Source organism: Phoenix dactylifera, unplaced genomic scaffold (genome assembly GCF_009389715.1).
Source record: "Phoenix dactylifera cultivar Barhee BC4 unplaced genomic scaffold, palm_55x_up_171113_PBpolish2nd_filt_p 000388F, whole genome shotgun sequence".
Lineage (NCBI taxonomy): Eukaryota > Viridiplantae > Streptophyta > Magnoliopsida > Arecales > Arecaceae > Phoenix > Phoenix dactylifera.
Genome location: NW_024067834.1, coordinates 8,421 through 80,509, shown reverse-complemented (window position 1 = coordinate 80,509; position 72,089 = coordinate 8,421). Strand labels below are relative to the sequence as shown.

Here is a 72,089-nt window from a genome sequence, read left to right as displayed (position 1 = left end):
TTCGGAAGCCACGCTTCAGGGCTGAAAGAGCCACCTCCTGGCTCAGGTTCCGGACTTCCAGCATAGCCTTGTTGAAGCGGGTAAGATAATCCCGCAAGCTTTCTCCCTCGTTTTGCCGGACATCAAAGAGGGAGTCGGAGACCAGTCGCCGCCGGCTACTGACGGCGAAATGGGTGATGAAGAGGCGAGTAAACTGGTCGAAGGACTGGATTGAGTTAGCCTCCAAGCCGGCGAACCACGCCCTTGCCGGGCCACGGAGGGTCGCCGGGAAGGCCTTGCAGAGGAGAGGATCTGATGCTCCGTGGAGGAGCATAAGGGTCCTGAAACTCTCGACGTGATCCCGCGGGTCCGCCGCCCCGTCATAGGGCTCGATCGCCGGCATTTTAAACCCCGGCAGATTCGAGGTCCGCAGGATCCTCGAGGCAAGCGCCGGCTGGGAGGAGATCTCCAAGTCGGCGAAGGGATCTTTGGAGTGGCCCTTCAGGACCTGGAGTTGTCGGTGGAGATCGTCCACCCGCCGGTCCAGGGAGCGCGACCGATGGGTGGGAGACAAGGAGCACCGAGAGGGGGACCGACTGGAGCGCGGGTTCCTTGAGGACTGGGGGGTCTGGGAACGCGCCCGGGCCCGCCTCTCGTACCCCGCACAGCTCCGATGGGAAGGTCCCGGCAGAATAGACCGTGCTCGAGAATCTTCCTCGCGCCGGCGCTCCTCCCCATGGGAGAGGAAGGAGCGCGGGTTGAGGAGGACAGGTGAGCGCTCAGGAAGCAGCGGCTCCTGGGCCCGCTGCGGCGCCCGAGACATCACACCCTGCAAGTTCTGCACTGCCTCTGCGAGGGTGCGAACCTGCTGGGCTAACTGGTCGAACTGAGCGGCTTCAACCATCTGAATGGGGGGTGGAACGGTGGAGTGTTGCTGAGAATGTGTTGGAGACGCAGCGGCCTCCCGGCCGGAGGCGCGAGAGGCCCCGCGACCGGAGGCATTGGAAGCTCCACGACCACCTCGCCGTGCCATTACGATCGCTCTGAGATTCGGGCCCTTCCTCTAGCGCCAACTGTTGCTGGTGGTCCAAACCGAGAACGATTGGCACAGCGGTGTGAACGGGGTTCCGTTTGGGTTGCCTTGGTTGGTGTTGATTGCGCTCCACTTTCCACCGGGAAACCTGCAAGCAAGCCTCGCACCACCACTGGGGTAGTGGGGGCCCTCCGACGATCAAGTCAGAGGAGATTGGAGGAGAAGGAGAGATAATAGTAGCAAGTAGGAGAATGCTCTGGAAGTTCTTGCTTACCCCCCCCTTCTCCCCCCAGCCGCATATATACCAGGCTGGGGGGTCTTTCAGGGGGGTTCGTCCTCGTGGGGCACGATGGAGCTGCCACTGACACGGCCGTTACAGGCGTCGTGGGGCAGCGCTGGGTACGGCCATGACAGGGCGTAGTGGAGCTCCGCCTTGTACGGCTGTTACAGGGAATCGTGGAGCAGCGCCAGATACAACCGTTGCAGGGAGTAGTGGAGCAGGAGGCTGCGGCGTGCCTCTGGGGAATAGCCTGTCGTTGTCGAGAGATGTCCAACTCGGGGTCGGGCTGCGGAGACGAAGATGTCCGACTCGGGGTCGGATTGCTGGATCAAGGGGCAGCCGACTCGGGGTCGGGCTGCGGAGCCGAAGATGTCCGACTCGGGGTCGGATTGCTGGATCAAGGGGCTGCCGACTCGGGGTCGGGCTGCGGAGACGAAGATGTCCGACTCGGGGTCGGATTGCTGGATCAAGGGGCAGCCGACTCGGGGTCGGATTGCTGGATCAAGGGGCAGCCGACTCGGGGTCGGGCTGCGGAGCCGAAGACGTCCGACTCGGGGTCGGATTGCTGGATCAAGGGGCTGCCGACTCGGGGTCGGGCTGCGGAGCCGAAGATGTCCGACTCGGGGTCGGATTGCTGGATCAAGGGGCTGCCGTAGTCTTCCTTGGCGCGCGTGCCGGTCACGTGGGGCATGGTGGCTAAGTTCCCCCGTAACACATATAATGATTAGAAAATGGTACACAAAATTCTTTATGCAGAAGCTCGTCATTAATACATCAATAGAGATGCAAGGGTATAGTTTTTTTTTTCTTTTTATTCTTATCATTCTTTTAATGACCACCGAGCATATTAATATCAACATCATTGTTATTTGTTACGTAATATAACAATACGACAAATTATAATAATTAGAAATGTTTAACAACCAAATTTTTATTGCATATTAAATAATAAATTTTGATGATGATGGAGCAGAAACTTTCGCCATTAATATATATATTATTAATACGAGAATTCGCATAATAAGCAAAGAACTCCTCACAAGTTGTGCCTCTGTTGGTAAACTCTTGCCATTAATTTTGGCCCCAGGTGATGCAAAGAATATATTTTTCTCTTTTTTAAGATATGTATAAATTGCAATATAATAGTATAATAAATTGTAATAATATAGAATACTTCAAATAGCCAAATTTTTGCTACATATTAAGCAATAAGCTTTAATAGTACTCTTTCTATCATTAATACTAGCATCTACTGACAAATAGATAAACTCTCGTCATTAATACATCAATAATACCTACCATGAGACATGTGGAAAGATCTATAATTCTTATTTTTGAACCATTCTTTTAATGACGAGAACACATTAATATCGATATCACTGCACATTACATATTAAGTAAAAAATTTTAATGCTGGTTGAATATTATAATACTATATCATTAATGCGGGCATCATATCTACGTCCATGTTATATATATATATATATATTGATCATTATAACAATTATTAATTTATTTTAACAACATTTAAATACTTGATTTGGAAAATAATGACTATCATTTTTATTATAATGGCAAATGGAGGAGATTTGTTGGGAGGATGTCTTGTCCTTACTGCAATCTTGACCCTCTTCTTTTGCTCCCTTTTTCCGCGAGTGAGAATCACGAATGATTAAAGCATTGAAGACACGGTGAGGTGAGGACCTAATCCTACCCTATCATATCAATGAAAAAAAGACTTCAGCAACTTGTCTAATTGGCACCGCCTGAAAGTGGGTCAGGTTGGGCCGGGCCATACTCCTGCCCAATCGAAGCTCAAAAATTTTTCAGGCTTCATGCCGGCCTTAGTCCCAAAAAATTTTACATAATCCGGGCCTAAGCCCGACCTGAGCTAGGCCCGAACCAGATTGGGACTGCCGAAATTACGCATTTGGGCTAAAAATAGATCTGGCTCGAATCCGATTGAAGTTTAATATTTCCTAATAATGCTTCACAAGTAAATGAGCTAGTTAAAAATTAAGCTCTCTCCTATAATATAAGTAAATGAAACTTGATACAATATTTTCAGTTAAATTCATTTTAATTTGTTTTTTACTTTCTCATTATTCTCTCTAAATAATAACATATAAAAACAAATTGATTCGGGCTTTGTTTTAGGTCTTATTCGGGCTCGGGCTTAGGCCGAGTTCGGACGGAGCCAACAACATACCCAAGCCCATCCCGAAAGACAAATAAGCTTTATATTTAAACCCAAACAAGATTTAAATTCTTTTAGGCCTAGCCCGAAGCCTGGCCCAAAGTCGGCCTAACTCGATGGGCCTCGGGACAGCCGGAGCTCATTTTCAGCCTAACCCTCAAGACATTTTATATCTGCATTTGATAATTAGATTTCAAAACTAACAGAAATACGCTTTTCTTGCTCTTCTTCACACTGTCATGCATCTATAATATTGAATAGAAAGAGATTATTGGGAAAATAATGTTGCGATGCATGCAAGGATGGATAGGTATCATGAGATTTTTACTGTAGTCCTTTTTATTGATTTTGAGGGTAAATGGCATATCGTCACCTTTGGCTTAAAATTGAAAACTACTTGTGAATAATTACTGCAAACGCATAGCAAACCAAATAATTGCACAATCCAATGAGATAGTGTATATCCTCCAAAAGTTAGAATCGAATCATGAAATAATTCTTAAAATAAATGCAAATTGGGGTCTCAGAAACTATCTATAATACTGTATGAACTATGCAATGTACACGATTAACAATTGTGGATCCTCTACGACCCCAAGTCATATGAATTTACTATTACAATATGGCATCTCAATAAAAGTTTTGTTTTTGTTAAGTCATTAATATACTTGAATTGGACCTAGAGTTGCAATGTTGCACTCCTAATAAGAAAATACCAACCGACCTATTGTTCGAAGAATTTTTGAAGGAGATACACTCCATTTCTGGACAATTAGAGGTTTATAGTACAAGATAATGCTATTAGAAAACTTGACCAAAGCTAATTTGCGGTCCTCCAATTTGAAGTCCATCAACTGAGGGCCACCGACTCCATGCATGGCTTGTTTTATAGACATGCATTATATTGATATGAATGTCATGTTGGAGCTTCTTCAGCTGATGTTTTCTCATATAATCATTCTCATGAAAACCACTCGGTAATCAGGTGGTGGAAGATTCCTTATGGAGTAATATATAAGTATTATAAAGCTAGCACTATGAATATTGTTTATAAAGGCGTAACCTTAACGCTAAACCAAGATTTTTTGTGGGTAAATCAGAGTTAGGAATATGAGAATCTACTCGTTATAACTGAAGTTCACCAAGGCACCGGATTATACTATCATTGCTACCTATGGAATGCAAGAAAGGTATAACAATAAATATTGTTGTTACCTTGTACTTCGTGTGATATTTTTTCTCCTATGATTGATAGACATGGAAATAACATTATCATGATTTTCTTAAGCATAATTAGCATTATCATGATTACCATCATTTTTCTACCTTCTTCATTTGAGAATAGAGTAAATTATGAAGCATATTTCCAAAAATGTGTGTTAATTGGTTACGATCGCAGATAAACTTACATGTATTGTAGAGGAATTTTATTAGTTGTTGTTTTCTTTACCACCAGAAAAAATTTTATTATATAAACTTAATGCTGATACTATATATGTATAGACGATAAGTTGTAGGAATTAGTTAAGCAAATATATGGCCGCGAGTAATTTTAAAGGTTTTGAGTTATAAATTTCCGTTCTTTCCTTTATTCAGGCATCTACAATTTAGGGTTTAGGTTTTCGCCGCCGCCGACCCTGTACCCCCTCCTCCTAGAAGATTCTGCAAGATCTGAGATGGAGGGAGCCCCATCCGAGTGTTAGGTTTATTGTAGGGGTGAGAGCAACAGAGTTAAAAAATGGCTGATCCAAATCGATTTTGCCCTTTCGCATCAAAAGACGTTGTAGAGAAGCAGAAGCAGTGGAGAGGATCGGCAACAATATTTCAATCACTATCACCGTCCAAGGTAGCAACAAAAGATTAGAACGCGATATTCCGAGATCAACACCATACCATACAAGGAGTCGGGCACACTCATCAATCCCTCAGACCTGAGCCTAGCAATGGAAGAAATGACACCTATAAAGATTAAGCAAGAGAGATAAAAGGTGGTATGTTTACATCTTCCATTGACCTCTGTAGAAAGATAGATAACTCTCTTTGAATCTTATCAAAGTAAGGTTTTGATTCAAGAAGAAAAAGAAATTTTATTATGAATTTACGATCCTTAACTCATAATCTCCTAACAAGTCTAGTATTAGTGAGTAAAATCGCCGATTGGTAGCATATCTGCCCTAACATCTCTATATTAGTTAAAAATATCACCATTTTCGTAGTTATATTCTTAAGTTCTAAAGCCCTGGATATTAATCGTCCACTCCAATCAAAGCTCGAATCAAAGAGAGAATATGACAATTGATACAATAACAATACCTAGGCAAAAAATCAAGATGACGAAGGTAAATGTTTGATAGCCAACCAAGAAGTAGAGGTACGTGATTCCTCATGTCAATTTATATGATTAATATTATTTTATTTCTTGATGTTACATAACATGCCTTCACTATGTTACTTTTATTTTTATTTTTTGGGTAAAGATTATTGATTTACTTGATACTATGTGCAAAATGATATCATTAACTTATGCAACTCACCTAGGTAGAAAATCAAGATGGTGAAGATAAATATTTGATAGCCAACGAATAAGTAGAGGTATATGATTTTTAATCTCAATTTATATGATTTATATTTTTTTATTTCTTTAATGTTACATAACATGTCTTCACTGTATGAATATTTTTTTTATTCTTTAGTAAAAATTATTGACTTTCTTGATGCTATATACAACATGATATCATTAACATATGCAACTCCATAGGTTTCATGTTATGGAAGATTTAATAGTTGTAGCTTGATTATGGAAACACTTTTTGACTCAATGTTTCTAATTCATAAGCCATTATTCTTTAATATATTTCACTTTTTTAAATAACATTTCTCGGCAATGGATCCCATTCAATTCCTATGCATCATTTGGAAATGAGTGAGAAAAAGTAAAGGAAAATACGTAAAAGCTTGCTTGGATATTTAAAAAATAAAAAACCACTACAAATAACTAAAAATGAGTTTCAAAAAGATTTCGGTGTGGTTTTTCTATTTTCAAAGTGGCTTCCAAGTTTTTTCGTTCATTTATATTTTCATATTTCTCTCAAATTTTAGATGAAATTGTTCCCACATGTTGTTGTTAGATTATTTCAAATTCTTATTTTTCGCTTCCCATTATATAGCATTTTTGTTTGGTGGCCATTGTGGTTTCTAGCTTTACCAGCCACTCTATTTATATTTATGTCATATTCATTGTCTTTTTATTTTTTCAAACGTTCTCTAAACCTATACATATGAATGTGTTGCAGAAGCCATTAACACACAATATCAACAACAACAACAACAAAAAAAACTTTGACTTGCAGGTTTTACATGTATTCGGTGTGTAGGTAACTTCTTTACTATATATTATCAGAAATGAAAAATCTAAAAAACTTATTTGTGTTGTATATTTTGAATGGGTATCAATTTTTTAACACAAACTATCAAATATATTGTTAAACCAAATGAAGAACTTTGCACAGGAGCGCTCGTTCATACTTTTGACCTGCCTAATATGTATCTTTTCTTTTCTTTTTTGCTAGGGCAGATGTATCATACAATGCGAATACACTCAAAGGAGTCAAAAAACAACAAGTCCTGAAGCATATCTTAGTCCCGGGCTTTTGGATTTCTATCCTTTTTTATTGTTTGGAACCTTTAATTATCTGAAATGAATTTAATTAGGAAGATACAAAATATTTTTTATGGTCCTTGTTATGCTAAGATATACTGGATTTGGACACGGTTTATATCAAGAGGTGATCGACTACAATGATAGAATGTACTAACAATTTGGTTTGAATCTGGCACACTGACTGTTTATCTTGTTATGCAGGCATGAAGCCTAATCCTTTCCATGGTCGCATTGTGAAACAAAAAGGAGGCAGATAGGTAAAGAGGCGCCTAAATCTACGGTTAGAACCTTAGAGGGAGAATACAGTAATGGCCCAAACCAGGCCGAATCCAAGACAAGATGAATAAGGTCTGATTGGGTTTTATCTGGTTCGGGTCACATTTCCCTGGTTTGTAAATCTTTGCGAGCACATTGTTGCTTTGAATGCTAGGAGAGTTGGGAAATTAAACAACAGGAGGGGAAAATTGAGGTTATTTGATGAACTGTTTCATTCAACTCCTTAGAAATCTTCCCTTTTTTAATAAATAGTTTTCAAGCATTTAAAATGACAACATATCCAAAAAGATTCGCAGAAATTAGGTTACCTAAAACCCTACCTTTTATGCCCGATGCTCTGAACTTGTCGAAGTTCACGTCTCAATCCACAACGTCAATAAATTCATGCACGTTATAAACATAAATAACTGCAAATTTTGTTTAATTGGCACACCGAAACGGTCTAAATTTGAAATTGTCAGCGAATCATTTGTATAAGAGGAAACTGGACGATGCAAGAGATAACATGCAGCTAAACTCACTTCACTTTAATCCCTAACTACTAAATCTAGGGCAAATTAGATTAACTCGAATTTGTTCTCTCTATTGAATTTCATATTCATATCAGTAACTCTAGTGATAATTTATTTCCTTCTCAAACCTCCTGGTCCTCTCTATATATACCTAACCCAACTCAAGAAAAAATACATAAAGAAAGAGAACTAGTGCAATTGCCCATTTTCTCTTAATTCGAAGAGCTCCCTTGTCTCCATAAATGTTGCTTTCCTCCGCTGAGTTCCTATCGCTGGACAACCCCCCTTCCCTAGGGTGTAGTCCTTTGCCAACTTCCTATAGTGTGCCCAATGAGCTTGAATGGATTTACAGACTCCAACCCACTCCCCAAACAGTACTGAGCCCAGCCGAACTTGAGGAAGCCAATAAGTTTGTGGATGCTGTGCTGGCTGATGGTGATGGTGAACCTGAAGCAAAATTTGATCCGACTTTCAAGCAAGCAGCAGCAGCAGAGAGTGGCGAAGGATTGGCTATTGCACCCATGCAAGTACCTGAGGATGGCATGGTGGCTGAAAGACCTAAAAATCTTCCTCGTGATTGGTATGTCATTGAGAAGACAAGAAAATTGGGAAAGACCGCCGGACAAAAGGATAAGGTATATCTAATTTTTTTTAAGAAAATATTAATCTTAGGTAGGATGATGGCCGCTGGTTTGCACTTGTTTTCTGTCCCCGTAATACGAATATGCTCATGATAAGTGTGAGGACCCATATGAGATGTGTTTGGTTCCATATTGGTTATACAATAGGTAGATTTAAGAAATCCAAATATTATCTTATGGTCAGCCTTTTCTGCTAAGGTCTTAAGTTATTACAAATGATATGATAGCGGACCTCATGACCCACTTGGCCTAGAGGGACATCATGAGTCTAGATTGGTTTGTGATACTTATGATTGGATTTGAATAGATTTAGACTTTTAACCTGACGAGGACGCTAAAGCTTAAACAGAATAAGTATATAAGAATCCGTGCAAGCGTGTTTTTAGTCTTATATTAGCTATACAATAGATAGATTATAGGTACTTATACTAAACCAAAAACTCAAATAATACCATTCAGCTAGTATTTTTAGATGAGGTCTTGGGTTGTTGTAGTAGCGTATCTTTCTTTTTTATAACTTTTATTTTCTTTAATTAGGTTTACATGTTCGTTTTAGCATGAGTGCCTAAGTGGAGAGGCGATTCGGTCTAAAGTAATCACCTACAACCTTGCATGAAGCTTGGATCCTTGGCGGTATGATTTTTGAATCGCAGATGACTATATAGCTCTCAATTAGACTTGATCATGGGTCAGGACTTGGGCCTTGGGCCTACACTATGTTTCTTTTTAGTTGGCCCTCGGATTGAGCCAACTTCAAATATGATATCTTTTGTGCTCGGCCCATGATCAAGTCGACTATCAATAGCCATCGCATCATCCTATTGCAGAGGCAGATGGCTGTGATCCCCTTGAAAGCTATGCATATCCATGATGGGATCATAGTCTTTTATGGTGCAAAACACATACCGTAGAGGATCCACGGTTCTTCGGCAAAGTTTCAGAAGTCAATATCTACAGACTTGCCACCACCACTCTGATCCGAAGGTGCCAAAATCCACTTTCACAACCTCGGTGGTGACATTTGAGTTTGCCACGGCTATCCGAACCAAGGGCATTATATCATACAACTTGGCCTATAATTCGGTTAATTAACCCAAGTCATCCTGATTTCAAGGTCCTGTGTTTCTTTCCTACAAAAACCCTGCGTCGCTAGACTTACAATTCAGCCCTAACAATTTCCTTTAAGATACACACTGCTTTTGAAACCATATCCTATCGAGTTTCGTAGATTTACTGCTTCTTAGATAAACAGCAAGCAAGCATGCTGTTTTGTGCGTCATATAAAAGAGATAATGGTTGGGCGGGCGTTGCAGTATTATATCCAGAAAAATACTGGCCGGATACTCCGGTCACTGAAAAGAGTTCGTCGCTTTGTGGAAACTGGAAGTGCTACAATACGCAAGCCCAGAAAAAAGGTGGTGAAAGGGACTTCGGGCGTCTCTGATGATAAGGTGAGATCTAAACTCTAATGATTCGCTCCCATTATCTTTAGCATATTTGGCTATTTCTCAATCAACTTTTCTCGATATACTTTATAAAGTTTTTGAGGCGTTCTATTTCATGCATGCAGTCGAAGGGGAAGCGCCCTGTAGAGGAAGGAGAGGGCGGGGAGGTGGAGCGCCAGCTGCCGACGTCGGTGCTTCCGTAGAGATCACCAGTTCCCAAGACCATGCAAGCGTTGGAAGATAAGGAGAACGATTGGTTTGCTGAATTTCTAGTGATTCAGTTGAAGTCTCTTCATTTGTGCTTCACAGGAGAAGATTAAGGCACAGCAAGACAAATGGAGCAGCTGATAGTGGTTTTTTTTTTTTTTTTAATAATCGTGTCCTTGTTATTTTTCCTTTTTTTTGTGTCTTAGAAAGAAAGGTCAAGGAAGGGATACCCATCTACCCTTTTGGACAATAAATAATGTATCCTTTTTTCTTTGCTGTTTTATGATGAATAAATAAAAAGAAATGGTCGTCTCTGTGGATGGTTAATTTCTATTTGCACCTTGTGCACTGGTTTAAATTCTGGGGAAAAACAAAAGAGCTCCAAGGTTCATGTCCGAGGGAGCACAATAAAAGCGCTAACCCAATATTTATCGCGCTGATGAAACAATCTTCCATAAATGCCGAATCCGTACCACTCCTCCTTTTCTCCTCCTCTTCTTCTTCTCTATATCCCTAAGACCCTTAAACGACCCCGTAACCACCCTTCTCGCTTCCTTGTCCTCTCGGATTCATTCACAGCCACCACCGTCCAGTCATAGCAGAGGTGGAGTGGGACAAAAGAAGAGAAGGGAGCGGAAGATAGCTCGGCCGTTGGAGATCGCTTCGAGTTAATCCAGGGAGCGCGGCAATCGACATGGTTTCAATACGGAGAAGAAGAAGATCCGGAAAGCAAGGCAAAGATGGACTAGATTTCATCAAAGTCGTCCAAATTATAAGCTTCGTATGAGTGAATCTCTACTAAAATTTGATCGGATATAAATTAGATGATGGGGATCTCGAATTGATAATCCAAATCATTAGACGTGATCTTGTATATCTAAACTGATTACACAAAAAAAATTATATAATTTGGAGACCCATAATATATACATCAAGTGAGAAATATGTATTGTTTTATATTATTCAAAATGTTTATTTTCGACCATTTGATGCAAAGACTATGTCTCTCTAAATTTTTAAATTTTTGGTGTGTAAATAGTTTAGAACTATACATCGCATTTAATAGCTTGAATCATCAATATAGGACTCCCATTGTCCAATTTAGTTCTACCAAATCTGAGTGAAGATTTACTTGAGTATAACTAAATCTAGATTTCTTTGTATAGAGAGAAATAAATATACATACTAAAATTGAGGTCATGTAGACAACAAATTAATGGTGGTAAATGTGGAAACTGAATCGATAATATATTCTCCATTCAAGAACCAATGAACCATTAATCTAATTCTAAATCTATGTATTAGTAAGTTCTTCCATTCAAATCAAATCATTAATGACATATCCTTCTCGCCATTATTCAAAAATAGTTAAGACCATATTCTCTCGTTCAAAGCAATTATTAATGTCAAAAGACATATCGCGGAAAGATATAACACTATAATTCTTAATTCATATATTCATAATAGAATCTCCCATTAACCATCAGCTAGGGGTGTACTTTTTATAATCTGGACCCATCAGCTAGCATGCCTCAGCAGCTATAAAATAAATGGATTTGAATGAAGAGTTTTCTATGATTGAGTTATGTATGGATTCGGCAAGACTCACCTGATTATAAATGGCATGTTTACTTTGCTCTTAAATTTACTTTCTTCTCCTCACCTTCTTCTTGCTTTTTATTTGGATGCCAACCCAAAATCTCTTAATTTTGATTACATATTTACTTTAATTTATTAGTTATATAATTGACAATGAAACACAGACTGAATTGGCAAGATGGATATATATACACATAAAATAAATTTACTAGGTATAGATTTATATTCATCAAGCCGCTTATGAATGATTTGGGCAGATTTTAGTGCTTTATAACCTAATTTTAATGGGCTTGCTTTCAAGAGAATATTAGATTCGGTCGGTGTTTGTCATCAAGAAATTATATCCTAGGCCCAATCTATTGACTTGGCTGCAGATCGAAACTATAGTGGCCCCTATGTGGACAGGACCGACTAGCCTCGGTATAAGATAAAAAAAAGCACTTTGCCCACCTCTCCTAAGTGAAACCTTAACCATGATCTTTGCCTTTCTTTCGTTTGCTGCCTAACTGAGAAAGGAAAGAAACATCTCGCGGAAGAGCATACTCGATCGCTCATCTCTTCCGCCGAGCGAGTGCTGCCCGCATCCCAATCTCAACCCTCTCTCAAGCGTTCTCTACCTCCTGAGTGTCGGTCCTCTCCTCTTGGCTATGCCACCCTCACCTTCGTCCCCTATGCTTGATCTCGAACACTGCTCCGCTTTGCTCCGTATCTCGAATGGTCTGTGACGCAATGACCTTGGGCTGATGGAGCTTCTAGAGGAGGTTACAAGAATTCCTCACATATAAAAGGAAACCAGACGATGCAAGAAATAATGCATGGCTAAATTGACTTCATGTTGAACCCCTAACTATTAAATCCGAAGCAAATTAGATCAACTCAAAGCAACCACCCTATTGAATTCCAGATTCATACCCTTAACTCTTGTGATGATTTCTCTCCTTGATCCTCTGAGTCCTCTTTATATATACCCGACCCAGCTAAAGAAAAAATACATAAAGAAAAAAAACTTGTGCCATTGTCTATTTTCTCCCTCCAAATCTTGAGTTTCAGTTTAGAAAAGCTCCATTTATTGAAAATGTCATTCTCCTCTCGGAGCTTCTCATTGCTTGACAACCCCACTATTCTTGCATGCAATCCTATGCCAACTTTATTGAGCTTAATGAGTTTGAATGGATGTATGCATTCCATCCAATCCCCAACGAAGTTGGCATTGGATTGCATACAAGAACAGAGGGGATGTCAAGCAGCAAAAAGTTGAAGGAGGCGAACGGCAATGTCAAGAAGGAGAGCTTCTTTGAACTAAAATTTTAGAATTGGCAAGGAAAACATGGACAATGGTAGTATTTTTTTTTTCTTTATGTATTTTTCCTTTAGTTGGGGTAGGTATATATAGAGAGGACTCGGAGGTTCGAGAAGGAGAGAAGTCATCATTGGAGTTAAAGGGCATAAATATAGAATTCAATAGAGAGAATAAATTTGAGTCAATCTAATTTGCCTTGGATTTAATAGCCAGCGATTGAACGTGAAGTGAGTTTAGCCATGCATTACCTCTTACTTTGTTTAGTTTCCTCTTATAAAGATGATTCACTAACACTTTGGAATTTAGACCGTTACAGTATGCCCTGTGAACGCTTGTCGAAATAGTGAGAGCCACGAGGAGAAGAGAGGGGAGGTGGACGATGACTCGAGATCTTGTAGAAAGTGCACGAATCTGGAATTCAATAGAAGGAAGAAATTCGAGTTAATCTAATTTGCCCTAAATGGATAAAATGTAGAGAGAGTTTAGCCGCGCATTATCTCTTGCATTGTTTAGTTTCCTCTTATAAAAATAATTTGCTGACACTCTGGAATTTAGGGCCATTTTCTTTCTATTGAATCCTATGTCATCCTTATCAAAATGGTGAGAGCCACAAGGAGGAGAGAAGGGAGGTCTTGTAAAAAAGTGTATGAATGGTGGACGGAGACTCGAGGTCTTGTAAAAAGTGCATGAATATAGAATTCAATAGAAAGAATAGATTATAATCTAATTTGCCATATACGGATAAAGTGTGAAGAGGGGTTAGCCATGCATTACCTCTTGCATTGTTTAGTTTCCTCTTATAAAAATGATTCAATGACACCTTGGAATTTAGACCATTATAGCGCGTCCCATGAACTTTTGTCAAAATGGTGAGAGAGCCATCAGGAGGAGGGCTGAGAGGTCGACGAGGGCTCGAGGTCTTATAAAAAGTGCATGAATCTCGATTCAACAAAAAAAAATAAATTTGAGTTAATATAATTTGCTCTATATTTAATATATAGATGAAGCATGAAGAGAATTTCGCCGTGAACTACCTCCCGTATTATCTAGTTCCCTCTTATAAAAATGATTCAGTAACATCCTAGAATTTAGACCGTTACATTGCGCCCCCAAACTCTTATCGAAAAGGTGAGAGCTATGAGGCGGAAAGCAGGGAAGTGGATGAGGCTAGAGGTCTTATCCACTTCTCCCCACCACCAACTCTCTCCCTCGCAATCTCGCGAGACAAGTATTTGCACATAGAATCATGGCTATCATGCAAATCATAAATGACCATGGTTGGCCCAAATTAGAGGACTGGGGAGAAAATTTGATCAAAGGTTTGCAGAAAAGCCGTTATACCCATGCCATAAAATGTGATGCATATGGCAACCGTTATACTATGTAAATGTTTCATACCAGGCCGGGCAGGCTGACTGGCCCGGCAGACATCTTAAACGGATTTGGGCTAGAGATGTTGGCCCAGACTTGTAGCGTTCGAGTTCAGTGGACCTACGTCCGCCGACCCCAATGTAGCGTAGCCTGAAAGCTTGTACGTAGTCATTCATCTGACGGCCCTTATGAAACCCAACACACTGGATCGGGCAACGTTGAGATTCGAGACACGGGAGAGATGTGATCCGAATCCTACGACTCCAGCGACAACCATCAACCATCGAGGGTTGATCCCCTCCCTCTCTCAAACCCCTCCTTCCGCTCCGCTCCGCTCCGGCCTCCAGGGTTTTTCTCTCCTTTCTGACCTCCGCGCCCCCAAGAAAAGGACGGCAGCATTTCCCTCCGAAGCTCCCACTCCAAACCCCCAGTCTTTACCATCGGTGGCCAATGGACGAAGAAGGCGGAGGCCATCAGGCGGAGGAGGCCCTGCGCCCTCCGAATCCGAGGACGACGTGGGAGGGCTGCAGCGTCCTCCTCGACATCAACGACGGCGACCGCCTCGTCTTCGCTCGGCTCTCCCCCGCCGCGTTCGTGCTTTTTCTTGGATTCTGGTTCTTGTATTTCTTCGATGGTTCAAGACTCACAGATGATAGTTTTTTCTTTCTTTCTTTCTTTCTTTCTTTTTTCGTGCCTTTTCTTGCAGGACTTTGAAGATTGGGAACAAGAAGTGCTTCTTGAGCCCCTTGATCGGTTGCCCCTTTGGCTCGTTGTTCCGAGTCGACACCGGCCCCAACGGTCCCCATCTGACACGCATCGCTTCTTCCTCTGCTCCGTCCCATGGTCGCTCTTTTCTTGACTATATTTTCGCCTTCTGGCCTTCGTCGTTTCTATTATTTCATTGTATTGCATGAGTTTATCCTCGAACACACACTTTCAAATATGAATGAAAAGGGCCTGAGCTCAGGCTTGATTTCCACCAGAGTTTAATAGCTCCACCAAGTTCAAGTTGTGGCCTTAAGCAATATAACTTTCTTTTTTTTTTTGCAATCAGTGGTGTGAGCGGGCAATTTATTCCAGTCAGTTTCTTGGACCCTTTTTTGGTGTGCTTGTTCATAAAGGTCTGTTCCTGCTTAAACATATCTATGGTGTTCTTTGTGTAGAACCTACCCAAAAAAATCACAGACTGCATGCCATCTTGTCATGATAATTCTGAAGCCGAATTCCACATCCCTTTTACCCAGTAATCCGTCAGTTCTAATCCATTCTTTCTAGGGACTGTCCATAATCTGCCTGCTTTCCATGGCAATTTAAATTCTTCTCGTCCTTCCTCCAAGAAACATCTAGATTCTTCTAGCTTCCTTTAATTCTTCTAGTGCAATGAATTTTAAAAGTGAATGTGGGTCGTGTAAGCTCAAATGCAGATGATGGATCAAACTAGCTCAAACTTAAATTCGACATAATTTGGACTTAACTTTGGCACTTGTGGGATAACCCTGATATTCCAACTAAGTTGATAGGATGTGCCAAAACTAGATTCGACCAAAATTGTCCAATGTTGTCTGCTTGCTTTGTATTGGATTCATATTTAATGTGACTCGAAGCTTCCCGACTTCTAATAACATTACCGAGTAACCAAAAACAAAATGTAGACCAATATTGGACATATTAGACCTAGACATGTTCTACATTAGCATTGCCTGCTTTATCGCTTGTGAAAATTTCTTCGCGTTGTCTCATTGGATGGATAATGAAAAGTTAATCAAATATAATGATCCCAAAGACTTCATTTACCTATGAACTTCTCTTACTTTGTAGTTGTAGATGGCCTATCATTATCCTGGTGGAATAAGATGCTTCTTCTCGCATTGTATTTTATGCTTTAGACTGGATACTGGAAAAAAGTGCATTAGATAAGACCCATAATGCTGTTTTGGCCATTTTATTTATTAGTATAGAATATATAGGTACACGATTAGTTACCTCTTAAACTTTAGTAAGAGTACAAACATGAAAGTTCTAATTACAACCAAAAGTTATGTTGGATCATGCTGTTATTTTCGTGTTTTGCTTATCTCCTTCTCTGACTTTTTTACTTGACAACTATTCTCACCAGCCCTTTGTTACCTGCAGATAATTGCATGCAAGAAAGTGATGATGGGCAGTCAATAGATGAACTTAAAGATAATAGATCATTGATTGACAATAACACAGCTCAAAATCTGTCTAGTGATGATATAGATGCAATGAGGAGGTTTGGAGATAATTTCTGTTGTCTTCTAATATTTTCTGTTATGTTTTGGTCATTTTTGTGTTAGCTCTGCATAAATTTATGTTGGTTGGAAATATTATTTCTGTCACTTGTTCATGTAATAATTGATGCACCAGGATCAAGGCCTTCCTCTTTAAGCATGTGTAAGTAGGTGTTATTTAGTGGACTAAAAATTTGTAGTATTAGAATATAAACAAGGAGATTCAAACATAACCACCTTCTAATGCTAGTGGACAACCAGGAGCCTATCTAGGACTTTGTTCAAGGGGAGTCTGCCTTTTCTATTTTACCAATTCAAAAAAAAAATGTTCAAAGCACCATTACTGCCGTCAAAACCAAGTTATTGAATAATGCGTACTGAACTTTAATGCAATTCACCAGTCATTCTCATTCTTTCATAGGCCTATTGATTGCAAATTTTTAGGTAATTAGATTATTTATTAGCTGTTTGCTGATTTTTGAATTCCAAAAGAACATTGTGAACTTATATGAGAAATTCACAAGTTACTAAACTAGGGATGTTATCTTTCTCCTTCTCCTGCCTTCACACCCCTCTTCACCCTCAACTGCTTCGTGGAGCTGACCCTCGACTATTTTTCAATAGGATCCTCCCATGCACATGCAATACATGAAAAATATAACAAAAAATAAAAATTAAAGGCATAATTTAATAATAGACAATTATTGATTTTTACTGTATGTTAAAAAACAAAGCTAGTCCTTTTGAAGCCAAAGTTATGTATTTGCTAGATATTATCACCTTAGATAAATTTACTTTTTTGAGAGTTTATTTGATATATAATTTAATTTTATTTTTTGAAAGCATAATTTAAATTACTGGATTTTAGTTGAATTAAGAAAAGGATATGATTGGATCCTAGACAAGGTATGGGAAAGCTATACTTCTGTCTAGAAACACTATAGGAGATTTTTGCATAGAAACTTTTTAAAATTCAAAACAAAACGATGTTCAAGATTTTCAGTTGTTAGTGTTGGAGTTTAAAATTATAGGATTGGGTTGTCGAGATATGGATGGCTAGGGAGCAAAAAATATGTACCATAATAAGGTGTTAGACTTGAGATTTGTAGCGATAATAATAAAATTCTTTGTTTTTTGTGTAACTAATTAGTATTCCTTCAAAGGTCAAATTTGATAGATTCAAAGGACCCCAGACGCTCTTTTTAATATACACACACACACACATGTACATGCATATGTATATCTATATGTGTATGTATGTGTATATGTATATATGGATGCATGTGTATATAAACATATATATGTATGTATATGTATATGTATATATATATATATGTATATATGTATGTATGTATATACATACATACACATGCACTAGCAAGTAGGCATGTGCAATACACGTTTAAGGGAAGAGAGGAGAGAGTGAGTAGTTGTCCAATTTGTTTAAGAGTCAAATATGAGACCAATATGTTTAAGAGTCAAATTAAAAAAATAGAGTCCAATTTGTTTGGGACTTTTATGAATGAAGTCCGATCTGATTGGGAAAGGAGGAAAATATGCGTGCGGTAGTTAATGACAAGAAAACTTATGAGATAGTTAATGTATTTTTAAGATAAACAGGGGTTATTCTCAGTATAATAATTGACAAATGGAATAGGAATATTCGCTGATTTCAAATCTGTCTTATTATATGTAGTATATATGTATGCATGTATGTATATATATTAAGGACTCAAGTCCCGATAGGACGTCCCGTGGGACACCGGAATGGAGTACCATCCCGAGTGTCAGGATACAGCCGTCCTGTCATTGTCCCAGCGTCCTGATTAGTATGTCTTGAGACATCCCCAGTACCAAGTATCTGGACGGGGGCATGTTCCGTTCCGTGGAAAAATCAGGACAACCCTGTCCTACAAAATTTAAAACCTTTATATATGTGTGTGTGTGTATGTACACACCTCTTGATTTGTACATGTGCATATCCAATTTGAAAATATCAAATTTTTGTTATCAAGACTTTAAGGTCCAATGAAAATATATAGAGGCTCTACGTAATAATAATTCCCCCGCACCCTCTCCCCCCCTCCCCCACCCCCCCCTCCTTTTCTGTCTCTATGCATTGGGGGTGACACTGGTGGGGTGTTTTCAATTGCATCTATTGGTCATTTTCATGTAAATTATGTGACATGGTAGTGGATGAATTTGAATTTACAAGATGCTAAACCATGCTGCTACAGAACATGGCTCATTGTAGGTATTAATAGAAAGCAAAATTGAATGAGGCTTACTGAAGGTTGGTGGAAGTAGCTACTTAATTATGGATGTACCTTTTTGGGTAAAAAAACCCATGGTATGTTGATTGTGATATTCTAATATGCTGAAGAGACTTCCTTCCCTTGATGAACTCGATGTTTGAAATGTCAATGCATCTGTGATGCTGTTAATCATTGACTCTACTGAGGTTGCAAATTATTAAAGTAATATATGAATGCGAAAAAAATGATAGTCTTTCCTCATTAGTTCAATCTGGCTTAACAGATATGAAGGTTGCAACTGTAAGTATCAATTCTTGTTTGAAAAGCAATTCTCAGAATTCAGTTGGACTTTATAGTAAATAGAATATAAAACTTTCGTTTTTAACATCATCAAGTGTTCATTTATCTCAGTGTCTAATTATTATAAGGATTGGTGGACCCAGTTTATTGACATTCAATGTTTCTTTTCTCTGATCAGGGAAGGTGCAACTGGTGATGAAATTGTGGAAGCTCTTATAGCTAACAGCTCAACATTTGGAACGAAAACAGCTTTTTCACAGGTGAGTGTAATGTCAAAGTTTAGGAAGCCTTGTTCTTTGAAAAATTCTGATCAAAAAGTCCATCTGCAGGAGAAATACAAGCTCAAGAAACAGAAGAAATATGCTCCTAAGGTACTTCTAAGGCGCCCTTCTACTCGAAGGTAATAAAACTGTCATTTAAAGTTAATTTCGTTTTGTTTTGATGTTATTTTCATGCATTGACTGTAATAAATTCATTGGAAGGTAAGCAAAATGAGATTCACCAGTGTCTAAATAAAACTTAATGTTTTTCCATTAAATGTTTCTATTCAGCATCATAAGTATTTTCTTGATCTATTACCTTTGAGTGGAACTCAATAAGACATAGAGGGATGCAGAGTTTTTTCAGTATGGTGTAATTCAAAGTTCACAAACTCGGTTCTGGAACTTGTTCAGGTACCATCTTAGTATAATGTTAGTACACCCGGTATAAGGGTTTGGTTTGGCGTACTTATATTCGGTATGTCCCTTGCACCATGTCCCGGTTTGGTACCGGTACAGTATGGTGTGCTCAGTATGCACCGGTATGGTATATCATGGTGCAATTTGTATGTTCAACAACTACCCAATCAACTATTGCAACTTAATTTTTAACTATTTTTCTGTGTGACATATAATCAAACTTTCCTATATGGGTTATTGAATTAGTTTGATTCTTGATGCATATTGACGTCTGGTGTTTTTCGCTTGTACATGATCCTTTATAAGGGAGTGTAACAATTAGATGTCTGATGGAAGCTGGCATAGTTTACAAAGAAAATGATTGGGAAGTGAAAGGATTTTTCTATGGATCTTGGAAATAAAACAACAAAGAAAGTAATGTGTGATGCATTTGTTAGTGCCAATTTTCAATTATGATCCTGATTCTCTATTTGAAAACTTTTATAACTGTTATCATGATAATGCACTACCGGCTCCAAAGGAAATCGTATGCTATGGTTTAGAATTAACCATTATACAAAATTCCCTTAAATTTCATCTTTCAGTCTCAAAGTTACAAAGTAAAATGTTGTTTCCTGCTGTAGGAGTGCTTTTCTTTTCCTTATAATGTGAAAAGTGATTTATAATTCTCAGACATTTTAGTTTTCTTTTCTATTGATATTTTAAGGGAACTGATGGTGATCACAGTGAGGAAATGCTGCATTTTTTTTTCTTTTAAATTTAGTTTAGGATTTTGATTTAACATCTATCATCGTTTTATGTATCACCACACTCTTTTGGAGAGCAAACAATTCAAGATTTTAAATTGGACATGCATAACAATGCCCAAAACTATTATGCATATGACAAGGGTTTCTTTAATCAATTCAATTGTTCTTGGCTAAATTAGTAAAGCTTTCATTTTATCAAACCAGTGTAAACACCTAATATCTCAAAAGAGTTGTTCTGTTGCAGATCTATAGATAATTTAGCAAAACCATCCAGGACATTAGTTTACAACATCTTAAACTCTCAGTAAAAAGTAAGTTGGAAGAATATTTGAATGACTCATTATTCATATCGATGAATAATTATCATGTTAAGCTTTGGAAAGCTCCTCTTGACTGTAGTATTCTTATTATATAGTGGGCTCATTTCCTGTGACATTTGTAGTCCACATAATGTGCTCATTTCCTGTGATATTTGTACTCCACATAATGTGCTCATTTCATGTGATATTTGTAGTCCAACAGTGCATTAAATAAATAGAAGTACTGTTGGAAATAAGAACTTGAAAAAGATATATATTTAGAAGTGCCATTTGTGCCTCAGTAAGAGGTATCATTCATGCTAATTGTAGGATATTTTATGATTTTTTTTGCAACATTTTTTGATCTATTATACTATTTATCCAAAAGGCATTTTTATAAGATTTTGATAACACATTGGACTTAAAAAAAAGAAGAAAACTTGATACTTTTTAAGCTTTTCGGACAAAGTCACATCTAAGCTAAGGTACTTCATATACTATCCTGTAGGGAAGGTTACATTATTCCTATTATTTTTTATTGCTTTAATTAATAGTAAAAAGAGTAGACTTTGTTGAGGCTATAATTATTTTCTTCTCATGTTTGTTACATCAAAGAATACATATTTCTCTTCTGAAACAATTATGGTAGTAGATTCTAGATTTTGAAATATTGCAACGTAATCATGCTTCATGATAGATTAATATAAATTAAAATTTTAGGAGACAATGTCATGCTTGTTTATGGAGTGTATTATCTTAATGATACCACCAACATATCTTTTTATGCTGGAACCAGGTTTACTTTGGCATGAGTGTCTACTGATTCTTTTTTTTGATCTGCGATCGAATTTATTTGTGCGTGTAACTAAATCCTTTTCCTTGTTATGCTCCTTTTGTTTGTTTTGCAGTATATGTGAGACATATTTCAAGAAATATCCTGCTCGGATAGGGTAACTATAATCAAAATTCTTGTATTCTTTGTTCCCTCTATTTGGATATCAGTTGTTTGTGGCATTGCTTTGGAGATATAGAAATATAGTATGTTGTAGGTGCTCAACCATGACAGAAGGAATAAAAATGTTGTCGTCTTGTCGTGTATTTTGACGAGTTAATATGTGGACAACATTTTTGTTTTAATTCTAGACTTTGTATTTACAATTGCTTGAGTGGGTTATATCTTGGATCTGTCTTGCGCTGAATAGTTTGTATTTGTATTTTTTTTGTAACCAACAAATAGCCCATTAATTGAAGTGGGTTTTACAAGGCTTGCTTTGCCATTCTCTTCTGTTGAGGATCATATTCTTTGTGAAGAGATATATCTGTTATTCAGTATTTTTTCATTGCCTATGATTTTGTTTGTATATATGACTTGTTTTAGTTGCTTATGTTTGTACATGTGCATTATATGAATGCCATATCAAAGAGGTGATGACTCGTTTTAAGTGTATGTGTTGCAATTACTCTTTGATGGATTCACTGAGTTATTCTAACATTCAGACCTTCGCTCTTCAAGCCCCATGGTCTTCGAGACATCGATTGAAATATTGCACATCATGCATCTTCTTGATAGGACCATCGTGATAAGAATCAAGGTTTAAAGTGCTGGTACCTGTACAGTACCTTACTAGTACAGTACAAAACCAGTATGATATGGTTCTGAACTGACACATGGTATGCCTCCATATGTCAGCTTATCGAAAATTAGGTATTGCACATATGTTGGTATGGTGCCAGTACCTTACTGGTGCAGATTGATATGTGGCAGTACTCAAATCTTACATTTTGCCTACCTGTGCTGATGCTTGGCACACACTAGCATGCAAAGATGGTCAGATATTTCAGAGTCCAGTATTAAGATGCTCAGATGCTTTTTTTTCTTTTTTTTTTTTTGAAAGAAATGGAGCTATTTTCATCATTTCATACTATTGTGTGTATTTTGAACATATGAAATTGATTTCTAAGTAATACATCATTATAATTATTTGAAAATGTGTGCTAGTTATTGTACGGCATACGCTTTGTGTAGTTTTGAATTATTTGTCATATGAACCAAAACCTTATTGCTACATTTACATTTTGATGACATGAATAAGCTCAAGATTCATGGTAAAAATTATTGGATATATAATTGTATCTGCAAAGACTAAAATGGTGTAGTTTTACTTGTGCTGCTAGTATTGTGGGAAGCTTGTATATAGGCTGCACAACTCCTCACACATGCACTAATTCAGCCTTGGCGCTCATTTACTTGAGCGTGAATCGTAATTTGCTTCAATGGTCATAAGATGTGGAAGTGGTGTGTTCTAATGAATTACGACTTTTTTGTAAGTATGTCAGATGATTTTGACATCATTTGGTTGGCCATATCTATAAACTAATGGGAAAAAAACCATTAATGAGAAGTTGCTGATTATCCAATTAATCCAATCTAAATATTTATATGCTTTCAACAGGGCATTCTCAAAGTTACAATTGATTTAATGTGCTTTATTTATTGTCTTTTTTCCTTAATGAAATAAAAACTGTTGTGTATGGTAGCATCTCATCTATGAGTGTCCTTCAATTTAATAAAAGAAATTGCCATGACATAATATTGTTTCTGATAGTTGCGTGTTTACTTGTAGTATTAGCATATCCCCTTAGCAATAGCTGATAAATTATTGCTTGATAAGCACCATTTTTCTCCATTGATGTTCTCCTTTTATGATTCTTAGGTTTTTGCGCATGGACACACTATCTCTCCTACTTTCAATGGCTAATGTTGGTGCATACTCAGATATCCTTGTGGTGGATATGGTTGGAGGTCTACTTACTGGAGCTATTGCAGAACGATTGGGAGGTAGTTCTATTTTTCAGTATTCATGAAGTTCTGGATTTAGATTGGAAACTGTCAAAAGGTTTGTACCACAATTATTTTGTACCAAGTACTTCCAAAAATGACTGCCATATCATGGTTGGTATTGTTGGGGAGAAGAGACACAGTTATGCTTAAAATGTACAAAACATTGGCTAAGGCTACAATAAAAGCTGACTACAATAGATGACTTAATACTAGTTGTTCTTGTTTTATGAATTAGTATTGATAGAATACCGAGTTTAAACTTGTTCACATTATTTTCTGCGGAAATTAGTATTCCAAATTGCAAGTGTTGCATGGACAGGGATATGAGAATCAGATTCAAACATGTATGCAAATGTCTGGCTGGAGAGGAGGAAAAAAAAGATACGTGGGTTACAGAAAATGTAATTTTGACTAAATTATAATTGTGCTTTTAAATATTATTTATGTAAATATTAAAAGAAAATATTAAAAAAAGATATTGTTTGTTAGGATGTTTAAATATATGTTTCTCAAACTTTCCAATTAACTCAAGGATATAAAAAAATATTTTGCTAAATTGTTTCAATGCTGTCATCCTTGACTAATCTCCCAAAAAGAAACATACTCGTTCCTAACATCAAAATTGAGGATCGAACTCATTGTTCGAAGGGTTGAGTTTCTCTTCCAATCTTTTAAAGTGGCTACCATAGAACTTCCCAAGTATCCAAGTGTTTGATAGATATCTGACTCAGATACATAACCAACATGGATTTTTGAAATTGGACATGAGATTGTAGCTTCAACTCCAATCAAAATCAACAATGATGTTTGTTTTAGGCATATTTTTAAGTTAAATAATTAACTAAAAAAGTCAGTGTGACTAATAAAATTGATGATAATTACTTTTGGAGATTAGAATTAATTAAGATATTATTTTTTATGTAAACTGATTCAGGTAACTGGTTTACTATGTCCTTTCCTATGAAGCATTGGGTTATGATGCATATTATGCATCCCACGGACTCATGCAACATGCACAAATACTAGAACTCAAACTGCAATATGCTATTCATGAATTGGTCCCATGTTTCTGGTAAGTCACAATGTACAATTGTATTGAGTGACGGCTATTATCCTAGTGAAGTAGTCTGGGAATAGTTCCATGTTTTAATAGGTTTTCTTTTCGTACGGTTAATCTTTTTGCCCATTTAATATATGCAAAGTACTGTTAGTGAACTATTGTAGCTCTTATGTGTTTTTACAGTTGTCCTATATATGAATTTGTTTTCTTCTTCAGGATGAATCATACTATGTAATTATGCATGTAGCGAGGATTGCTGAGAGTACATTAAAATGTGGTGCCTGTTGTCCATGTGACAGGTATAGGCTACATCTGCAGTACTTATTTTCGATCAATGTCCTACCCTTCAGATATAGTGAGAATGTTCAATTTCAATAGTGAAACATTGAGCAGGTATGCATTCTTTTGACAAGTATAATGATTCATCTGTAATCTATATTCAATCTGCTAGCTAAGATTGAGGGAGGAGTGAACAAGGAAATCTCTCCTTTTATACACAAATCAATATGCCAGCTAAAGGAATTTTATTGTGCTGTGATTAAAATTTAAATAGGTAAATCTGGGTTCGCTTGGCTTGTTCTGGTACAGTTTGCGGTATAGTTTTAGCTCATACCATAATAAATCATTTCTTTGTGTTACTTTCAGGAAACCTTGTTGATAGCACAGTGACGTGTTCAACATTTACACCTAGGTAAAAAATAATAATTAGGTGAAAGGTTAACGAGAAATTCAAGAAGTTTGGTGATCAAAATTGAAATAGTAAGGAACATTAAAAATATTGAGAGCTTGCAATAAATTGCAAATTCGGAAAAGTTTCAGAATATATATGAATAGCAAAAAACCAGAACTTTTGCAAGTTGCCAACAATTCAGAAAAGCATTGTTCTTTCATCACATCAATTTAAATTCAGAAAATAACCTAAAAATGGAAAAATAGAAAATGATTAGGAGAATTTTTCAAAAAGTCGGAGTATTCTGTTAATCGAATCAACAATATGCTCAGTTAGATGAATTTTCTATCTCTTTTGCTTGAGAAAGATTTGCTGGACTTGGGAGATTTAGTTGGCATAATTGCGTATGAATCAGATAATAACTTTTAAAAGAAATCCCAGAGCTTGGTATTCCAATTATAAATGGTATTATGCCATTGTTGGATGAAATGGGAGAGGAACGGAAGATAGAATTTCAAGATCTCATCCATGGTTCTTGTAAATCAGAATTATGCCCTGTAACTCAAAAGGAATATTGTAAGGTTATAGAACTTTTACATCATCATGCTAATGGTTGAAGGAGATTGAGGTGGTATGAAAGATGTTCACCTATTTTAAAAATTAAAAAGGCAGCTTTTAGTCTGGTGGAAGGGATTAATGATGAACATCAAGAGAAACTCTCTTGTTGTCGTGTGTTCAAAATTTTCTTTCATTTGTTAATGTCAATAAGCAGATCGTAGAATTCGTGGAGTACGTGAGACAAAAGGACTGTAAATTGCTTGGATGTGGGAACATAATCTATTTCTTCTTTCCATCATAGGGTAGCTTGCTCTGCTGATTCTTAATTATGTTTTTATTGTACTAGTTTCCTCAGTCTTTTGGCAATTTACCATGCTACCTGTGACAAGTCTATTCCATCAAAAAAAAGAAGATCTGTGACAAGATGAAACAATCAATATTTTTCATAGTACCATGAATATTTATATTGCACCTTTTTGCTTGGCATGCTATGATGTATGGGCCTCTTTTCTTTTTAAAAGGTGGTAATAAATGTTATGTAGCATTCAATATCATGTGTCAGAAGTGTCAGGCATGACAATCTTAAAAGGTTTTTAATTAATTTCCTATAGATACTCATCCCATGACTTGTGTTCCTTATGTGAGTAAATTTGTCTTAGCTCTTTGGTTAGTCATATTCATCAGTGGAATGGTATTGCTGAGTGAAAATGTTCTTTCATTTCAAGTGCAGCCTTTGATACTTCGTATATCTGTTCTGGTAATTTTTACGGAGGCTGTGTAGATGTTGGTTGAGCTTATCATCCATACTATCTGCTAATTAGTTGTAATAATATTTGTCCTCTCAATCTCATCTTCACATGTTCTGCTGCACCTGTTTGTCCTTGTTGTCTACAGCTCACTCAGCCATGTGTGTCTAACTACATACTAAACATTAAAAGGTGCCAATATTACAATTCTTATGCATGGTGATTGTGAGGTGCTAGTAATGCAACCCTTATTCATATCCTGTGCTGTGCTATCCCTCTTCACTCCCACTTTCTACTGCTGATAACTTTGACTTCATCTTTATCCCTCAGGTTGTCTAGTCTCCTTTGGCCTATTAACACTTTTGCTCTTCTCTCGGCCTACCAGTATTTCATTTTGTTCTTATGGCTTATCAAAGTTGCTTTCTTACTGGAATGACCACTCTCTAGTCTCTATTCTATCTTCACCCCTCCAAATGTTTGTATCCCTTTTGCAACTGCCATCCTTGTATATGAAATACTTAACCAGACGATGCTTAGTCGCTTACTCTTATAATTTTAATGCTTTCTTGCAGATGTTCGCTCCTTCCATTAGCCACATATATATTGTTAGGCGAATGGCATTGCTCATTGGCATTAGGCTATAGCCAAGTATTCACTTCGCCTTATTGCACCCACTTAACAAGTTCCCTGATTGGCTAACAATGTTCCTAATTCATGCAAGTGGTTATGCATTAACTTATTTGATGGAGATTTAACGATGAAATAGTTGTCTGACCATCACTTTGGTTTATGTTGATTATTAAATAAGTGGAAATCAGTGTCTTTTGCAAATTCAGTTGTGTGGTGTTCCATCAAATGCAGGATTGTTCAAGCTCCTTTTTCTGATCTCTGTTCTTCAGAAAACCTTGACCATGAAAACTCCAAATCACATGAGAATATCCAATCTTCAGAAATACAATCACAAACCAAGGATTCTTTGCTGACTGAATGTGCTTCCAAAAGTTCAATAGCTTTATCTGAAGATCCTGTTGTCCAGGAAGGAGATTCTTTGTCAGGTGAACAGTTATCCCCCAGAAGAAATCATTTTTTTTGTTTGTTTTTCTGGAAGTGATCTGCCAGATGTTATGAGTACATGTCATTGTAGATTGCCGACATGGGGACAACTCTTCTAGAGGTTGCAAGTCGGTCAACCCGGGGAGGAGAGCGTCACCAGAACTTATAAAGTTATGGAAGGAAAAAGGCTTTAGCAGGTAAGGCATAAACTGAATATGGTTAAGGCAAGATCTTATTTTCATTGTTGGTAATTTGTTGTGTAGCTTGATGATTGCTGCTCCAGAACTGGAGGTGGGGAGCTTAGTTCAAGATCTGCTACCACTTTTGTCATATTCTGCACCATTTGCAATTTATCACCAATTCCTTCAGGTGACTATATATTTTGTATGATTAAAGTTAGCAGTTATTTCATATGCAAGCTACACCAAAGGAGTACTCACTTGTGGCACCATGTCCTGTTGGCTTGTTCATTTTTGTTATTAGCTGTCTCTTAACCGTGCAGTTGGAAGATTATTTCTGTTTATTGATCTTACTTATCCTGTCGGTGGTTAAATATGCAGCCTCTTGCAACATGTATGCATAGACTACAAACTTCGAGAATGGCCATTAATTTGCAAATTTCAGAGCCTTGGCTTCGTGAATATCAGGTCAGACTTTCTAATGTGGTTACATGTAAAGCCATTATCCTACCATTAACATGTAAGTGCATACGCACGTTCGCTAGCATGAGGTACAATTTAGATCACTAAAAGCAGTAACGGACATGTATATCTTTATTTTCTTTTTCTTAGTGTCATCTATCCATGGCTTATAATTCTTGTTCATTCTAAAGAAACACATGTTTAGTTCAAATCAGCAAGCTTAGCCACCATGGGACTTCAGAAACTTTGTGCAACCATTACATTTTTCTTACCTGTAAGAGGACATCATAACAGAAAGCTAATTTTCAGGGTTTTGCCATGATGCCCCCTTATGGGTAAAAAGCATTGTTCATTAGATATCTTGTGCAACATCATCCAGTCACCATTTGCTACGAAACTTTCACCAAAATCTTAGGACGTTTGTGACTGTTACTGGAGAGATGAGTGTCTAAGACTGATTCTGTTGTTTCCATGTTTGGTTATCTTCAGAACAGCCATAGAGATGCCTCCCAGCCACTCAGTCAAGTTGTTTAACAAATTATAAAATATCGAAAGCTCACAGGCCATGATGACTCAATAATGTGCTTCTCCACCGTTATTCAATGAAACTTTATACTTTAACCTTTTTTCTTGTGTTAATTCTAGCTGACCCCTGTTGACCGGTAGAGTTTGTCTGGGAGAAAAAAGCTAGTATGTTTAGAGTAGTGCAAGTTTTTTTTTCAATTCATCTGTAGGACAAATGCATAAAGCCATGCAATCCTGAGTCAAAGTATGGTTTTTAAGTGAGTATTTACAGTAGCACCATCTGAAGTCATCATGTGTTGATTACTGCTAGAGCTGCAAATCAGTTGATACCAACTCACTTTGTTGCAACACTATTTACTCCAGATCTTGCTTCTTCCTTCGACACTGCCTTCTCCTTTTCCTCCCCTTCTTTTTTGTTATGATGATTAGAAAACAATGCTTACAGTGGTGACAATGCACTTGGTCTTCCAACAAAAATTGCCATGTTGCTGGCCTAATCTGACCAACGTCAGATTCAGAACACCAACACCTATCTGGAAGTGCAAGATGACCAACACTGGCTAACTAATCCATGGTGACATCATAGTATTGAGAGAAATGATGTTAACCCTAAACTCCAGCCAGGTCATTGTTTCATCGAGAATTTTGGTTCTCACTGTTAACGACATAGATAGTAAACTTTCTTTAATAGGTATTGATATATCCTTTTAGTCTAACTTGGTTATAATGCATGTTAAGTAGTCTTGGTCTTTATATTTTAGATTCAAGGTAAACATTTTTGGTGGTACGGATGCCTTAAATGAATATTTCTCGTTTTTCCAAATGCTGATGCAGGTTCTTCCTGCGCGTACTCATCCAATGATGCAGATGAGTGCATTTGGTGGTTACATTTTAAGTGGAATTAGAATTTGCAGCAGCGAAGCTGGCAATGGAAATAATTGACAGCTTTGATCCCAAGGCCTTGTGTTGTTTTCTTAGCAATCAGGAAAATGCAGGCAAGGCTAAAGCAATAGACGCACCTTCTTGGAAGACTTCCATAACAACGCAGACCAGATGAGGTACTCCTCTCCTAATTTATTTTCTTGTAGAGAGTTCTATCTCATCCCAATGGGATGTGTCTGCGTTTTGTATTATTTCTAGTATCACATTTCCTTGATAATTATAAGATGAATTTTGTAGCCACTTGGGATGAGTACAACCAGCAAATATATTTTTTGATATTTATATGAAGTTATTTTTATTGAACTGGAATATGACACATGCGATGCTTGTGCTGTGAAAAAATATAAATAAATAAATAATAAATGTTAAAGGATTTGAACCCTTGACCTTAGGGTTTAGAACCATACGATCTCAACTACGCTAGTGGGGCGTAGGGTTCAGAAACGCATGGCTGGGAGAAGTGCGGTATATGAAACGGTATTTTGGGAACTGAAGGTTGGGGTCATATGAACTGAAGCCCAACAGGAACGCTGAGGGAGTTTCAGTTTAATAGTAAAATAGATATCGTATATTATAATTATTGAAGCACACTCAATAGGCACGGGTACTAGTGTCATAATGTATTTCATATATCTGAACTGCTAGAACTGATGTGTTGCTTCTTGGACAAGGCTTTTGGAGTTGCTCTATTGACTGTAATGAAAACAAACAAATCTCTTCTTCAAGTTTCTTGATTTGGAGTGACAAATTTCCTCCTTTTATCATTAATCCCTACCGATACGTGGAATTTGCATATTGAAATAAATGATTATGGTTCGTGTATATGCCTTTAATGTATATACTCTGCTTGGCTATGTACATGCGTACTTGTGTTACAATTTGTAAATGGTTCCAAAAATAAGAATTGCCGAACAATACTGAACAATCGTATTGAACAAAAAGGGATGAAGTTTCAACCAAACGGGAAAATAAGAGGGAATTTTGTAGCTATTTTGGATTAGTCTCGGGGGATTTTGGGCAGTGAAAATGATATACAGGACTGCTTTCATCAATTTCTCAAATATCTTTTTAGCGGTCAAGGTTTTGGTAGAGTTTCTGCAGTTCCAGTTTCCTCCAGCGAAGCCTGTCGGAATTTTGGCACCATGGTTTCCTCCCGAGAGAGTACCCAACCCAGTTCCAGCTTTAAACCACCCTCCTCCAAGGCAGAGACTCCTCTTTTAGATCAAAACTCTGAATTTTTAAGGCAATTTCATGTTTTATTTTCATAGCACAGACAAAATGTTTCTCTAGACGATGACTTTGACTTCACATAAAATCTTGGTAACCATAAATATCAGAGCATGTCTTTTTACCCAACTTAAGTTATTATCATCATCTGCAAACATATATGTATTATGATTTTCTGCCCCAAAAACTTGTGGGGAAAGGTGAGTGTGAATTGGGGCGACAAATACAGCATATTATCAACTAGTCCATTAATATTAAGGAAATTAGATAACTTCTATGAAGTCCTTGATGTAATCGCTGTTCGTTCTTTTACTATTGATCTAGGTTAATCACCCTCACTTTGGGAACCGGACAATGACGAGGGAGGAAAGAGGGCAGTAGATGAAGACTCCAGAGGCCCATGAACCACTGAGTTGGATGAAACAGATATGGGGTTGCCCTCCAGCTGCAACATAAGGCTCCCAAGAATCTCGGTTAATGTTTTCTTGAACTCTGCTTCATCCACAATCTTCCCATCGTCTGCATTTGCCATTTTGAAAGCGTCTTTCACAAAAGCATCAACCTGAAACAGTAACCAGACTGTTACGACCTTGAAACGATAATACAGAATTATAGTAATTCCAACATCCAAGGTGTCATAATATATTTGTAAAATGTTTCGAGGATGGATCGCTTCGGAAGAACATATGCAGATAGAAAGGGAACAATAATTTGCAGAAAAAATTATGAAAGAAAATATATAGGAATATCAAAGAGATGGTTAGCACTTGATTTTTCTGGAAAAAATAGGGTAACCCAAAAAAAAAAGCCTTCCATTGTTGGATAATTGTAAATTATCTAACAGGTCTATAAATAAAATCTGGAGGCATGTTTCTTCTAAAGAGAGGAGTTTGAACGTATTAAAGATCTATGCACATAGGCAACAAAGTAAGACTAAGGTTACATATAAGAAAGGGAGACCGGCCAACTAGCTCAAAAATCTCCTGTGGTGGAATGTGGCTATAATTGATGAAATTTTGTGGGAACCATGAGTGAGAATTGAACATTCAGTTGTTGCAATACAAAAACAACTATTTTCAGCTTTAAAGGATCTTTTAGAGAAAAATATCATAGATTTTTTGCATCAATACTGTACACAAAATATGTATGCACTTATTTTATGCATTTTTAAGATAGTATGAACTTCTTTTTTTTTCTTAACATAACAGAGGGAGCATCATGGATATAATTCTGAGTTGAACATTAGGGAAACACCTCAAGGTTCCAAACCCAAAACCTCCCAAATGGAGGAAGGCTGCAATCGTTGGGCTATAGCCTATAGATTCTTCAGTTTAACTACTTTGGAGTCTTTATCCATTCGCAAAAAAAAAAATCCCACTTCGGAGTCTGTATTTGATAGTCTTCAATATAGTCGACTAGATCCAGTGTTTTTCTCCAGCTGTTTCTCAGAATTTCTCTACAGGTCCTCAAGCTCCCAACAAATCATATACCAGATGTTCTAATTTGAAATTATTTAAGCATGTAGATTACCTGATCAACAGCACCATGAGGAGGTAAATCTTCAGAGGAAGCCATCCCATCCAGCGCAACACGAAGATGGTTCTTTGATGTTTTCTGATGCTGATCCTTCGGTAGGTCTCTCCATACCGAATCAAACAACTGTATTGACCCACAATGTAATGTTTAATGAAGATTAGAATATTAAAGAAAAGATTGAGAGATGATTGCTTCCACTTTTGCCAAGAAATGCTGGGGAAAGTTTCTGAGTTATATAATCTAAAATTATCTAATAGTTCTCAATATGATCAATTAGTCATGTTATATGGTCAATTCAGTTTTCTTTTTTCATCTCTTCAATCATTGGGCCGTGAAAATTTACACTTTCACATGGATGTGTAATGTCATGTTTTAGTCTGCTTCATCAAATTACGTCATGCATGGCGAAGCATTTGACTTGCCGCTGTTATTTGAGCATGCAAGTCAGACCTAATGGCACTACTACTTCTTGTGGTCTGAATAACTTCAACTAAGTGAAACCAAAGTTAAACTATTGCATGACAGATGGAGATTATAGATGATTATGTTCACATCATGAATAAAGCTAGTTGTTTAACATAAGATCTATTTGTTAATGTGCCCAAGCAAGTGTTAATGCACGATTCATCTCTAGATTATCCAACAAGATAAGATTTCTCCTCCCCACCCCCCCACCCCCCAAAAAAGGGAAAAAGAAAATGGTGGAAGACTATACTAATTGCAGCACTTAAGGTTTCATGCAATTTTTGTACCTGATCATCTCTAGGGCCTTATTGGTGCATGCACAAAGTGGAATGGCTTGTTAAGGAAGAAGCCTTTCATTATGGAGATTGTAGCTCTAATTGATCTACAGCTTTCCAAATTATCTAGGAGAAGCACAAAGCATTTTTACTAGTTGCATAATAAGGCCAATGAGAGGGGCTGACAGCACCTAGTGTGTGCCAGGGTTTGCTCTCCACTTCTCTCGTAGGTTGAGGGTGTGTGTGTGTGTGTGAGAGAGAGAGAGAGAGTCCTTGTATGATTTGGAAAACTCTGGCACAACATTGTGCCCGATTTTGGCTTCTTGGATTTAGACCTGTTGCTGGAAATTGGACCCGGGGGCAATCTTCGGTCGAGGAGAGGGAGCGGGAGGTGGATGCTCACGGCGGGACGGCGGTCCGTCGGCGGGCGGCGTCCTCCGTCCGGGGCGGTCGGAGAGAAGGAGCAGCAGATCCTCGCAGCGGGGCGGCGATCCGTTGGCTGGTGGTGTCCTCCGTTCGGGTGCCTGCACACGAGCCGGTGGCCGGGTTTTCCGGCGCCGGCCCTCCGACGCTCAAGTCAGGGAGGGGGCAAATGGTGTGGAGAAGGAGACAAACAGTGAGTGTATGAATGTTTTTTCTCTCCCTCTCTCCGAGAGGCGAAGGCTCCCTCTTATATGCGGGGGTCGGTTTACCTGTGATGTAGAGGGGCGAAGCCGTAGTACGGCTCGGCATGTCGTTCTGGTCGGCGCTTGGTCAGGCGAATCATTGCACTGATGTCGGCGGTGAGGGCGTCGTACAACCCGAACTAGCGCGCAACCAGGCGAATTATTGTATCGGTGTCGGAGGTATGGCCGAGACCAGAGTCTTATCATAGTCGACTAGACTCTGCTGGGCTTACTTGCCGTGGAGAGCTGGGAGTCCGTAGATGACAGGAGCTATGTGCATTTATTGTGGAGTAAGCCGGAGATCCGTATTTATTGTGGAGTAAGCCGGAGATCTGCATTTATTGTTGAGTAAGCCGGAGATCTGCATTTATTGTGGAGTAAGCCGGAGATCTGCATTTATTGTGGAGTAAGCTGGAGATCCGCATTTATTGTTGAGTAAGCCGGAGGGTTACAGTGGCCATGCGCAATAAATGCCCGAAGGGTGTCAGGGCGTGGTCCTCGGCCGGACCTCAGAGGTGCACGGCCGTGGTAGGCGGTCGACAAGAGTAGACCTCGAACGTCGGGGTCTTTCTTAGCTTAGAGGTCCTGAGGTCGGTTGTCTTGGTCGTCTTGAGGTCGGATGTTCCGAGGTCGGATGCCGACTTCGGCTGTCCGGGGTCGGAGGTTGTACAGCTTCTTAGGAGCATTTATGTCACAGAGAGAAAAATCTTATTCCCCCCCCAACACTACCCCCCGACTTCCGAGTGCGAGCGGCTTGTGGGCTCGGACGTGGGAAGTAAAGTCTGTCACCGAAGTTGGGGGGGCGAGTCTCGTCCGCCCCCTTGCGCTTTTCGGAGCTTTTGTGGTGACATCCGCGCCCTTTGGCGTCTCGAGGTCGCTTTATTCAGTGGACTTATGACAAAGCCCGTATCATTACGTTTCTAGAAGCGGGGGTGGCGTCCCTTGAATCGCCGGGATTGTTTTACGGCGGATTAATGAGGGGGATCCTCGGGTTCGTCGAGGCAGATTAATGAGTGTGCCGTTGCGGGGTCCCAAACGGACACGCGGCGTGACGCAAAGTCGGACGCTTCCGATTTCGTGTTACCGGACCATAATTCTGAAGAGGCGGAGGCCACATCGGGGCTCCAGGTGTCCCCAATCTTATTAAATGGGGGGAGCGGGGGCGCCGTCCGCTCGTCCTTCAAGGCGATTCGATTCTGTGGACCCATAATGAGGTCCCGAGATCCGATGGGACGACCCTTTGATTTCGTACTCGATTTATTAAACCGGAGTGAATATGGTGCCTCGGCCTCCGAGGTCGCCACGTGGCGCAGGCCGATCGGGGGATGGGAACCGACCCCATCGATCTGGGCCGTCAGGGGGGTCTATATAAATCCCACGAGTCTGCCCTAAAGGTTTTATTTGGCTGCCTCTCATTTCCGTTGTCTTTTCACCTTGCTTTCTCCCTCAACCGAATTTTGCCGGCGGTGCCCGGAGCGATTTCCGGCAATGTCCAGTAGGTTTTCTTCCTGCTTTCACTAGGGTTTCCTCTTTTCTTTTCCTCGTCAACTTCCGTTTCCTGTTCTTAACTTTTATTCCACTCTTCTGTGAGAATGGGTCCCGGTCCCGAAGAAGTTGGGTCGAGTTTGTCAGGGGAGGAGGTGGAGATAATCCGCTCCCGTTTCTTCTTCCAGCCCGGGTTTCGTCTTGAAACCGCAGGGCCGGAAGACAGGGTGACGCAGCCGCCCCCAGGTCGGATCGCGGTTTACCGCGAGACACTTTGGGCGGGTCTGCGTTTCCCTACCCATGAGTTCGTGAGCAGCTTGCTGGCCGAGTACCAGCTCGTCCCGGCGCAGTTGGCTCCGAACTCATGGAGGACCATAATCGGATTTTTGTCCCTGTGCCTCGGGCACGGGATTCCGATCACGGTAGGCCTTTTCCGCCGGTGTTTTCTGTTAAAGAAGAATCCGGCGGACGCAGGGTGGCTATATTTCGCCTTTCGGGGCGGTATGTCACTCTTCCGGGGCGCCCCTACCTCGATTCACGATTGGAAGCTGAAGTTTTTCTTCCTGGCGTCCGAGGCGCCTTGGGGGTTTGAGCCGAGGTGGGGTCACCCTCGGCTGAAGGCCCTCAACAAACTCTCCGAGCCCACGGGGAGGGAGCTGAGGACCCTAGACTCCGTGCGAGCCCTCGGGAGGGGCAACGACCTGACCGAGCTCTTGCGGGAGGACGCCCTGGCGAGCGTGGGTCTGAGCTCGGCGCGCCCCGAGGGTAAGGGTGGCTACGTTTTTTTTTCATTCTTTGTTTTTCGCTTTTACTGCCACTGGCCTGACACTTAGCAAAATTTTTGATTTCAGATATTCCCCGTATGCCGACCAGTAACACATCGCTTTTTTCCCGCCTGAGGAGGCGGGAGGCCGAGGCCGAGGGGGCTAATCCCCAGCCTCGGAGGAGGGCGAGGACAGACGGTGCTTCCTCATCGGCCGGGACGAGTGGCCCCGGGGCGGGGGCCCCTGCAGCCGACCCGAGGCAGGAGCAGGTGGTTAGCGGTGCGGGCCCGTCGGCCCTTCCTTGCCCTGCCCCCCTTGCCCAGCGGGGGGAGTCGTCCGTGGCTCGGCCGCAGCAGCCAGGATCCGGACCTACCCGAGGCCCCGAGGCGAGCGGCTCCGGGACCTCGGGTTCGATCGTGCCGAGCTCTTCCCGGGCCTTCCGAGAAGAGTCGGTTGAGCCGGACTCTTCTATTCCTGAGGGGAGCTCGGCCTTCCAAGACGCCGAGGTCGCACGCTCCATGTTGCGGCGTGCAGTGCTTCCAGCGGACCGGGCCGTGTTCCGGGGTATTTCGCTGGAAGAGGTCGCCGGCAGTGCTTACTGCAGCACCGCCCGGGTAAGTTCCCTTCTTAATTTTCCTGAGTTATTAGCGTGCATACGTGCCTTTCAACTCACAATACCCTCACTTCTTCTCTTTTTTTTTTTTTTTTTTTCAGCATATTCTCGAGCTCGATACCATGGCGTTCCTCGCCCACGGGTATCGGGAAGAAGTTCGGCAGCTCGGCCAGCAGCTGGAGCCGGCCAGGAAAAGAATCGCCGAGCTAGAAGCGGCGTCGGCCGCGGCCGAGGCTCGGTGGGCGGCCGCCGAGGCCGAGCGCCTTGCCGTAGTGGGGGCGCTTGAGGAGGAGAAGGCGGCTCATGCCATGACCAAGGCAACCATGCGCGGCACGGAGGCGCGCTTGGGGGAGGTCCAGGCCAGGGTCGCGGCCCTCGAGTATGAGGAGAGGGCCTTTCGCCTCCGACTCGAGCAACTTGAGGCCCGGGAGAGGAGGGCTCTCGAACGAGCCGAGCACGCCGTGGAGCTCTTCAAAGAGTCGCAAGAGTTCCGCGACATGTTGGAGGAGGAGACAGTCGACGGTTTCCTTCGAGGCTTCGAGAACTTCCGGGAGCAGGTGCGCCGGTACTGCCCTCAATACGACTTCTCGACGGTCCGTCCGAGGGAGGACCGGGGCTGGGGGTCCGACGTGCAACCCCTTCCCGTCATCTTGACGTCCGAGGCGGGAATATACGAGGAGGACCCCGCCGAGCCTTCAACGGGGGTAGCCGAGGCGGACGTTGTTACGGAGGCGGCTCCGGTGGCCGAGACCGACGTTGTCCCGGAGGCGGTGCCCGAAGCTCCTGCTCCCGACCCCGAGCCTGCTCCGGAGGAAGATCACGAGGTTATCAATGTGCCGGACGACCCCCCGGACGTGGCTCCCGCCGCTTAGGACTTAGCGTATTTTCCTTTTCTTTTTCATTGTATCCGGGGTCGGCCCTTGAGCGGCCGACCTCCGATTTTGTAATTGGCCTTCCGGCCCTTTGTTAATGAAGAAGTGTTTTTGTCATTCTGTGTTCATCTTTCCCTCTGTTGTCGTGAATGAGGTTAGAACCTTAGCTAACCACCTCGTCGATCTCTAACTTCGTATTTTAATCTTTGGGCTGCTTAACGGGGCTGCCCCTTTCCCTGGCTATACCTTAGCTTTCTCAGATTCCAGTCGTCCCGACCAAAGGGAGCTCCGAGCTCACGTTTCTAGAAAATTTCTCTAAGTTCTATAACTCGAATCTTAGAGTCGTGGGAGCTGCCATGTTGGGTTTTTAGGAAAATCTTAAGGCACCGAGGTCAGGCCTTAGCTCTTCAAGCGGAACCGGAATAGGTCCATTCGTGCCGCTATTTGGGGAGTTTTGCCGGGTTTTCGAACTCAACTCCGAACCCCTCAAAGAGGGCGCGGGCTAATAAGCAGGTCATTTGTCGAAGGTTTTCGTAGTTATCGTTCTCGGACTCTGCCGAGGCTTCGGTGAGCAAGGCCGGGATTTCCAGAGGTTGCCTCGGTACCCGTGTTTGGCTGGTACATTCGTGGCCGGGACCACTTTCTCGTAGGAGTTTGTGTCGGAGAGCCGAGTCGGACACTAACTTATGAAACCCTCTGTACAAGTTTCGGAGACTTGACGAACGGTGCTTGCATAATGTAGTTAGGAGGTCGGCCCTAAGCCGACCCGTCAGAGAGACCCGGCTTTGGGGCGAGATAAGGCCCCAACATTAAGATTCCGCTCAGCAATATGTAAATAAAATTTGACAAGGAGGGCGTCCAGTTGGATGTACCTTTTCATTCTCAGAGTTATGCTTCGCATGTTGGAGTAGGTTGCTTTCCTTCCTCATCGACCTCCGGAGTCGTTTTTGACTTTAAAGGGGGCTCGGGCTTCTCACAGACCCGACGGCACCCACCGAGGTTGGGAGGAATTGGGAAGTCTTTATTGAGTCGTAGTTTTCCACGAGGTCGAGGGAGCCTCAGGCCCTATGGTCGGACCTCAGGGCACCTCAATCTTGGTCGAGGAATCTTGCGTCAGGTCGGCGGGTCTGTGGATGCTTTGCCGACCTGTGGTACCTCCCGAGGTCGAGGGAGTCTGGTTCTCTACAGTCGACCTTCGGGGCATCCCGACCTCAGTCGAGGGATCATACGTCAGGTTGGCGGGTCTGGGCACGCTCTACCGACCTGCGATGCTTCCCGAAGTCGAGGGAGTCTGGTTCTCTACAGTCGATCCTCGGGGCATCCCGACCCTAGTCGAGGAGGCACTACGGGGGGCCGCGAAGGTACTACCCCGTCTTCCCGAAGTGTCGAGGGGTCTGGGCACGCACTGTCGACACTCGGGGCATCTCAACCTTAGTCGAGGGATCGCTCGCTTCGGGGATCGGGGATCGTCGACCGCTCCTGGGGGTCCACTTCGTGGCGCCCCAGGTGGAGCCACCCTTTCCACCCCTCGCGGCGCCTTCCCGAGGTCGAGGGAGTCTGGTTCTCTACGGTCGACCCTCGGGGCATCCCGACCTTGGTCGAGGAATCGTTCGTCAGGTCGAGGGGTCTGGGTACGCACTGTCGACCTGCGACGCTTCCCGAGGTCGAGGGAGTCTGGTTCTCTACGGTCGACCCTCGGGGCATCCCGACCTTAGTCGAGGAGGCGCTACGGGGGGCCGCGAAGGTACTACCCCGTTGTTGGTGATGAGCGCCACGGGGGGGCCGCGAAGGTACTACCCCGTCTTCCCGAAGTGTCGAGGGGTCTGGGTACGCACTGTCGACACTCGGGGCATCTCGACCTTAGTCGAGGGATCGCTCGCTTCGGGGATCGGGGATCGTCGACCGCTCCTGGGGGTCCACTTCGTGGCGCCCCAGGTGGAGCCACCCTTTCCACCCCTCGCGGCGCCTTCCCGAGGTCGAGGGAGTCTGGTTCTCTACGGTCGACCCTCGGGGCATCCCGACCTTAGTCGAGGAATCTTGCTCCATTCGACGTTCCATCGTCTTGCGATTCTTCCCGAGGCCGAGGGAGTTTGGGACTCTACGGTCAAGCCTCGAGGTATCCCAATTTTGGCCGGGGAATCTGAGGATCACAGACGGCCCAATATTAGAAGAGGATTACAGTTATCAAAGTGAGGGAAATATTTGCAGAAAAAAGGAGCTGAGTCCATTGTCCTGATTGTTTTGAACCCCTTAGGGTTTCATTGGTAATACATTCGTAGATTCTCGGAGTTCCAGCTTCGTGGGATCAGAGTCCCCTCCAGGGTCTTCAATTTGTACGCCCCTGGTCGTTGTACCCGGGCGATTTGATACGGTCCTTCCCAGTTTGGGGCCAGTTTTCCTTGCTCGGTAGGTCGAGAAGCCTCGGCTCTCCTGAGGACGAGATCCCCTGCTCTGAAGAGCTTGGGCTTGACTCTGGAATTGTAGTATTGGGCCGTTCGCTGTTGGTATCTCGCCATGCGAACCCGGGCGACCTCTCTCGTCTCTTCAACAAGGTCCAAGTTGCTCCTTAGCTGGGAAGAATTGGTGTCGGGGTTATAATGCTCCACTCTGGGAGAAGGTAGGCCGATCTCCAACGGGATGACGGCCTCAGTGCCGTATGCTAGGTTGAAGGGGGTCTCTCCGGTGGGCAGTCGGAACGTGGTCCGGTACGCCCAAAGGACATTGTACAAGTTCTCGACCCATTGACCTTTGGACCGATCAAGCCTAGCCTTGAGCCCCTGCAAAATAGTGCGGTTAGTTACCTCAGTCTCCCCGTTTGTCTGGGGGTGAGCGACCGAGGTGAAACGGTGATCAATGCCGAGTTCAGAGCAAAATTCCCTGAAATGAACATTGTCAAATTGTCGACCATTATCAGATATAAGGATACGGGGTAGTCCGAATCGGCAGATTATAGACTTCCACACGAAATCCCGCATTTTTTGCTCGGTGATCCGGGCGACAGGTTCGGCCTCGACCCATTTGGTGAAATAGTCGATAGAGACGACCAGGAACTTTCTCTGTCCGGTGGCGAGGGAAAAGGGCCCCAGGATGTCGATCCCCCATTGGGCAAACGGCCAGGGGGCGATGATGGAGGTCAGCAGAGCCGAAGGTCGGCGCTGGATACTGGCGTTTCGTTGGCACCGATCGCACTTGCGGACGAAATCTGTTGCGTCCTTCTGGAGTGTGGGCCAGTAATATCCTTGTCGCAAGATTTTATGGGCTAGTGCCCGACCCCCCAGGTGACTCCCGCAGATCCCCTCATGGACTTCTCGGAGAGCATAGTCCGCCTCGGAGGGGCGGAGGCATCTGAGAAGGGGCGAGGTAAATGATCGCCGATAGAGCCTATCCTCGTACAAAACATACCAGGGGGCTTGGCGTTTGATTCGGCGAGCCTCCGTTCCCTCATGAGGTAGGGTCCCATCCTGGAGATAGCGGACGAGCCCGTCGATCCAGCTTGGCTCGGAGTTAATGCACATAGTGAGCTCCGGTTCCTCCGTGCTGGGGATTTGAAGGTACTCGAGCGTTGTTCCCTTGGGAAGCTCGCTCATGCGGGAAGTTGCTAATTTGGATAGCTGGTCCGCCCTGAAGTTTTCCGCCCTGGGAATGTACTGAATATTGAAAGAATTTAGGGCGGTCGTAAGTTCCCGTACCTTTTGGAGATACTTTTGCATGGATGGCTCTTTAGCTTCAAAGTCTCCTTGGATCTGGCTTACCACCAGCTGGGAGTCACTGAAGGCCGTCAGGTCTCCCACTTTTAGCTCCTTCGCCAGCTTGAGCCCGGCGATGAGAGCCTCATATTCGGCCTCGTTGTTCGAGGCCGGGAACTCGAGGCGCAAGGCTTGCTCGGCCACCACTCCGCTAGGGCTGGTGAGGATGAGCCCAGCTCCGCTGCCCCCGAGGTCGAAGACCCGTCCGAGTGCAGGACCCAGGGCTGCCTCGGGGCCTCCTCCTCGGGTCCAGATGGCGGCTCGAGGTCGTCCGGCAGGGTGCATTCCACGATGAAGTCGGCGAGTATCTGGGCTTTGATGGCCGGCCTGGGCCGATATTCGAGGTCGAATTCCCCGAGCTCGACCGCCCATTTGGCGATCCTCCCCGCACGGTCCGACCTCTGCAATATTTGCTTCATGGGCTGGTCGGTCAATATAACTATCGTGTGGGCTTGGAAGTAAGGCCTGAGTCTCCGAGCCGAGATGATGAGGGCAAAGATGGTCTTCTCAAGTTTAGAATATCGGGTCTCGGCATCCCTGAGAACCCGGCTGGTGTAATAGACTGGCTTTTGGAGCTTGTCCTCTTCCCGGACAAGGACTGAGCTCACTGCGGCTGGGGAGACGGCCAGGTATAAGTAAAGGGTTTCGCCCTTCTGGGGCTTGGTGAGCAGCGGGGGAGAGGCCAGAAGGCTCCGAAGCTCTTCAAAGGCCTGCTGGCATTCTTCTGTCCAACGGAAGTCTTTCGGCCGTTTGAGGCTCTTGAAGAAGGGGAGGCAACGCTCGGCCGACCGAGAGACGAACCTTCCCAGGGCGGCTACCCGCCCCGCGAGCCGCTGCACCTCCTTAACTGTCTTTGGGGGCGACATCTCTTGCAGTGCCTGGATCTTCTCTGGGTTGGCCTCAATTCCGCGCTGGGTCACTATGAAACCCAGGAAACTTGCCTGAGGTGACCCCAAACGCGCACTTCGCCGGATTGAGTTTCATCTGATATTTTCTGAGCTTGGCGAACGTCTCGTCGAGGTCGGCTACGTGGTGTTCCGCCGCTCGGCTCTTCACCAACATGTCGTCCACGTAGACTTCCATGTTCCGGCCGATCTGGTCTTTAAAAATCTGGCTGACCAGTCTCTGATAAGTGGCCCCGGCGTTCTTCAGGCCAAAGGGCATCACCTTATAGCAGTAGGTGCCCTTGTCGGTGATGAAGGCCGTCTTCTCCTCGTCTTCTGGTGCCATTCGGATTTGATTGTATCCTGAAAAGGCATCCATAAAAGTTAGCAGTTGGTGTCCCGAGGTGGAGTCGACGAGCTGGTCGATGCTCGGGAGGGGGAAGCTGTCTTTTGGGCAGGCCTTGTTTAGGTCGGTGTAGTCCACACACATACGCCATTTTCCGTTGGCCTTTTTTACGAGGACTATGTTGGCGAGCCAGTCCGGGTAGGAGACCTCCCGGATGAAGCCGGCTCCGAGGAGTTTGTCCACCTCCTCGGCCGCAGCTCGTTGTCGCTCGGGGGCGGAGCCTCTTTTCTTCTGCTTTACAGGCCTGCTGGTTGGCCTCACCTGAAGTCGGTGGACCATGACCTCAGGGTCAATTCCTGGCACGTCCGCGGGCGACCAGGCGAAGACGTCGGCATTGTCCCGCAGGAAGCTGACGAGGCGATCCCTCTCATGGGCGCCGAGGCCGGAGCCGACCTGCACGGTTAGCTCGGGAAAACTTTCTCGTAATGGGATTTGAATAAGGAGCTCACCGGGCTCTACTTGCTTCTTCCAGAGGGTGTCCCTCGCATCGAGGGTTTCTATGGGGAGTGAAGGGCGCGTCGGGCGGTCTGGCGCCTCAGCCGGTTGCTTCACTGTGTGGGCCGCCATGTAGCATTGCTTGGCGACCAGTTGGTCTCCGCGGACCTCGCCTACTCCTTGGCCGGTGGGGAACCGCATGAGCAGATGGTGAGTTGAAACCACGGCTCGAAGGGTGTTTAACCCTGGGCGCCCAAGGATGGCGTTGTAGACCGAGGGCAGACGGACCACCAAGAAGTCCATTCTGACAGTGCTCTCCCGGGGGGCGAGGCCAATTGTGACAAGGAAGCTAGCCTCACCTTCAACCGGGACCGCATCTCCGGTAAACCCGACTAGCGGGGCATCGATTCTTCGGAGATGTCCTTCTGTCAATCCCATTTTCTGGTAGGCATGGTAGTACAAAATGTTGGCTGAACTTCCATTGTCAACTAGGACACGCTTTACATCAAACCTATTTACAATCATTGAGATGACCACAGCGTCATCGTGAGGGGTCTCGACCCCTTCTAAGTCCTCGTCCGAGAACGAGATGACTTCATCAGTACGTGGGCGCTTCGGGGGTGTTCCCTGGGCGGCCGCTCCTGCCGAGGCCCGCCCGATCATATTGATGGTGCCGGCGATAGGCCTGTTGTCGCTTGGATTTTCGGTTGGTGCGACATTCTCCGCCGGCCTTCTCTCCTCAGGTCGGTTCCTTACGAACCGGTTGAGTACTCCCCGTCGGATGAGCGCTTCTATCTCGTCCCGGAGTTGGAAGCAGTCCTCCGTGTCGTGCCCACGGTCTCGGTGGAAGCGGCAATACTTCCTGGTATTTCGGGGAAATCCCGTGTCTCGCATAGGAGGCGGGGGTCGGAAGAAGTCCCGACCCTCAATTTCCATCAGGATCTCGGCCCTGGGAGCATTGACGGGTGTATAGTTCTCGTACCTCGCCTGGTACATCCGGGGCCGCGGTGGGGACCTCGGACGAGGAGGTGTCCTCTGCTGAGGCCGCCCCTGCTGGCGGGGCGGGCTCCTCAGTCTGGGGAGATTTTTCTCTCTGCGGGGAGATCGGCTCCTTTGTCGACCGCGCTCCTCGCGGCGCTTCTTCTGCTTCTTAGAGGTGGGCTCGATTGCTCCCCGCCTGGAGGCGACTGCTTCCTCGGCCTTGGCGTACTTCCGGGCTCGGGCCAACATTTCGGTGAAGTCGGCCGGGAAGCTCTTCTCGATGGAGAAGAGGAACCGGTAGGAGCGAACCCCAGTCTTCAGAGCCGACATGGCTATCGACTGGTCTAGCTCGCGAACCTCCCATGTGGCGGCGGTAAAGCGGTCCAGGTACTCTTTGAGGGACTCCCCCTCCTTCTGCTTGATGTCCAGGAGGGAGTCTGACGTCCGTCGCTGACGACGGCTGGCTGCAAAGTTGGTGGCGAACTGCCTGCCGAGCTGCTCAAAGGAGGATACCGTGTTCGGCTTCAGTCCAGAAAACCAAAGCCGAGCGGTCCCTCGAAGGGTTGCTGGGAAGGCCTTGCAGAGTATGGCCTCCGAGGACCCTTGTAGGGCCATGAGGGCCCGATAACTCTCCAAGTGGTCGAGGGGGTCGGTGATTCCACTGTAGGGCTCCACTTGAGGCATTTTGAACCTCGCGGGAACAGGCTCGTCCTCAATTTGGCGGGAGAAGGGGGACTTGGTAGTGAACTCAAAGTCTCCTTCCTGTCTCGCCTTCTTGCCGTGGAGTGCCGCAATCTGGCGCTCCAGATGCTCAACTTTTCGGTCGAGCTCCCCCACCTGTGGGATTGTCGTTGTGGTTTGCACCGGCCCACGGTGGTCCGGGGCTGACTCCGCCTCAGAAAGTTGGGGTCTCCGGTCGAAACCTTCTCCCGATAGCTCCCTACGGGGGGGAGCTCGTTCTCCGTTGTTGGCTCTGGAGGAGCCGTGCAGATTTTGGCTGAGGAGAACCGGGCCGTTGGGGAGACACTCCGGCTGGTCCTGGGCCTGCGGGGGAAGCGCCGGTGAAGCTTCCACGCGCCGCAGGCCCTGAACGGCGGCGGCCAGGGCCTGGACTTGCTGTACCAGGGCATTGAACTGTTCCAGCTGGACCTGAGGACCTGGGTCAGCCGGAGTTGGGGAATTCTGGACGGAGTGTCCAGGGCTTTGCGGGGGACGCCGGGAGACGTTAGAGGCTCCCTTACTTCTCAACTTCATGACTGCTACTCGGTCCCTTCCTCTAGCGCCAACTGTTGCTGGAAATTGGACCCGGGGGCAATCTTCGGTCGAGGAGAGGGAGCGGGAGGTGGATGCTCACGGCGGGACGGCGGTCCGTCGGCGGGCGGCGTCCTCCGTCCGGGGCGGTCGGAGAGAAGGAGCAGCAGGTCCTCGCAGCGGGGCGGCGATCCGTTGGCTGGTGGTGTCCTCCGTTCGGGTGCCTGCACACGAGCCGGTGGCCGGGTTTTCCGGCGCCGGCCCTCCGACGCTCAAGTCAGGGAGGGGGCAAATGGTGTGGAGAAGGAGACAAACAGTGAGTGTATGAATGTTTTTTCTCTCCCCCTCTCCGAGAGGCGAAGGCTCCCTTTTATATGCGGGGGTCGGTTTACCTGTGATGTAGAGGGGCGAAGCCGTAGTACGGCTCGGCATGTCGTTCTGGTCGGCGCTTGGTCAGGCGAATCATTGCACTGATGTCGGCGGTGAGGGCGTCGTACAACCCGAACTAGCGCGCAACCAGGCGAATTATTGTATCGGTGTCGGAGGTATGGCCGAGACCAGAGTCTTATCATAGTCGACTAGACTCTGCTGGGCTTACTTGCCGTGGAGAGCTGGGAGTCCGTAGATGACAGGAGCTATGTGCATTTATTGTGGAGTAAGCCGGAGATCCGTATTTATTGTGGAGTAAGCCGGAGATCTGCATTTATTGTGGAGTAAGCCGGAGATCTGCATTTATTGTTGAGTAAGCCGGAGATCTGCATTTATTGTGGAGTAAGCCGAAGATCTGCATTTATTGTGGAGTAAGCTGGAGATCCGCATTTATTGTTGAGTAAGCCGGAGGGTTACAGTGGCCATGCGCAATAAATGCCCGAAGGGTGTCAGGGCGTGGTCCTCGGCCGGACCTCAGAGGTGCACGGCCGTGGTAGGCGGTCGACAAGAGTAGACCTCGAACGTCGGGGTCTTTCTTAGCTTAGAGGTCCTGAGGTCGGTTGTCTTAGTCGTCTTGAGGTCGGATGTTCCGAGGTCGGATGTCGACTTCGGCTGTCCGGGGTCGGAGGTTGTACAGCTTCTTAGGAGCATTTATGTCACAGAGAGAAAAATCTTATTCCCCCCCCAACAAGTAGGATGGATCACACATCTAGCACTTACGTAGAATCATTCATAAAAGTTTTTTATAGGATTTTCTTTTTTTTTAAGAAGTGCCCTTAGGCAACAAGCTTTAAAATGGAGGATAGCCCTTCCTTTGATAACCCTAACGTTCTAAACCCTAATGAAGACAGGATTCAATCTCTGATCATTTAACCCAACTGTCAAAGATTTTATCAGCTTCATAAGCTGGCATTATCGAAGAAAAAAAAACTGAAAAATTTAAAGAAAGAAAATGAGGAGATTAGGTCCTATTTGAATTATGTTTGGATCAAAGAGATTTAGCTCTTAATCACTCTTCGTCTATTCGTATAGAATAGTTGGTAAGTGAGGAGTTGATTGGACGAGATGTCCAAAACTTAACAACTCAAGTGTTTATATGTCAAAATAGGTTCCAAAATGTATATCAAGTCTCATAGTACTAGAAATTCGCATCTTTCGTTAAGTGGCACTAAAGCCAATTGCCAAAAATTATGGACAACTCTCCAAGCAGTAAAGATGCCAGAATGGAGGACTTTTATGAAGAATGATAATAATGGAGCTATGGTGGCTGTGATGGCTACAAGTAGATGCGGCAAATTGGACTTACATTGGGTTAGAGTTCATCTATATCATGTCTTTTAATTCTAGTACTTCTAGTCTCCCAACAAGCCCCATCTAATTACTGAATCACTTAATCATCAGCTTCATTCTGCATAAATAAATCCAACTTCTCATGACTCACAAGACACGAAGTATTTGGGGTCTCATGATGCACCAGGGCTACATGCTGCCACCCCTTAAAACTACTTGGTTACATTGCTGCTAGATATCATAGGGCTAGCTAGCTTATTATAATTCATTTATCATTCTTCATTATGGCTCTGAGCATCTACAGAAGCAAATCCATACTTGCCAAGTAAGCTAACTTAGTAGGGAAGCAGAGGAGCTAGGCAGTCTGTAAAGTCCAATCAACCAAGCAAATTACTGATCCCACCACAAACTTTAATGCATGTTGGTACTTAATATTTATTTTTCTTAGCCTTTTGTTATCTCTCTACCTTGTACTGAAGTGATGGGCACCTCCCAAGCTTCATAAGAGGAACTCCTAGATTTGCAGTAGTTGCATTATATTCGGTCTAAAGCAAGATAATGTTCACCAAAAAACCAACAGGAAGACATTAAGAATCTCAAAAGGGAGGAGCAATTAGACAATCTTGTACTGAAAGCACCAAGTCTCTATAGCATGTCATTCATATCACCTTATCTTAAGATCACCCTAAATCCTTAAGACTTTTCCATATGGAACTGTGGAAAGAATGGAGACTTAGAAACACATGTCAGGCCTGCATGTGTTAATGGATGCATTATTAAACTTGGAGACACAAAGTGGGGGCCACGAAGAAAACGGATCGAAGAGAGACTGCGAGTTTGTCAAAAAGATTAGCTGCAGAGAAATAGCCAAGGCATACACCAAGTGGAACAGCTGTTCGTCAATATCCAAGTGCTCCTAAAACATGAAGCACGAGCAAGCAACTCGGGCAAGCAAAGATACTGGGCCCCGAGGCGAGAGATCTGTCCTCCTTGCCTTTTGGAGCCCCGGCATCGAGCGCGTGCGTGGGGCGCTGCGGGACGTCCACTTACAGCTTCACAAGGTGGTGAAAGATACGGCGCAGACCCGGCGGGTGCACTCCATAAAGCTTTGGGCCCCACGAAGGGGACGTACCCTTTATTGCCTCCAGGGGCAGCCATAGAGCTGCACCACCCTCCCTCCAATAGCCAATAAATAAAGTACTGTTCCTCCTTTGTTTGACACCTTGGCTATTCCATGTACTCAGAACTATTGCTTCATCTAACGAGGAGCACTAGTAGGATGAAAATATTTCTCTAAGAACATTGCACTGTCAATTTGTGGCAATAGATTGTTTACAGCAGGCGGGCTTAGGGCAGAATGAGAGAAAATCACTTACACGAGAAGCCTCCTCGGAGCTGATCGTATCATCCTGAAGAAAAAAAATTTTACAGTGATTGAGTGGACTCGTCAGGCTGAGCGGCAGAGCGATGGTCATCCATTATTTAGAGATATCTAGAGATTGATATCCGTCTGTCTTTTTATTCAGATTGTTAATGTGTATCGAGAGACAAACATAGCTGCTGACTGGATTGTCTCCTTTGCTATTTATTATTTGAGAAATGTGGTGTGGATAGAGTTCCCTACATCTTTATGTTATTTTATTTCTCTTGATTCTGTTGGTAGTGCCCAGGCTCTATTTTTAAAAAAAAATTATAGCATTGTTATTGATCTAGTTTTATGAAACGGTATATAGTTAATATGCGAGTTTTATTTGTTATTTCAGTGCCAATATAAATATTTTGGCTAGGGCAGTCCATGCATGCATGGGTGTGGTGGGTCCTACCACAATATTGTGTGGGTAGAGGATTCGAGAATAAGAGTGTGTGGTGAGCTGGGTGATGCAGCTGATCCTGGTATCATCCACTTATAGGCTCAGATCCTCAGGGAACGGTCTCGTCAGCTAAGGCCAAGGGTTCTTTGTAGGACCCGCCCTTGTCGGAGCCATTGAATGGAAGCCAATGCCGGTGTCTTCTGTCTCCATGCCTATACAAAAAAAAAAAAGAGGAACAGCATTGGAAACGCTGTTTCAGTCCACAATACAGTGCATCACGGTGGAGGCTTAGAAAAATACCACGTACCCTCGTACCAATTAGGTAAGGAGCACTCACGTTTTGAGGTTAGGGTTGATCCCTAGCTGGGGGACACATTTGAAGAAGTTTAGAATAAGAAAACAAGCGAGCACAGGCCAAGGGCTCGGAACCCAGCCAGGTGACGTAGAGCGTGTGCGAGCGCTAGGAAAACGCTCACGGGACAAGAAACGCGAGGGATCCCGTCTGTCGAGGAGACAGGTTGCCTCCCCTCCTCCTCCTCCTCCTCCCCCCGCCTCTCCCTCAAGGTTCCAACCCAGTTCCAAGGCCATAGAAAACCACACCCGTATTGGAGCCATTTGAGATAGCCGCAGCATCTAGCACCAATTTAATAGTTATATGATCAGTAGGATGCCAATAGGTCGGGTCGGATGACCCAACCTGATTTCTTATTCGGGTTTTACTGTTGAACCCAAACTCGATCTGATAGAAAATTAGATTCTATCGGCTCGGGTTAGGTTGGATCCACCGCTATAAATTTGATCCAACAGGTTATTCAGGTCGAATCGGGTCGGATCCATGTATAACTCGGATCCAATCCAAAAAATTCGGATTCGGTTCGGGTCAATCCATCCATAGCTTCAGAACTTATTTTTGCACCTTCGTGGGCTGCAGCCCGCATGCCTAAATAATTTTGCAGATTTGGGTCGGATCGGGTTGTAGGATTGAAAATCCAAAATTACCCAAATTTCAAATGGTTTGGGTCGGATCAGATCGGGTCGAGTCTGAATTCAGTAAATCTAGATCCGACTCAAAAAATACAACAGATTCAATTTTAGGATCCAATCCGACCCCACAGGTCCTCCAAAATAGATCGGGTCGGATCAGATCAGGTCATAGGTCAATCTGACTCATTTACAACTTTAGTCACCATGATGGCAACAAAAAACAAAAAAAAAAAACTTGTCCTCGACTCACAATCGGCTCAATTTAAGGCTCACCCTTTAGCAAATTAACTGATCTAGAGCCAGACTTATAGCTCAACTAAACTCAACTAAAATAAAAAATAAATTTTAGGCATAGGTCAATCTGACCCATTTGCAACTTTAGCCATCATCGTGGTAAAAAAAAAAAAAAAAAAAACTTGTCCTTGACTCAGAATCGGCTCAATTTTAGGCTCACCCATTAGCAAATGAACCGATCAAGAGCCAGACTTATAGCTCAACTAAAATAAAAAAATAAGGTAATTAGTTCAAAGCATACGAATTGTTTAGAGTCCGGGTCATTTACGTATCTAGTTATGGAAGGTGGTTGGGTTGGCTGACTTGTTGCTGCCTCCAAGGCTGGCCGGCTCGTGTAGGGAGATAGCTGGAGAACGTCCACAAGTCATGCGTTTGATTACTAAATGCCTCTCTCCCTGTCCGCCGAATAAAGAAAGGACGGGACTGCATCAAAGGAAAAGGACCGTGTCGGTAGCGCTCAATGCAAGGTTAGCCGATGACAGCGCCCAGACAGCTTACGCGCGCTTGGGTCCCCTTAAACCCCTACACCTTGTCCCCCTCCCTGTTCCACCTCCCACCTCTCTTCCTTCTTTCCTTTCTTTAATGCCACAGCTGCTATTTATGAACACAAATCCAATCAAGTTCTTCCCCTTTCTCCAATATACTCTCCCACTGATACTTGTTACATTTCATCTTTGGAAAGTAAAATAAAAGAAGGAAGCAGTACAGAAAGAGATGGAGTTGGAGCTCGGCCTCGCCCTTCCCAACAACCATTTGATGAAGGGGTTGGATCTTAATGATGGCAGCACGACCAATTCATACAGGAAGAGAGGTTTCGAGGAGGCATTTGAAGAAGTGATCCCTAAGGCTACTCTGCCTCTCTTTGTCCATAAAAATGGTGGAGATGGAGATGATGAGAATGACAGCCCCCAGCTTAAGAATTCCCCCGAGCTTAACAGGTAATTAACTGCGTTCGACTTTAGAGCAGACTGTTGCTTGTTAATGGTGCATTGTTTTTGTTCTGATGGTTTGATAATCTCATGCGAAAGCATTAGTGGAAACAGAGCATTGGTGGGGTGGCCGCCGGTCAAACACCCGAGGAGGAGGAGCGCAGGCGGTGGAGCAGAGGAGAGGTGGAGCGAGCACTGTGGGAGCAACAGCGACGACGGTGGCGGTGGTAGAAGAGCCAAGTGTGTGAAGGTGAAGATGGAGGGGGTGGCAATTGGGAGGAAGGTGGACCTCTCTCTGCATGACTCTTACGAGGAACTCTTCCACACGCTCAACCAGATGTTCCCCAACATGCAACATGGTATCACATCATCATAGTTTCTTTGCTTAAATTCTTATTTTAATAATAGCATGCACATTCTCAAATAATACATGGAGTTCAGAGTTGGGAATTGGAGGTTTTGCAGGGTTTGCTCATCATCCTCATCATCATCGTCGTCGCTTCATGGTCACGTATGAGGATGGAGAGGGAGATTGGCTGTTGGTTGGAGACATGCCTTGGGAGTGAGTTCATAATCTCCATGTTTTAAATCACAACTTTTGCCACCCCTGATGTTGAAACCACTTCATAGATTTTGATCATTCCTCACCAAAACTACAGCATACATGGAAAAGCTGTTTGCAAAGTGCCCCCTAATAAGTTCCCAATTTAGAAAAATTATTAATCGGACCAGATCCACCCTGAATCACTAATATAAATACATCCATATGCTGCTATTACATATAAAAAAAAGAAAAAAGGGATTACTATTGCACGTGTTGCTTTCAAATTGGACTAGTGCTGTAATTGACCGAGGGAGCCATGGTCCAACTAATAATTTCTCATTAATACATGCAATTGACCGAGGGAGCCATGGTCCGATATCTGCAATTGGGTGTGAGTGAAACCCAGCTGGATGGATTGCCTTCTTTGGTATTCCCAATTCGTGCACCTTTATGGTGCACCTCAATTGGTCCCAACGTACATGCACTTGAGCACCCAACCCCACATATTCCTGCTCGCAGCTCATTCAGATTCTATTATCTATTTAGGTCATGCTTTTGGGGTTTCTTACTTGTTTTCCGTGTTGTTTCTGGTGATTGTTGCAGGGATTTTATCAGGTCAGTCAAGCGTCTCAAGATTCTTAGCTAAGCAAGTAGTCAACCAGAGATCTTTCTTGGTCTATAATATCTATATGGCTGGCCTACATGAATGTTTCTTCTTTCCTGCATTTATGTAACCTCTAGAACTTAGTATGTGTTATGGTTATGGTATGTTCCTGTTGTTGTTACACATAAGTAGCTACTTGTATATTTATAAAAATAGAATCTTGTAGGCCCTACTTTGTTATTGTCAACTTAAACATTTTGATAGCTAGGGCATGTTTGGCAACACTTGGATTTGGCGAAACAGGAAGAGAGGAAGGAGGAGGTGGAGGAACAAATTGAGATGGGAGCAAGAGATCATGTGGCTCGACTTTAGGGGGATTAGAAAAAAGACCTTAAGAGGTCCTTTTTTTTTCTTCCAGCAATGTTCCGTTTAGTCCCTCTAGCTCGCTCCTCTCTGTCTCCTATGACCTTTTCTTTGTCAATGATGGGTTATTGCCAAACATGCCCTTAACTTATATCATTTTTTGGGATAAAGTCTATGACATGACTGTTTTAGATTTTTTGTGAAGTAGTTATCTAGACTATATTGCATACAATTTTCATCTGGATGTTTAACTTTGGTTGTTTTAAGAATTTGTGCATGTCCAAAATCTTAAAACAACCCTACACATTAGATTGGAAAATTTAGTGTGTTTTGGAAAGTAAAATCATGCATTGTTTTATTAGATTGCTTGTTAGTTTGGAATCCAACCCTGCATATGCGCGATTGGTTGCCATGTCCCTAAACACGTACTTCTAGGTTGGGGATGATCTAATCTGAAAGAAGAAAGAATTTTTTCAATCCACTCAATTTGAATTTTTCAAAAAAGTTTTTTAAAGTGAAAAATTTGATGAAAGTAGGATTTAGATCCCTTTTCTTTTATTGATCGGCATAAACTAAGTTACATAGCCTCTATTTATGCTAGTGAGGTCTATCTTGTTTAATTCAGATTAGATTCTCTTTAAGTTCTAAAAGGACTAGCTTTCCCAAAATAAAATGACCAGTAGAAATACATATAAAAAAGCTAAAATTTTACAGAAGATAGATCTCGATTTTTATATTGACTTTTCTTTCTATCACTCCACCTAATTCTTCTCGAATTGAGAGATATGCTTGGTTAAAATCTTTACTAAAAAAAAATCAATATAACCGATCCGTTTCAAAGCCCAAATATGGAATTTGGGCCTAATCTCTTGGCGCACAGCACCCTTTAACACGAGGCACTTGTCGTAAAGCTCGAAAAGTCTACAAATTTGAAAAAAAAAATCATCTCATTCAAGGGTCATGATAGATGCCGCCCTTGAATTTTGTCCAACCCTATTTGTAGGATCAAAATAATGCACATAGAGTCTAATGATGCTTTTGAATTATGGGATGTGACATATAACATCACAAATAATGTAATATCATAGTATGACCATACTTAAGTTCTCAATGAATAATAACACCAAAGTATCCTGGCATCCTCGTTGTCATCTAAAGTTCTCAACTTCCTTCACTCACCAGGTAAAATCTGTAAAATAGAAAGGGAGGCCACATAAATTTTATCAATCACAAGCAAATTAATTTTATGACCACTATAGATTAATAGACAATAAAAATCTATGATCAATGGAGTAACCATGTCACTTTATGAGAGCCTGTTCCCACAGCCATCAAGGGCAGAGGCAGGGGGAAGATAGAGAGGTTGTGGAATAAGTGTGAGAGAAAGAGAGGGAGGGAGATGGCTTAGAGGGGTAGCTCGGCCATCTGCCAGCCGCCGGTCGGGGATGAACTCCCGTCCACTGTCCATGTGGAGAAAGGGGAATAAGAAGAGTTTGGCAAATAGGAGAAATCCCTTTACATTGGATCACTCAATAAACCCAAATCCCTATTTCTGAACCATTTTTAGACTGGTTCAAAACTACCCAAAACTAATGAACCATTTTGGTTCGAATTATTTGCCGGTAGATTTGAAACTCTAAGCCCTACATCAATTATTGGGTAACTCCACCATAGGTCCATGTTGTGTCTTTTGCACCTAAGAAGGATTCACCTTCCTTTGCACCATTAACCATTGGATCACCCATTGTACAGATCTCAAAGCACTCAGAACTCCATCATTCATCCATTTGCACAGATATTAAAGCAAGCAGTGGATGATCCAAGAGTGGATTCGAGCAAATTTGTCGCAAGAGATAAATATCAACCCCTGATGGATGGTCAAGACGGGATAGATACGTATATAAATAACTATAATATCATTCCACTATATTTTCCATGTGTTATGGTTGTCTTTTTTTCTCAGTCCATATGTGTCCTTCATGCTAGCAATCATCTCCTCTCTACCTACAATGGTTCAGGTTTGACCCGATCCAACCTAGCTCATCACATGAATCAAGATTTACTACTTGACCACCGAAACCTCATCTCGATGCGACCAACTCTCTTCTCCTTTCTTCAATGCGACTAGTGAATTTGCCTAAAGGTCTAAGTAGATGGCTAAGGTGGTGGCGAAGTGAGAAGAGGTGGGGGAGAGGGTGGCCAAGGGGAGAAGGATGGAGCGTGGTGGAGACGGAATGGAGGATAGTGAGGGCACGATGGAGGATCATAGGATGAAAAGATCTATTATCATGGAGGCGGTAGTGGCTAAGACAGTCAAGTGCATAAAGGTGATTGGAGGAGGCAGAAGGAGTGGGGATGATGTGGAGAGTAGAAATGAAATTAGCGAGCCTTGGCATCTTTTTCTCTTTTAGGGAATATGATTAGATCGAGTTCATCGAGCTATCAAGTCAAATCGGGTTGGGCCATGTTTTAGATTGGTGAGATCATGACCCAATCCATTGACTGGTCATTATGAATGATCCCATGTCTTTGGGCATTGCTAGAGTTGTTAGCAAAGCTTGTTGTAGTGTTTTTGTTATATAAAGTAAACTGTCTTTATTTGATTATACTACTTGTAGCCTCATTTAGGCCCCTTCTTTTTTTTTTATTGTTTGAGATTTTGGTTTTCACCTTCAAGGTTTATGTATAAAGAATAATTAGACTCTGCAGTAGAAAAGGAGATAGAGCGTAAACCCCCAATTGGCTCACAAAAACTTTGGAATGAAAATGATTAAACTCTATAGATTCATTCCAAGAAAAGTGATACAAAATGCTGATAATAAAAGGGGTTTCATGCTTGTGAAATCTCAACAATTATGCCATTCTCTATAATAGGATCCAATTCTGATGGGACATTTATATGATATTTGTCAGTACGAGACAAAATTGTAGAAAACCACAATGCTCTCCATGCTCCTCTTTTTCTGGTGAATGCTTGTGTGAGTAGGAGCACCTAGGTACAAAATATGAAGACATAGCAAGTTATAAATAACAATGCCACTATTTATTCCCATTCCATCAGTATGTAATTTGTGTGGTTAATTTTCTGAATCCACCATGTTCTCGCGCTTATAATAAACTCCAATATCATGTTGGACTCATCAAAGTTCTTATCATATCATGTGAATCCATGTTTCCATACCGCTTGGATTCTGCAAATTTATGATATCTTTGAGTTAATCTAATATGCCAAGATTTTTTTTTAAGAAAAGCACAAAAATATAATAAGAAAATCGAGAAAGAAACTAAATATAGATGTTGAACAATTTTACATTCTTCATGAATATGCAACAAAAAAAGATAGAGGCATAATTATTGCACAAATTGCAATGTTAGTTGTGCTATTAAAAAATATGTTAAAAATTTTCAAGTATATGCTAATAGCTATATATATTATAATTCCTTTGAGAGTGTTCTTAACAACAACATACTGTGAACTTGCAAGCAAAGAATTTTTTTTTAGTATATGATTATTTGTTTCATATTTTCTTTGACAAATTACTATAATGAATACCATCTTTGACAACAGACGCTCTATAGGGTTGCGATCCTTAAATGTTAAATAGAGCTCTAGACAAAGTGTAAATAGTTGGTTTCAAACTCATATAAATTTTTTTGATCCAATTGTCAAAGAATCTTATTAGTCATTTGAAGGAGTGATGCAAGATTTGGATGTATTCATGCTTTGTTGTAGAGTTTTGTCTCTTAGACATTCTCCAAGAGGAAAAATCTTATTAAAGACAAAAGAATACCATGATCATCTTGTATAAGACCTTGCTCCAGTGGCTTTAATTATATATGTTCATCCAAGAAAATACTTGCACAAAATATTAGATGACCAAAAGGACCACCTTTTTGTGTTAGATTTAAATAATTTTTGCTATGGTGCTTAATTAAAATAGCAAGAAAGCTAGCCACGCAATGGTTGCCACTCAGAGCCATAAACCCAAACTTTACTAGAACTCCACCAAGACCAATCTAATATTTAGATCTATAAGTATGCCCGTAAGATAAACCACAGAACATTTCAAACTTTGGTTTGAATCTAATACAAGGGTGGCTAACTTGGACATATCATCACCATCATGGAACACATTCAAGTATAAAAATGAAATATATCAACCTAACCCAACCAACACCTAATATTTAAATTGGTATAGTGTTACTCTTGTACTTCCCCCAATATCATATTTTTAGAAAAATCTAGTATTGTGATATAACTTGAGATAGATAAAAAAAAATAAAAATAATCAATAAGTTTGATAGAATAAAATATCAATTAAAAGGACAATCAACTCATCATAGTTGTACATCATATTTTAAAAAATAAAAATATAGAAAATAAAATAAAAAAAAGATGCAATTTGACTTCAACCTGACTTATATTAGACCTACCTATAAAGCATGACCTATGAATTAGATATGAGTCTAAATTAAGATGTGACCTCAAAATGGGTTAGGTATGGATTTCACCTAATTAAATCCAACCCAATTTGATCCAAATAGACCCAATTTGATGCAACAACAATTATAGTTAAAATGTATCTAACTTGGTCGTGGCCTAGATGAAGCTTAAACATAGAGTGAACATGATCTAAATCTACCAAGTGATGGATTGGACATAAGTTTAAATACTAGGCTCAAAATTGGATTAATAAGATCTTATGAGGTCAAATACTAACGTAAGGCATGATATAGAAATTATTGTAGATGTAGAAAATCCAAAGAATGTTTCAAGTAAATATTTTGTTTTCCAAAAATATATATGACTCCCGAGTCGACATGTCCGGCGACTCACTCGTGGGACGAGTGGACTCGGAAACCGGGTTGACCATTGGTTCCAAGAAGCGGTCCAGATACTCTGGGTCGCTGCTTGATGCGGGCCGCCCGCAGGGTGTGGGACGCGTGGGCCACGGGGGAGGTCGCGGGGCACGTGAGCCCCGCGGGAGGCATGGCCGTTTTCGCACGATGGGCTCCCAGGCCCGTCGCGCGATGGGTTTGGCGTGGCCCTGCTTGGCTGGGGCCCGTGCGGAGGATTCTAGGAAGGCCCCTGTGGGCGGGGGCCTTCCACTGTTCCCAGCCCATGTGGGCCCTATGGGGTCCACAGATGGGCCTGCTACTGGGCCCGATCCACGGGCCGAGCTGGCGGGTGAGCCTGGGTTCCAGTTCAGTGCCCGGGCTTTGGGGGTTGCCTCATCGTCCGAGATCCCTACCATTCTAGGTTCCCTAGCGGTGGATGTGGGACTAGGGGATGGTGTCTCGAGCGGGCCTGATTTGGGCACCCCGACCATGACCAGCGATTTTCCAGTCGGTGTAGATTGCCCGATGCGGGATGCACCTGCATCTGTAGAGCCTGGGCTAGGCGACTCGAGTGTCTCCGAGGAGGCGGTGAGCAGGTCTACGGATCACTCGACAGTCGTTCAGCGGGTTCGGGCGGCAGTGTTGCGTGTTGTGTCCGGGCCTAGTGTGGATGAGGGTTTGCGGGATGTTCCTCATCACGAGGCAGCGATGGACCCTATGGCCCAGAGGGTGGATGTGCTTGCGGCCGATCTTTCGGACTTTTCCCCATGAGGATTCTTGCGTGGAATTGTAGAGGGGCGGCTAAGCCAGCTTTTATGTCATCTTTCAGGAGGTTGGTTCAGATCCATAGTCCAGAGATCTGCCTTCTCTATGAGACACGACTGTCTGGTAGAGGTCTGGATCGTGTATTACGGCGTTTTGAGGTTGAGTGGGAGTCATATGTGGTTGAATCCCAGGGGTTGTCCGGGGGCATTGTGGCTTTGTGGAAGCGGGGTGTGGCCACAGTCGATGTTTTCCATAACTGTGCCCAACAGGTCCTGATGATTATTTCGGAACCTAACGGTGCTCCATGGATATTGAGCGGTGTGTATGCTAGTACTGACCATCGGACTAGGAGGGTGCTGTGGGATGAGCTTACCCACTTGATCGCTCAGGGATTTCCGACGGTGATTGTGGGTGATTTCAATTGTATCTTGGAGAGGAGTGAGAAACGTGGAGGGAGGGCGTTTACTGATTCCGTGGACAGGAGGGAGTTTCGCGACTTCATCTCGAGAAATGGCCTAGTTGATCTAGGTTTTTCTGGCTCGCAATTCACGTGGTGTAATAACCAGTCTGGTTGTGCCAGAGTGTGGGAGCGGATTGATAGGGCGGTTGCTTCTGCTGACTGGCTCACTAGATTTCCTTCCTACAGGGTTAGCCATTTACCCCGTATTGCTTCGGACCATTGCCCGTTGCTGGTTTCGACGGCAGCGGGCTCTAGTTACCAGTGCCCCTTCCGCTTCGAGAAGGTTTGGCTGTCCATCCCTCAATCCTGGGACATTGTCCAAGGAGCTTGGGGTCTGCCGGTTCACGGCGACGCCATGCAGAGGGTCTCACGTAAATTGGAACTGACTAAGCGACGGCTGCGGCGGTGGAATCGTGAGGTCGTGGGTGATATCTTTAGAAAATTGGAAGGTGTGGAGGCCGCGATTGCTGACCTTCAAAGTAGAGAAGATCAGGTGGGTGTGCTCTCTGAGGCCGATATGGTTAGCCTCCGGGGACTGCTCGCCGCTCATCACTCGATCCTGCGTCAACATGAGATCTTCTGGAGACAGAAATCCAGAATCCAGTGGGTCAGAGAGGGTGACCGAAACACTAGTTTCTTTCACCGCTCTACGGTCATCAGAAGGCAGCGGAATATGATCCGGTCCTTGCAGGATGACTAGGGCCATCGGGTGGAGGGCGATTCAGATATCAGCCGTATTCTGTTCGACTTCTTTCGATCTCGTTGGACGGAGGACAGTGGGTCTTATGTTGCGGGCCAGCTCCCGAGGGCTGAGTCCCAAATTGGTATGACCGAGAACGCTTTGTTGGTTCGACCTGTTACGGAGGGAGAGGTGCGTGAGGCCATTTGGGCTCTAGGGGAGGATAGGGCTCCGGGCCCATATGGTTTTCCACCTTTCTTTTTCCGGAGATATTGGGGTATCGTACGGAGTGCAGTGGTGGAAGCGGTCTTGTGTTTCTTTAGGCGGGCTGGGATGCCTGACGATTGGAAGGCTACTTTTGTCACTCTTATACCTAAGCGTCAGAATGCGGTCGAGCCGAGCCACTTTAGGCCGATTAGTCTGTGTACAACTTTATATAAAGTTGTCGCAAGAATACTCATGATTCGTATGAAGCCCTTCCTTGCTGACATTATCTGTCCCGAGCAGGGTGCTTTTGTGGGTAGTAGGAATATTTCAGACAATGTCATGGTGGCCCAAGAGATGATGTGGGATCTTCGACGGGCCCCGAAGCGACATTGCCTGATGGCTGTTAAACTGGATATGGAACGTGCTTACGATAGAATCCGGTGGAGCTTCCTTAGGCTAGCCTTGGAGAGTTTGGGGTTCCATGAGACATGGATTAGGTGGGTTATGGGGTGTGTTCGGGGACCGAGGTTTTCTATCTTAGTCAACGGTTCCCCATCTCCTTTCTTCAGATCTACTATGGGGCTTCGGCAGGGATGCCCGCTATCTCCATACTTGTTTATTATTTGCTCTGATGTCTTATCTCGCTCGCTGCGGGATGTATGTGCTGCCGGTGAGCTAGGGGCCTACGTCCCAGCTCCTGGGGCCCAGCCGATATCACATTTACTCTTTGCTGATGACTGCTTCCTCATGACTCGGGCCCGCGTTGTGGATGCTCAGACCATCAGGAGGGTTTTGGCTGCTTATTGTTTTGTATCTGGTCGGAAAGTGAATGTCCAGAAATCCTCCATTTTCTTTAGCCCTGGTACGACACTCGTGGTTCGACGGAGGATCCGGAGGATTCTGGTGATGCCCGAGCAGGATGGTACCTGGACCTATCTGGGTGTTCCGATCTCGGGCAGGAGATTGCGTGTGTCCGAGTGTACTGGACTGGTGCAGCGGGTTCAGGGTAGACTAGAGGGGTGGCGGGCATCATCCCTGTCGATGATGGGCAGAGTCACGCTGATTCGATCAGTTTTGAGCTCTATGCCCGTCTATCTTATGGCAAATACGGTCGTGCCAAAGTCTGTTCTACTGAAGATTGAGCAACTTTTTCGGGGTTTCCTATGGGGCTCACATGGAGGAGGTCGGGGGGTGCACCTGGTGGCGTGGGAAAGCATATGCCTTCCCCTTAGCGAGGGTGGTCTAGGGGTGGTATCTCTCCTCGAGAGACGAGAGCTGCTCCTTGCCCGGCATGCCGCCCGAGTCATTCTGGAGCCGCAGGGGTTCTGGAGTCGGATCATCACTAGCCGCTATGGACGGGCGGGCCCAGAGGGCTGGGCCCGAGGAGGGCGGAGTTGCTCCTTTCTATGGCGCGAGATAGCGCGGTATTTGCCGCTAGTGTCTAGTCACACCCGATGGTTGATCGGCGACGGGTGTAGTATCGATGTTGCCAGGGACCCATGGGTCGACGGTCTTCCTTTGCGGCTTTGGCCGACTACGGTTAGTGTTGAGGCTGGGGAGGGTCTTCGAGTCTGTGATCTCATGACTCCCGGGGTGGCTGGCTGGGATGAGACTCGGTTGGCCAGGTTCTTCGGGCAGTATTTGGCGGAGCGGGTTTGCTCACTCCCTCTACCACAGAGTGGCGGACCCGATGTTCGCGTGTGGAGCTCCTCGACCAGGTCCCGGGTTAGGATGGGCAACCTTTCCCGTCTCCTTAGGCGAGGTAGTGAGCCTGGTCCGGATTGCGCTTGGATTTGGCGATTGGGGCTCCATCCGAGGGTAGCGTTGTTCCTCTGGAAGGTGGCCTGGGACCGTCTTCCTACGAGTGCTGTTCTCGACGGTCGGGGTGTGAGGATCCCACTGCTGTGTGGGGCTTGTGGTGCCACCGAGACGGTGGACCACGCCCTATTTCGGTGCACATGGGCTAGGGCTACTTGGCGTCTGGCAGGGGTCCCACATGGGGTATGGCGTTGCAGGGATATGTTCCTACAGGCCATGCGTCAGGGATCGGGGTCCCCAGTGCTTCGTCAGGCGGCTATTCGAGCGAGCTGTCTTGCCTACCAGATTTGGCTGGCCAGGAACGCTCGCTTGTTTGGTGAACGACGCATGTCACTGCGATTCGTGGTCGAGAGTGCTTGCGCTCGGGCGGCTGAGCTGTGTTTTACTAGTCCTGTTGGAGGGACCTTGACAGCTCGGGACATCTGGGGTTCCCACCCTGCCTCGGCAGTATCCCGTACGGTGTTTTTCACCTGGGAACCCCCACCCCCGAGTTTCCTTAAGGTTAACTTTGATGGGTCTGTTCTGGATGGTGGTTTGAGGGGAGGCGCGGGTTTTGTTATTCGGGATCCGTCTGCTAGGGTCGTGGCTGCTGGTGGCAGGCAGTTATTTGATACTTCGGTTCCATGTGCGAAGCTGAGTGCAGCTTGGGCAGGCGTTCGCTATGCCCGATGCGTCCTACGGGCTAGGTCTATCATCTTGGAGGGCGACTCAGCCACCGTTATTAGTTGGATCCAGGGGGATCCGAGGGGTGGCGGGTGTGACCATCCCCTGCTCCGGGACATCTGGGCCATGGCGAGGGATGGATGGGCTTTTCAGGCCACGCATATTTTCCGTGAAGGTAACGGTGCTGCGGATTGGGCAGCTGCGTTTGTAGCTTGTCACTCCGGAGACACCTTATGGCTTGGTGATGGGGAGTTGCCCTTGGCACTCCGAGGTATTTTATTTTTCGACTTTATTGGGTCTATCCGCTCTCGCCGGGTATGATCGACCCGCACTAGCAAAAAAAAATATATATATATATATCCTCTTTGAGCTAAATTAGATTTTTCATTGCACATGTGTCCACCAATCTAACCATATTTATCTATACCTCAATGGTCTCTAATCAACACATCCATATTTAATAGGTATTTCTAAAGCATAAAATTTACTTGAGCCAATAGAACTCGCTAGTCTTACCAAGCTAAACATGTTTATGTTTGGATGGGTTGGCTTGCCTCTTCTTCAAAGAGTCTAATTTAAAATTTTCCTTTTTAATTTAGGCAACTAATATATAGGTAAGGAAAATTATTATTCTATTTAAGAAAGGCCAAGGAATACTATTAAGTATATTATAATATATCTCTTGTACATCCAATCACATGGCATATACGGATCTATCTAATCAAAGATAATTATCATTCTATTTTAAGAAATATAAAGAAGCATTGTTTATGAATTTGTAGTATAATCCTTTTAAGTCTAATAGTATGACATACAAAGATGTCCAAAATTCAATGTTTCCATTCTTAGGTAAGGGATACTTGTTACCTGATCTTGTTTATAGTATATCTAATTCTACTCTATGGGATGCCAATAGTTATAGTCTAGTGGATGCTATTAACAAATCAAAGGGCAAAGGAAAAGAGAGATGTTATATCGTGTGATTCTTGAGTCTTATGTAGCAGATAATTAAGGATTCACCAGCATGTACTACTTTAACTCATGTTTTCCCCTGCATCATTCATGTCCCTTGGAGCCACATAGCTAAAATTTTTTATTTCTGTAATTGTCCATTTCTCTATATCACGATAAAGTAATATCAAGGATATGGATGTCCATACTGATATCAAATCCAATAGCTCCTTTCGATATTAGACATAATTTTTTTTTTTCTAATGATACAAACTGTTACTGATTTTTTCATTCATATCATTTGGTTATCTAAATATAGATAAAATTTTTATTTATAAAGATTAGATATCTGAAAGCATGATTTCATATTTCATTAGAAATTTAATTCTAAAACCATTTTTATTTTATAATTTTAATTAATTGCAAATTTTCTTTCTACTTAAACCAAACTATCTTTTTTATTGCAAAAAATATCACATACACAACCTCAACATGCTTTTATGGGCAGATAAAACATCGAAGTTTCTTTATTTTAAAGTTAACTTTATTTCCGTTAACTATTTTTTGATAAAATTATATCTTTAATTTGATTTATTATTTTTAAATACAAATTTGTATGGTTAATAATTTTTTTTATTATATACATCATACATTGCATGTGTTTAAACTTGTACTTGATTAGGCAGCAATTTTTTTCTTAATAATTCATGCTTTATTAAAAATGAAGATTAGTTGGGATTATTACATTTAATGGCATAGAAAAACAATTGATGACATGGGTTCCTTCTGTTTTTCCTTTTTTTTAGAATTTTGCTGATTTTAGGGTAGAGAGAAGAGCTTGCTCTTTTTTATCAGTTTACCACATGTAGAAAGTCTTAAACTTAGACTTGTATAGTTGCTATGATGGTCTTATGAGTTCTCTCATGCCACACTAAAAACTAATTAAATTCTCTAAAGGGTAATATTTTGGATGAAATAAATACTAGAACCTTTAGGGGTGAGGTGCCAACCAATTATGCTAATAGCTGTTGTCAAGGTTAGCATACATTAAAATTAAAATGATAAGTTTAATATCATAAAAAATATTGACTTTAATTTGACACCTCTTTAGAAAATCTTACCTGAGCCCATATTGCCGATTGCCTTCCATTCCCATTTGATCGTGTTGCCATATGCATGATCTATAGATATTCATCAATGAACAAAGATTGATAATGTATTCATTTTTCATTAATGTTCCCTCATCTCGAATATTCTTAAACTCCTTTTGCTCCTACTCAAAAAAAAATCATATAATTATAATCACATATCCAATAAGTCAACCTTGCAATGGTAGTCTGTGTTATTTTTTTTTTTTTTGTGACATTATCGCAATAAAAAGATTTAGATTGGCTTCTTTTAGCACTTCGATCATATTTCTCATACTAATTTAGTATGGTGTTCCATCTTTATTATTCAACCATTGATGATGGTAAATTGGAAAATCATCTAACCCAAAAAAAACATTGTAAGAGTGTGGCAAATCAAAATATTATGCTCTAAAAATACATTAAATCATAGTAAATTATAACCTAATTGTTGCATCCCTCTTGCATTAGATGAGTTATCGTATTTAAAATTGGAAAATTATTTTCGTGAGTCCATACTTGGCTTATTTGAGTGCCTAATGGGTCAAATCAATGAAAACTCTTGGGGGTAGGATTCCACCTTGATTGATTTTATATTGTTAATAATTGTAGAATTATCCCTTTTATGAGTCTCAATTATTCTTTTCTTTTTTATCTTCTTTCTAGAACTTCAAGTGCAACTCTTTATCATGAGCTAAGGATCACATAATTAGTACAAGCATTGCATGCTTCTCATTTTTGCTTTGATTAATCCATAATGAGCTTAATGGTAGGTCAATATGAGATCCATATTCAACCAACGGTATTTTTTTTTTCTAAAGAAAAAATATAGACTTGATCAATGTAGGCTTAGGTCTACACTATCATGAATAACATCGTGATTTCAAAAAGTATAGTGCATATATCAAATTACCAATCATAGATTATACCTTTTATTTTCTATTAAAATCAGTAGAGGTCAGATGTTATTGGAACAAGAAACTAATATTAGGCAATAAAGAAAAGAAGAAATAAAATAATGCAAAAAATAGGAAGTAAGTGATGAGGAGAGAATAGGAGAAATGAAAACAAATACTATCTATTAACCATCTAATTGAAAATACTAACTAATACATGTAGTGCAATTTAAATAAGCATGTAGATCACTAAGAGAAACTAAAAGGAAAGAAGTAACAATATTGGACATCCTCCATAAGCATCATGTAATCCCTAGTTGATCATCTCTCTTTTTGCTACCATTGCCCAATCCCTAATTGACTAGCCTGACTTTCCCTTTACCAGAAATATTATCCTACAAGAATGGCAATTTTTCCCATATTGGGAGAATGATGAGGTATTCAAGAGAGGGTTTGCCTTAAAAATTTTCAACACTGCCGTAATATGAGTGATGCATTCTTGACATCCTCTCTTTTCTACTACATCTTGAGCTTGTTTGAGTGGATTACCAAATCGAATAGTATGAGGGAAACCAATTCCATTCTCACATAGAAATTAGATCATCATCGTTAGATGAAATGATTATATGAGAAAGCAAGATTATACGAAGGGGCTATATCAAGTCCTAAAGCTTAAAGACATAGATATCAAATGGATTTTATATTGAATATTACTTATTTCATAGATCTTTAGAGGATCCATCAAGCAGTATAGTCCTCTTGCAGTGACCTTCTACTTTAATTGCAACTAAGACACCAAAAGGAAAGCATCAAAGAAGAACATGACTTAAGTCATCATGAAGTATAAATGAAGGAAAGTATAATAGAAGATAATCATACCTATTTTCATTAGATCTTGTCCATTAAGCTAATATGATAAGCTTAACAATAGTACCATCTTATAACACCAACTTATAACTTACAAGGTTTAAAGTACTATGCTGTATGCCTTATATGCTTGTATAAGCATCCTCACTTTTTCAAGACAATGAGCACCCACTATTTCTAGACAAGCAGCATCGACTATATCAAAACTAGAGGCGCCCATTATTTAATGACTATTAGAGTTTCGTGCATCAATATAATTTCAATGGGTTTGTATTTCTAGATACACATGTTGATATAAAGTTTTTCGCTTTTTCAAAACCAACAGTGCCTCATTATTTCAAGACAATGGGCGCACTATATATATCTCAAGACAAGCGGCGCCCACTACTTCAAGATTAGGGGCGCCCACTACTTCCAGATTAGGGGCGCCCACTACTTCAAGATTAGGGGCCCACTATTTCAAAACTATGGATACCTTGGGATTCATTTATCACTATAATTTCAATGGATTTATATTCTATGATACACATATTAACAGAAACTAAATACACACACATACACACATATACTCACATATAGCTAGTGAATAACATAAAAATAACTTAAGCATAAAGGCTTGCAGATATAGGTGAATATATTTTGTCACTATTGATTTGTCATGCCATATGAGTTTGTTAGGTTAGTAAATTTTGGTAGCTAGCAATAGAGAAAGATTGATTTAGGGATCATTTGTTGTGATAGTTGTGTAATTTACTGAATATGATTAATACCTTTGTTATGTTCTTAAATAAAAATTGTTTTCAAGGTATAAGATATTCATTTCTATAGGAAGAAAATTTTTGGTATTTATCTCACACAATCATACACCTTGAAAATACTTTAATATGTGAAAGAAGAAATTGATGATCAAAATGGTTAACCTAAAATCGATGGAGATTAGTTTATGTGAAACCATGATAGTAAGACCATGCTACTTATATCAAAGTTGCACTTTTGCAATAAGTACCATCAAATCCATATGTAAGATATTGAACTTTCCTTCAAAAAATATATATATTTGTCAAATAACAACATAGTTAAAGTTTTGAGTTCGGCCTAACTTTGTGTCTCTCTCAACGCTTGTCTATCCTAAATTCATATTACATTTTAATAGCTACTAGACTCTTAGGAAAATCTGAATCTAGCGGAAAAAACCTAGAAACATATCCATCTTGCACTACTTCCAAAATGCACAATCATGTAGATCATTAACATAATAATAATAGAAACAATAGTAGTTGTAGATGCCCCAAAGCATCCTCTATACAGCTTTGGGCCTAAAACCAATAAGTGATCAAGCATCTAAACGAGGCTATTTAGTTTTGTCAAACCTTTATTTTATTACACCTTTTCTATTTCAATTAAATTTTAAATAGTTAGAATCCACCTCATCCCAACTTCAGTGGATTAATTATACATTCAATTGAGCATAATTGAACCCAATTGTATCAATTAATTGATTTCTCCAAATTTTCAACCCTAAATTCCTTCATTTCAATTTAATTTCTTCCATTTCATTCCATTTTCAACCTGATTGATATACTCTCTGACCAAATCCACCTTTAACTGACCAATTTTGAGCCCAATTAAGAAAAAAATCCTTCTAAGTCTACTAATTTTACTTGAATCAGCTAACTCGATTTATCCCTCAACTCCACCTTCTTTCCATCTAAATTAATGATTTATGGACTAATTACTTAAGCATATTCAATTTGATTAAATTCCATGCTTGCTAGTTGATTAGACCCAACCCAATTTAATTTTGATCTAATTTAGGCGATTTTTGAAACTATCAAAACAAACTTAAATCAAGCTCCCCTCCCTTCATAGCCTAAGTATCTCTGTTTAAATTTCATATTTTTGGACATCTCTATCCCCACCAATTAAAATCACCCATAAATAGTAAGAATCTATCAGCATTTTCTAAAAAATGAAAAGGTTTAAGGATATCAAATTGATATGATATTGGTGAGATCTAACTATCTTTCCCTTTAACCACTAATTAGAGGGAATAATATCAAATCGAGAAGAGAGCATCAAAGCTATCTAATCTAAAAGGAGCAATAACAATTGAGATTGGTCTATTTTGGCCCACCAAATATATATTTCTTACATTCATTTCCTTAATAGACAATGTCCCCTCTCTACTAATCTCAAAATAAACTATCAAATGTTATAGTCTTGTCTCTTTTTGCACTGCTTTCAATCCATGTTATAGATTTATATGTTAATAATTTGAAAAGCATTCCATTCATGTAATTGACTGATGAAATCATAAGAAAATATTAATGACTATTATTAGAAAGTTGCTTTTGAAACTATCACAATGTACTTCGTAGATTGGTTGTCATAAGCAATTATATCGAACATTACTCAATAAATTTTATTTTTAAGGCCTATTTGAATGGAGTTATAAAGTATTTGTTGATATCCAAGGTGAAAAGACTAGGAGAAGAAATTGCCACGATCAAAAAATCTTACATATTGCAAAATGTTTGAAAAAATGGCATGCTAAATTCATTCTCAAAGTTGACCTAGATAAAAGTAAACAAAAACTAAAAACAATATAAAATGCAAGACAAAAGGTGAATTAAAAAAATAGTTTTCCACAATCTGTAAACTCACCATCATTTTGTTCATAGGCCACTCTCAATGCCACATTTCACAATCCTTGATTTTCTAGTTTATATTAAAGGTCTTTAACAAATAACAATAAAGTAGTACAAAAAAAAAAACAAATAACAATAAAGCGATCTCTCTCTCTCTCTCTCTCTCTCTCTCTCTAGAATAGACAGATAGATTGATACCAGGAAAAAAACTCTCCAACAGAATACAAAAGAACATAAGCAAAATCTAGATTGCTAGCCATTCCTAAGAGCATAAAACCAAAAGAAAAATAAGAGAACCAAAAATTTACAACAATTGAGCCTGAAACCAGTTCACCATGAAGTTCATAGGCTAGTTTGCTTGACAAAATACGAGTTATCCAAAAAAAAAAGGAGCAATCTATCTTTCAAGGCTCTGAAGAATGGGATGACAATTAGAAGAAGATCGTATCCAAGATACTGATGTAAGTGAATTCCCTCCTAACAAGATCCTTATTACATTCAACACATACAATCAAGAATCATCCACCTAAGAATTGTCTCCTCCACATTTCAGATCACAAACCATCGACATTGATCATCAACTTTACATGGGCCATCAAAATTAATATTAACGCAGTCAAGTTCTGAGGGTTCCCAGTAAATACAAGGAGCTTTGTGCTGGGCATTCCTGGAGACCATCAGTGCAAGTCTTATTAAAATTGTCTGGTGTTTATATGCCACAGGGTCCAACCCTTTGAGGGGACTTTAAGTTCATAGTGACCTATTATGTTCCACAAGGCCCACACTGTCTTGGGCCTATTTTGTGACATTGGTTCGGCCCATGAGGATTGTCCTAACTTAGTGAGATGGTATTGGGCTGGGGAGAAGAAGCAAAAGAAGACAGGAAGAGATTGGGAGGTTCCTCTGGGTTTTTGCTAGAGAAAAAGCTAGAAGAATTCTTGTAGCCAAGCCAGGAGAAGACTTAGAGATCAGAGCAAGGAGTTCCATTCTTAAGTCTAGAGAAGCTTGGAGAGGAATCTCTCTAGGATAAGGGCAAGAAAGGGAGGTAATCTTGTATGCCTCAATCTATTGTAATACCCCAAAATGTAGGGCAAAGTTTTGGAAGATTATGCTTTTATTATATGATTATTATAGTGAATTCTTCTCTTATTGTTGTGTGGTAGTGCCTTTCATGCGCTCAGTGATATATCGATGACATTTCTATTATGTCACTTGCTTTGTTTTCTCTATAATTCTTGGCTGGTTATGGTTGTTTTGGCCTACTTCATCTCCAACAGGTATTGTTGGTGCATGTATTCCATCATTGTAAAACTTAGGTCTTGTCTCATTCCAGCAGTTTGCACAATTTTTTGCATTCCCTTGCATAAATTCAGAACTATCTCTGAATCCCTGGTTTTTGTTGAGACCTATTCTGCTACAACTTTGTGTTTACAGCAGTGCCTGGGTTTCTAGACCTTTATATCAATAACTTTGGGACAAGAAAAAATAAATCACTAATAGTCTCAATTCCATATGACACCTAGAGGAAGTACCAAAACCCATGCATCTACTATGTAGCAAGTCCTCAGTAGTAATACCATGCTGAATAACCTTCCAGATGAAACAGCTAACTTTGTCATGGATCTCCTTTGCACCACCTTCTCTCATCAACGTTCCATTATACACCTCGTTGACTTTTATATTGCGTTTTAAGTTTTCTCCCTATCACAAAAGGCCTTGGTCTCCACCATTCACAAAAGTTGTAGAGATCACCTTCCAATTGATGAATTGTAGAAACAGAGGTTAAATAGATGCAAGTTTCAACAGCTATCAGTTATAAAGCAACTAGCTGTTGGATAGTTTAGAAATTGATCCAAGTTAGCAGCAATAAGCATAGTTTCTAGGTAGGGGTGCTTTTTTGAATCAAGGTTGAGATGAATTCCATTTCTTATGTCTACAAATTGCTTTCTAAGTCATAGAGGCATTTCTAGTAGGAGAATATAAGAGTCAATGACCCGAAAAGTTGTACTTAGCATGAAGTAGCCTGGCTAGGAGAGATTGAAGTTGCATATCTTGCCTGCAAGTTTAGTAGTGCCATCCATCATTTCCTCAAATCAGCTATACCAAGCTGTCAAATTGTTTAAGCTTGCAGATAGAAACCCAAGGAATAGTATGCAACTTCCTCCTATCACAGTCATGACCATACAAAAAGGACTCGGTCACCCTATTAAGGTTGTCAAATGATAGGATAAAAGCACTGTTAGAGAACAAATGTATATGTGAGATTTGCAAATTAAAGAATAAGAGAAATCTCCATTTTTGAGCTGCAAGGCGGACCAATGATACTGTCCATAACAGGATGTAAGTTATGCTTGGTGATCTGTCCTGATAGTGGACCACCAAGATATTGACACAATCAATCAGTGTTTCTGATTGCTCAGCACAAGTTTAGCTGTATGATGATCAGTCCCCAGACTCAAAGTGACATCGATACACAGATTGCTGTCACAATTGGCTTGAATGACTTAAGCACTACAATCTGTAACACAGGCCTGAGATAGCAAGAGAGAGTCATCCACATATAATAAATGGCAAAACCTAGATTACCTCTACTCATCTCAAGATTTAGTGATCTGGTTAGAATCTCAGAGCAAAGAGCGAATAAGTCAATCGACAGGGGACAACCCTGTCTTAAACTCATGATGGAGTTTGATGCAGAGGAGCAATTCCCAGGCATAGTAAAAGGACGGATTAAGAGTACATCCATGAATCCAATTCACTCATTTATCTGGAAACTGAAAAATGCTTGAGAACTGCTTCCAATTAACCTCAGCTGACTCTGTTATAGTCTCTTTCCATATCTATTTCACCCCTACTATAGCGAAGTTTCCTCGAGCACGATGAAGAGTGTGTATAGACTCTTGTTCCAATATCAAGCTATCAGTGATATTCCAACCAAAAGAAAGGCTGCTTGTTCCTATGGAAACCTTTAGTCTATTGTTAAGAAATTTGGCCAACGATTTCCAGAGGGTAGAGAAAAGACTAATGGGTCAAAAGTGTGAAGGTTTAGTTGTGGTATCAACTGTAGTGACTGAATTAGTGTAGGTGAACTTTGAAGAATCAAGGATTACTCCAATCCTGAAAAGTGAGACACTGCCTTAACTGCATCAACTCTCATATTAGAGAAGCTTGGAGTTCTCAAACTAAGTTCGTTCGAAGGAAAACTATCTGGACCAGGAGCTTTTTCTGAGGCCATGGATTGCG

General features: G+C 42.3%; 3 protein-coding genes across 8 annotated transcripts; all 3 read left to right on the top strand.

Annotated features, from left to right (window-relative positions):
* Positions 1-14,806: 14,806 nt before the first annotated feature.
* On the top strand, positions 14,807-30,378 carry LOC103703879 (tRNA (adenine(58)-N(1))-methyltransferase non-catalytic subunit trm6). The gene is made up of 13 exons (XM_008786903.4): positions 14,807-15,091; positions 15,208-15,344; positions 16,635-16,755; positions 19,487-19,568; positions 19,638-19,708; positions 21,945-21,986; positions 23,751-23,875; positions 25,238-25,331; positions 27,774-27,967; positions 28,057-28,162; positions 28,229-28,334; positions 28,526-28,612; positions 29,966-30,378. The coding sequence occupies exons 1-13, from the start codon at positions 14,952-14,954 to the stop codon at positions 30,071-30,073; spliced, it is 1,413 nt and encodes a 470-aa protein (XP_008785125.2). The 5' UTR covers positions 14,807-14,951; the 3' UTR covers positions 30,074-30,378.
* A 20,652-nt stretch (positions 30,379-51,030) lies between these two features.
* Positions 51,031-53,082, top strand: LOC120105882 (auxin-responsive protein IAA9-like). Of its 6 annotated transcripts, none has more exons than XM_039118625.1 (4): positions 51,031-51,424; positions 51,521-51,774; positions 51,857-51,977; positions 52,563-53,082. In XM_039118625.1, the coding sequence occupies exons 1-4, from the start codon at positions 51,201-51,203 to the stop codon at positions 52,603-52,605; spliced, it is 642 nt and encodes a 213-aa protein (XP_038974553.1). In that variant the 5' UTR covers positions 51,031-51,200; the 3' UTR covers positions 52,606-53,082. The 6 variants fall into 6 exon arrangements, with proteins under 6 accessions (XP_038974553.1, XP_038974555.1, XP_038974554.1 ...); XM_039118627.1 differs by having other exon boundaries at positions 51,032-51,424; positions 51,530-51,774; XM_039118626.1 differs by having other exon boundaries at positions 51,035-51,424; positions 51,515-51,774; positions 51,872-51,977.
* Positions 53,083-58,532: 5,450 nt separating this feature from the next.
* LOC120105876 lies at positions 58,533-59,690 on the top strand. The gene has a single exon (XM_039118619.1). The coding sequence runs from the start codon at positions 58,533-58,535 to the stop codon at positions 59,688-59,690; it is 1,158 nt and encodes a 385-aa protein (XP_038974547.1).
* Positions 59,691-72,089: the final 12,399 nt, after the last annotated feature.

Coding starts and splice junctions, on each gene's coding strand:
- LOC103703879 (XM_008786903.4), top strand. CDS start 14,952: ATGGACGAAGAAGGCGGAGGCCATCAGGCGGAGGAGGCCCTGCGCCCT. Junction 15,092..15,207: donor GCTCGGCTCTCCCCCGCCGC/GTTCGTGCTTTT, acceptor CTTTTCTTGCAG/GACTTTGAAGATTGGGAACA. Junction 21,987..23,750: donor AAATATCCTGCTCGGATAGG/GTAACTATAATC, acceptor TATGATTCTTAG/GTTTTTGCGCATGGACACAC.
- LOC120105882 (XM_039118624.1), top strand. CDS start 51,201: ATGGAGTTGGAGCTCGGCCTCGCCCTTCCCAACAACCATTTGATGAAG. Junction 51,425..51,514: donor AATTCCCCCGAGCTTAACAG/GTAATTAACTGC, acceptor CTCATGCGAAAG/CATTAGTGGAAACAGAGCAT. Junction 51,775..51,856: donor GTTCCCCAACATGCAACATG/GTATCACATCAT, acceptor CATGGAGTTCAG/AGTTGGGAATTGGAGGTTTT.
- LOC120105876 (XM_039118619.1), top strand. CDS start 58,533: ATGAGGATTCTTGCGTGGAATTGTAGAGGGGCGGCTAAGCCAGCTTTT.